The sequence below is a fragment of the Durio zibethinus genome, chromosome 14 (genome assembly GCF_047325235.1).
Source record: "Durio zibethinus cultivar Kanyao isolate XHJ-2024 chromosome 14, ASM4732523v1, whole genome shotgun sequence".
In the NCBI taxonomy this organism is placed as follows: domain Eukaryota; kingdom Viridiplantae; phylum Streptophyta; class Magnoliopsida; order Malvales; family Malvaceae; genus Durio; species Durio zibethinus.
The window spans coordinates 4,691,549-4,763,637 of record NC_143175.1 but is presented as its reverse complement, the minus strand read 5'-3'; the positions used below and the strand labels follow the sequence as shown (position 1 = coordinate 4,763,637).

Here is a 72,089-nt window from a genome sequence, read left to right as displayed (position 1 = left end):
TCAAGGATAGCTATTCTAGAAAATGAGGTCAGTTGAGTTTGCACACTTATAGCACTTGAGCCAGTACCATAATCATGGAAAATGAAAGTGCCAGTCGAATGGACAGAGTAGAAAAGGCCCAAGGAGAGATCGGTGAAACAGTTACGAGAATGCAACAAAACGTGAACAGACAACTGACAGAATTAAAACATATGATAGTGGAATTGACAAAAAAAAAAGAAGTTGTTGAGACGCACAGGATAAGGGAGGAAATAGCTGTCGAGACACCATTGTATCTATTTGGGTTCAAATATGTTTAAGATCCCCATGTGTCACAAGCACTTCCAACAACTCATCAACCTTATATTGGCCATTTTGCCAAGTTACCATCAGTTCAGACAAATGTCAATCTTAGACATACTCCTCACGACTTCACTACTGTGCCTAATGTGGATGATCATAAAGAATTGAAGAAATTGAAAAGGGTGCCAGATCCATCAGAAGATATAATGATGAAAGATAAGTATGATCTATTGGAAGAGAGATTGAAAGTAATTGAAAGCCATGATGCGTACGAGAATGTTGGCGCTAGTGAACTTAGTCTAGTACCTGATCTTGTTATTCCATCAAAATTTAAAGCCCTAAGTTTTGAGAAGTACGATGGAACGAAATGCCCTTTAAAACACATTACCATGTACTGTCGAAAGATGGCAGGTTACACTTATGATGATAAATTATTGATCCATTACTTTTAAGATAGTCTCACTTGACCTGCAACAAGATAGTTTGCTCAGTTAGATCGAAGTAAGATTTACTCTTGGAATGAATTAGCTAGGGCCTTTCTAGCACAATACAAGCATTTTGAATATATGGTGCCAGATAGGTTGTCCTTACAGAACATAAAAAAAAGATCAACTGAAACATTCAAAGAATATGCACATAGATGGAGAGACATAGCAGCTCAAGTACAACCACCATTGTTAAAGAAAGAAATTACTGTTCTGTTTGTCAATTTTTTGGACACTCCTTATTATGAAAGAATGATTGGGAATCTCTCCAAAAATTTTTTGAACATGGTGATTTCTGGTGAAATTATAGAAAATGCAATTAAGAGTGGCAAGATTAAGTTAAAAGATACTACAGATGTTGAAGAAGAAAGTACATCAAAATAGAATAAACAAGAGGTACAAACAGTCACACTAGAGGGGCATCTACCTAATAGCTTTATCTCGTACAATCTTTATCTTGCTTATCAACCCCATCACCCTACCATAAGTCATATCTCTCAAAACCCATATCTTTGCCAACCAAGCCAGCATTTGAGCTTTCCAGCAAACTCTCATCCTCAAGTGGTCATTCATGATTTTGTTCCTACATTTGAATCCATCACTCGGCCAACAAAGAATTGAAAGAGACCAAGGAATGATAAAAAGAAATTACCCATCCCTATTTCTCACTTTTTACCTTTGCTAATAGAAGGTCGATATCTTACTCCTGTGCCTCTGAAAACAACACCAAATCTATCAGCAATGAGTTACAATCCCAATGATAAGTGTGATTACCATATGAGGGCAATTGGCCACTCAACTGAAAAATGCAAACAGTTGAAAGAAAAGGTTGAAGATCTTATCAAGAATGATATTCTGACTCCGGAGGTAATAAAACAATAGAAGTTGTTGACTCCATTCAATTGTCAAATGTGAGAAGTTGAGATGAAGAGGGAGGTGTCAAGTTTTGAAAATCAAGATAGGATGATTTTTTTTTATATGTAGGACATGTGCATTATGTCTCTAGGAGTTATTTAACTTATTTTGGAAGAATTAAATAGTTTGGATCTTTTCATAAAATTTTCTTTTTATGCATTTGTTTGGATAAAAGTCCCACATAAGTAACTTTCAAAAAAAAAAGAGAAAAAAAGTTTTCTTTTGCAATAAAGACAGAAGGATTCTTAAAGGAAATTGTGATTACTGTTAGGAAAAAGCTCATCAAATACCTCCATAACTTTTCAAATACTTTCATGTTCTTAATCACTTAAATGATTGGACTCATCAACCATAATCTTTCAGGAAATGTGAGTTTGAGTTTAGACTTTAAAGGGTCGATAATCTTTTCCTGGGCAAAGAACAAAAGAGACTAATTTTGAAAGTTTGTTTTGAATTTCAAAAATCAGATATTCTTTCAAATTTTCCAATTGATAGTCCAATGTGTGTTAAAATTTTGCTATGACCATAGATACAAAAACACTTGAACTTTTTTCTTAAATAACCTTTGTTCCATGTCTTAAGACACATTGAGAAAATGAAAAAAAAATTCATTTCTGCCTAAGACAATTTATTTCATACCATTATACCTTTTCTTTTCCTTTCACCAAGAAAATGCCAAAAAAATTTTAGAGCCCAAAAAGCCTTTTTGAACTATGCGATCGATCCTATACAACTTAATCGTCGTTAGAACCTTGAGTAAAAAAGGATGGGGCATAAAAAATAAAAAAAAACAAAAAACAAAAAAAAAGAAAAAAACAAAAGAGACATATTCAATGATTTGCTCTTCTACCTAAGTGATCATGTTTGAAATGATAAATGGCCATCTTTCTTTATCCTTCTCGTACATAAAAACTATCCATTTGCTACTGATTTGAGCCTATTAAATTTTTTGTTCCAAAATAAACCCTAGCTAAGGATCATTTTCTACATTAGGGGACAAAATTAGGATACATTCAAGATTAACTTCAAGAAAAGTATCCGATATTGAAAGCATCTAACATGCCTTTCGGAGGTGAAAGTCTGGGATAAAAAGTGAACAAGGCTTCCATTGAAATTTCAAGATTCAAGAAAGTGAACAGCCAAAGATAAAGTTAAGTATTTCTAAGGCAAAACAAAGAAACTTTAGAGATAAGAATCTGAAGCTTCAATTAGAATTCAAAAAAAAAAAACTCAAAAAACAAAAAAGAAAAAGAGAAAATATATACCTTGAAAATGAGAATTCAAGGCAAAAAAAAAAATGGGTGAGTAAAGTTACTGAAATTAAAGCCAAATGTTTCAAAAAAAGAGGGTAAAAGAAGAAAGTCAGAGAATGCTCCTCAAGATCCTTGGCCTAATCACCTTGAATAATATATTTTGAGCCTATTTATCCATTCTTTCAGAACCTTAACCTCGGCCTACATTACACACCCTGAAAAGCCCATTTTGATCAAATGTGGATACTTGGATTGAAGAGCAATATCCTTGAATTTGTATATACTTGTTGAATTCTTCATTAAAAAAATATATATATAGCTCTAAGGTGAAAACTCCAAAAGGGCAGTTTAGAGCTAAAGTCATTTTTGAGGCCTCGTATTAAATTTCAGAGTTCTAGCGTTTTATCCGAAATAAAAAATCTCGATGCAAAGCTTTTTGAAGGACTAGTACCCATTAAAGACCTTCCCTAAAAAAAAAACCAGCCTTATCTTCTTCTCAAATCGTGCTTGAAGAGTAATGGCTAAATTTTGACTCACATTAGAGTATCACGTTTTTAATAAAAAAATGTTTTAAAAATTATCTCTTTTGTGAGCCCAAGATGAAATCCTTGCAACCCTTGTCAAGCTTTTCCATGAGATATGCTCGCTAGTAAAAGGAGTTAAATTGTCAATTACCCTTCCATCCATAAGCTTTCCAAATAGTGGTCATCAACTTTCAAGAGATTCAAAAGTCTTGAGTTTTAAATTTTTTCATTCAATTGCAAAGATACTTTTTGTGGGGTAATTTTTGATCACTTTTGAAAAATTTTAAGATTATTGGAGCATTTTGCACATAATACTGAGATCATTTTTTTTGGGTAAAAGTAAAACAATGAAAATTTAAACAAAAATTTTTTTCAAAAAAAAAAACAAAAACAAAATCTTTTCAAAAAAAAAAGTGAGGCAAGAAGAGTTTTTACATTTGCATCATGGTATTTGCATCACAAGAAAGACATTCGTATTTGCATCACTTGTATAAAACATTTGCATTCACAACATTTATGGCATCTGCATCCTAAGAAAAGGTATTTGTAGGGGCATCTACATGAAAAGGACATTGTCATTTGCATTGTGAAAAAGTCAAATGTATTAAGCATTTGCATTCTTACATCGGCATTGACATTTGCATCGAAATTTCCATTAGCATCATTTGATGAGAATAGACATTTGTATCATGTTTGCATTTATCAACTTTATAAGTATTAAAAAAAAGGGGGGGCATGTTTTTAAAGTTTTAAAGTCTCTGTTTAAGAAGAACCATTCTCAATCAAGATTTCAAAGCCTCTGTTTAAGAGGAACCAATTTCAATCAAGATTTCAAAGCCTCTATTTAGAGGGAACCTTCCTTAGAAAAGATCTTTAGAGTCTTAAAAATCTTTGATCAGGTGAAAGCCATGTTTTAGAAGATTTTCAAAATTTAAAGTTTCATCGCCTCTGATTATGAGGAGCATTTAAAGATTTTGAGATTTGTAAGACCTCCGGGCATAATCTCTAAAAGCGTTTGCGCATGACTTTTAAGATTAAAAGATTTTCAAATTTTAAAGTTTCATCGCCTCTGATTATGAGGAGCATTCAAAGATTTTGAGATTTGTAAGATCTCCGGGCAATTATGTAAGACTTTCGGGTATAATCTGTAAGACCTTTGGGCATGATTCTGTAGGACCTCCGAGCATGATTTCTAAGACCTCCAAGCATAAATTCGATTCACGGTGTTATCCCGATCGATTCTTTATCTTTTGACTTGTGGTGTTATCCCAATTGATTCTGTAAGACCTCAGGGCATGATTTGTAAGATCTCCGGGCATAAATTCGATTCACGGTGTTATCCTGATTGATTCTTTATTTCTAACTTGCGGTGTTATCCTAGTCAATTCTGTAAGACCTCCAAGCATGATTTTTAAGACCTCCAAGCATAAATTCGATTCGTGGTGTTATCCCGATCGATTCTTTATTTCTGACTTACGATGTTATCTCAGTCAATTCTGTAAGACCTCCGGGCATGATTTCTAAGACTTTCGAGCATAATTTTGATTCGCGGTATTATCCTGATCGATTCTTTATTTCTGACTTGCGATGTTATCTCAGTCAATTCTGTAAGACTTCCAGGCATGATTTCTAAGACCTCCGGACAATTCTGTAAGATCTTCAGGTATGATTCTGTAAGACCTCTGGGTATGATTTCTAAGACCTCCGGATAATTTTATAAGACTTTTAGGTATGATTTTTAAGACCTCCGAGCATAATTTCGATTCACGGTGTTATCTCGATCGATTCTTTATTTCTGATTTACGATGTTATCCCAGTCAATTTTGTAAGACCTCCGGACAATTCTGTAAGACCTCCAAGCATGATTCTATAAGACTTTCAGGCATAATTTTTAAGACCTCCAGGCATAATTTCGATTCACGGTATTATCCCGATCGATTATTTATCTTTCGACTTACAGTGTTATCCCAGTCAATTTTGTAAGACCTCCGGGCATAATTTTGATTCGCAATGTTATCTCGATCGATTCATTAGTTTTCGACTTGCAGTGTCATCCCAATCGTTTTGTGTTTTTTTTAAAAAAATTACGATTCGGACAAAATCGTTGTCTTAGTCTTTGCCCTATTCCTGATTCTCAGTAATGTGCAAAAAGGGACAGCTGTAGACACGAATTTTGTCCGGGTCTACTGTTTTAATTTTAATAATAATAATAATATTTTAATAAAAAATAAAATAAAATAATTATTAATAAACAAAAAAAACAAACAAACAAACAAAAAAACAGAAAATAGCATAAAGTATGGCGACTGATGCCTGGCACCAGCCACCCTGCAGTCACCACTAGTAGCCCCGACCAGCCACCCTACAGCCCACCTCCTGCCACTCCCTATAGCCACCCCTACAACATCATCTGCTTCTTAAAAAGTCCCTACTTCTTCCCCATGAAAGGCTGAAATCCTTTTCAACATCTCTTTCGGACCCTCCTCTAAAAAAAAAGCCTTCGAACAAACCCCTCTGGAATCCCCTTCAACAGCTCTCTAGAATCCCATTCAACATCCCTCTGGAACCCCCCATTTTTAAAAGCTCTTTCAGACACACAGCCTCCATTTCAACAAGCTTTTGAATACCCAAAATCCTAGCCTCCCACACTCAGAAAAACTCAAACACTACGCCAAACCCATACCCAAACAGCAAACCAAAAAACAGAAACAAAAAAAAAAACACAGTCTTCGCCTACGACGAGGAACCATCAGCGCCGAGCAAGCCCTGCAAAATAAACCAAAAAAACAAAAAGTCAGTTACTCAAAAAAAAATATAAAAAAAAGAAAGAAAGGAAACCGAAAGCTTCAAGCCCCGATCTACGCCGATCGGGGCTGTTTCTGGTAAAACGAACGTTAGATCTGGGAAAATCTCGTTGAGAGAAGTCTCTGGAAGCTTTTTAGTGTTTTCAACCGCCGGTGACCACCACCGACGGTGGACCAGGTGGCAGTCGATGCGGTGCTCTAACGGTCGGATGGCGAGACGGTCGTACCCCTCCACCAGAGCTCTCTCCCCTTCTCTCCCTATTTTTTTTTCTCTGAAACAAACAGAATGAGCTGAAAAATTTTTTTTTGACTTTATATAAGAAGCAACAAGCCAAAACAACACCATTTTAGGCTAGGGAGATCCACGCGTGGACCCGGATCCTACCTGGGATCCGCGCAGCCCGACCCGTGGATCCGTTCTTCAACAGTTGCTGACCGATCCAATTGAACCAATTTTGAACCGGACTGAACTGCTCTTCAGTCGGTTCGACTGAACCGCGCGTCAAACCGACCCCTTTTCGATCCAACTGAATCGATCGTTGACTGGTCCGGTTTAGGTAAAAATTTTTTTTTTTAATTTTCTAATTTTTTTATATTATTATTTTTGTTATTTTAAGTATATTTTTATTTATACATGATAAATTTTTAAATTTGTTAGAATAAATGTTTAATTATTTTAATAATAATAAAATTAAAAACAAGTAATAGCTAAAAATATGTATTAAAAATACTCAAAGAAGTGATAATAATTTTTATTATTTTTCTTGCCTAGATGTTGGAGGAAATAAAAAATATTTTTCTAAAAAATAATTTCGCCTAGATGTTGGGGAATTATTATTAATAAATTTTCATAAAAAAATATAAGAAATTTTTAATTAGTTTTCAAAAATTATAAAAAATTGAACCTGCTCTGAAAGTCCGTCTAGATGATGGAGATTTTTAAAGATGTTCGTGTTTTACCTAAACCTTAAACACTAATTTTTAATTTTCAAAATTCTAAGTTTTTAGAACCCTTAAAAATCCAAAATTCCTAAAATCCAAAATCCCTTAAATCCAAACCCAAAATCCCTTAAATCCAAACCCCATAAAATCCAAAACCCCTAAAATCCAAAACCTCCCAAAATCCAAAATCCCTAAAATCCAAAGTCTTAAAAATCCTAAGGACACGTGTGAAAATTCTATTTGAAGCAATTTGTTCCCGAATGCCGCCTAGATGATGGAGTATTTAGAAAATTTTACTTCGTTAAGTCTTTTCACATGATTTCTTAATTCGCTTTAATAATAAGATTAATAAATATAAAGTATAACAGTAAATTGGGATCTTAAATATAAACAGTCGCACCTAAGCTTTGTCTAGATGTTGAAGAGTCAGGGTGGTCTCATTATACTTAAGAACCCAACTCTTAAATTGCATTTTACATGACATTCATTAGCATACATACGTTAGCATGTTATCGTTGATAATTGATTGCATTATTCTCTCTTTAATTTACTGTTCAATGATAAAATATTTTATAATAAAAAAAGAATAATACTTAAAAAAAATCATTTTGTGATATTACAAAATAAAATAAAAATAACATTCTGAAAAAATAATTCTTAGTACTCTGCCTAGATGTTGGAAAGTCACCAACAATTTTCTATAAAGAGTGTTATTTCATTTTAAGGATTGTTGTGTTAAATCTTAAGTGAAAAGAGTTATTTCAAATTCTGCCTAGATGTTGGAGAATTTCAAGATAATTCTTTAACTTAAAGATTTTTTCAATATTCCTAAATAAAGATTTTAGCAAAAATATTTTTTTTAAATGAAGGGAATTAATGTTAAATTTCAAATTAAAATCATTTTTATCCAACATCGAAAATAGCGTGTAATTAAATGGTACCAATTTATGGGCGTTGTGAGGGGTGCTAATCCTTCCTCACACGCAACCGACTCCCGGGCCCAACCTAATTTTTCGTAGATCGAAATTTATCTTTTTGATAAACTTTAAACTCGTTTTTATAGTTTTATTAAAAAGATAAACTTTTGGGTGGCCAATCACAACCTAACAAAGATTGATGATGACTCTCACTTTTTATTTATTTTTTTCGATTTTAAAAAATTCGTTTTACGTCTGACGATCCCAAAACTGTTACGACAATATTTATATCTAACCAGGTCCTAGTACGATTCATTTGAACTCGTTATTTTAGTAATTTTAAGGAAACAAAACCCCAAAGCAAGAAATGAAATTAAAAAAAAAAAATCCCATCCCGACCTAGACTTTTGCTTCTTTTTTTTTTTTTAATATTTCAATCTTAGATCACACATAGCATAATATATTAAAATTTATAATAAAAGAAAAGGACCGTTAGAAAAGAAAAAATTATGTATTAAAAATATTATAGAAAGATATACTATTTATATACTAAGAACTCTAACTGATTAAGAAAAGAATTATATTATAATCATATAGTAATCCTATGTATTATTCTAACTACAGTATAATAATTTTTAATGTTATGTTTGATTACATAATTATTTAATATTAAAGAATATTACATAACTAACTCTTGAAAACAATAATGAAAATGTCTGAGTTTGCGCTTGAAAGCTGATGTTTCGTAACATATGGCAGTTTCTGAGATAACATGGTATAACACGTTGCAGTTTTTGAAGTATGAAATTGTTTAATAAAATTAGTTGTTTAGTATTTAATATTGTACGTTGCTTCTGAATTATTAAAATTTTAATTAAACATTTTTAAATTATTATTTATATTATTTTACTTAAAAATTAATTAATTATATTTATAATGTTTATTATGAAAATATATAATATTATGTTAACATAAAAAAACTATTAATTTTATGTACGTATGAACAATGTCAGAAACGGATACATGTTTGCAAAACAACGAAAACAAAAATTATTGCTTCCAAAAATTTTGGAAATTTTATTTTCGTTTTTTGTTTTCAAAAAACGTTACCAAACATGTTTTCTATTGTTGTTAAAAAAAAAACTTAAAACGAAAGAAAGAAAAAAAAAGAACCAAACAATCCTTAAGGACTTTGATTTTATTGAAATTAGTCACTTTAATATCAATTTAATTTAGGCAAAATAGTAAAAAAAAATCCTTAGATAAAAATTTAATAATTATTTAAGTTCCTTACATTTTATTGTAATTAGTCAAGTTCTGAAATTTTTTTTTATTTTAGATCCATTGAGCCCCTAAACATATATTGTCACCCTCAATAAGCCTTTGACTAGATGAAAATTTATGTTGATAGTTAACCAATTTTTGTCTAATAAGGATTCAATTAATAAAAATAAATGACTTAATTGATTGCAATAAAATGATAATACCTTGAATGATTATTAAATTTTTGATCAAAATTTTTTTTACCCTTATAGCTTTTAATTTATAGAATTTCGTTAATACAAATGATAAATTTTGTTGTTGTACTTCCAGTTTTGTTGATTTTTGAACAACAACCCGTGACATTAAAATATTTTGTGAAATATCATGTTTACGCAAATGGCAAATTTTCATGATTTTCGTTATATTTTACAATAAAAACTTTCTTAGCAAACTAAATCCAATAAATTTTAGTAAACAAAAGAAAAAACACAAAGTATATAATATGCGTAAAAGAGATACATAAATAGAGAAGAAGTATTAGGTAAAATAAAAGAGTAAGAAACCCAGACAAATAAAAGCCAAGAAAAACAAAGGGAAAGGAAGAAAAGAAAAGAAATACCTTTAGGGTTTGATAAAGTGAAAGACAAATAACAGAAGTGTGGATTGTTCTTCTAAAGCTTGGATTTTTACTTGGGAGTGAGAGAGATTTGAAGAAAGAATTGGAAAACGGAATGCTACTAAGAAGTTTTTGGAAAAAAAGAAAAAGACAAAAATCATTCTTAAATCGTTTTGATTTACATTATTGTGCTGTCATCGTTAAAATCAATTGAAGATAATTTTTATATATTTTATAGATACGTCCAAAATTCAATATAATTTGTCATAATGTCTAGATCCGGGGATCTATCGCTAGACATTGATTTTTAGGGAGTCTCCATCAATCTTTTTTTATCTAGGTGCAATTGGCCACCTAAAAAATCTGTCCTTTCAGGGAACACCTAAGTTTAAGGATCCCTAAAAGAATAGGTTCAGGTCTACTAACCAGAACAAGGTTCGGGAGTTCGGTTACGTGTGAGGAAGGTTATAGCACCCTCACAACGCCCATCAAAAGATGGTACCAGCTGAAATTTGTGTTATCTAAAAGCCTTAAAATTTTACCAAGTAATTAATTATTGAAAATTTTTCTCAATTGACTCTAATACTTTTAGCAGAAAATTGAAAAAATTTCCTCACCTCAAGAGTATGCAAGAAAAACTACTGTTTCACTTGCAGAGGCTCCGTCGTCGGATTAGTTAAAGAAAAATCAAAATCAAAATCAAAATAGGAAGGAAGGAAAGAATGATTGCTCTTGCGTAAGGAAAATTGATACTTTCAACTTTTCCCCGAAAATATTTTTTGAAAATTTATTTTTAAGGAAAATTGATACTTTCAACTTTTCCTCAAAAATATTTTTTTAAAAATTTATTTTTAAGAAAAATTGATACTTTCAACTTTTCCTCAAAAATATATTTTTTTTGAAACATTGATTTCCAAGGAAAATTGATACTTTCAACTTTTCCCTAAAAATATTTTTCGAAAATTTTGATTCTCAAGGAAAATTGATACTTTCAACTTTTCTTCAAAAATCTTTTTTTTTTTTGAAAATTTATTTTTTTACAAAAAATAAAAATAAAAATAATACTCCTCAAAATAACTAACACACAAAAAAAAGTAAATAAATAAAATACCAAAAAAAAGATTATCTTACCTTGAGGAATTCGACGTGGCTCCACTAGATTATCCATTGACTTCACCAACTTGACACGATTTCCCTTATTTTCCACGAAGGAAATGATGGCTTGAAGTGTTGCTGAACATAACCATATACTCCCATTTGGTTGCCATACATTTGTTGCGGATACATAGAAGTCATTTGCTGTGAAAGTATGTCCATATACTGTGCTCCTAGAACTGATTGAGGATGAAAACCAGCAAACCGGTTTCCCTGAACAGCCTTGTTATTAATTGCTGACAAATGACTGGTTGTGATTGGCTGAATGTACATACCCACCATCTGATCACTTCTCATATGTTGAGGTCCTTGAGGTTGGCCATGTGTTACACTAACTTGAGTAACCATTGATTGAGGATATTGAGCACCTGCAACTGGGCTAGAGTTTGACGCCTGTACTTCCCAGAGTGGTGGTGGTAGCAAGCCACTTCTCTGAGCACCATAGACAGGTGAAGAAGGCTGCTGTTGTAGAACCAATTGACCATTCCAGGCAGGACCTGTGCCTTGAGCATATGACTGCTCAAATCGAGGCAATCCCGTGTTTGGTGCAGCTCCAGTCGCATGAAAATTCTGCTGCTACTGAGTAGGCTGTCGTTTCTGGTCTGTAAAATTCCCATCAACAACCTTCATTCCCACAAATATACACCAATCGGTTCTTCCAGAAATCAACGAAGCTCCAACACTGTCGCCTCTGCATGCGGCAACAGTCGCCCACCGTTGATGCTGAAAATTCACCATGAACCTCCCTTCGACCTACTCATCTCCTATTTATGGTCGGTTTCTCACCAACCATCCTCCAACAGCGTAGATCCAGAAAGGAATCTGTGAACTTTCTTCACTGTTTTGGTTCCTTTACACTGTACGATCATTCTAGGTTCTGAGTACGTCAGTGGCCCCTTATTGCTCTTCATTTTTATTATTTTTGATCTCTAAAAGCTCAACATTCGCTATGGTTTGTCACTGACGCTGACAGTGTATGACCAAAGGGCACTGTGGAAACTTGACCTTGAGAACTATTGTCAGAATGGAAAGCCATCTGCTGGAGTTGCTCTGAAGAATGCGATGCTGTCCCAGAAAATAGCTTCTGTCGAGGCTTCTATCAAGTGTACCATCTGCTCTCTTTTCTCATCGGCTTGGTTGCCAGGGCTGGGAGAAAATCAGAAATATTGGGCAGACCCCAAAGTCTCCATTATTTCCGAGATGACGTACCCGAACTTGGTGCCAAGGCTGGCCATTGACAGGCGATCCAGCCTTGCTTTCTTAACATCCTGCACTCAGGACCATAGGGGTTAGCCGCTAATGTTTGACCAGCAAGCATTCGTGATCTCCTTCGTTGGGTAACTTTGTTTTGGCTCGAGAGGGTGCCTCCAGCACCTCGATCTAACGGGATGCCCCCAGGATTTTGAATTTGCGATAGACCATGATCCTGGACGGGATCATCATTCATTGTGGGTGTAATACCCGAGATATACCACTCACTGCTTCTGTAATATTTTATGGACTGTAGGAAGTGAAAATGGTGGAAAAAAGAGTCATGTATGACACCCCGAATACCCTCATGATCCTCTTTCCACATACCACTGTCATAAAAACCAATCCCTGACTTGATTATGCCTTTGCCTCTGAACACACAAAGCATGGGAAAGAACTTGTCTTTTTATCACCAGCTTGAAGCCGCTGAACCCGAGACTGACATCTCCAGAATTCCTTTTCCCTCTTAAGATCCTGCTTCAATGATTTCGCCTTTACATGGTCACACACGGGCTGTCTAGCTAGCTTCTCCATTTCAACAGCTCAACCCGAGGTTCCAAGCTATGTCACATCTGCCGTTTGCTCAGAGGGCAGTCACAGGCACGTCACGATTGACAAATGCGATGTCTTGGTCTTTAAGCACTTCATGGGAGGGGAGATCGCCCACCAAAGAGAGGCCTTGAGGACTGGTGGAGATGGGGGCTTTCCCCCCCTTTTTTTTTCTCTCCTATTCGGACTCCTCCTCTTATTCAGATTCCTCCTCTATCTTTTTTTTTTCTCCCCCCCCCCCTTTGCTTTCCAGCTTGTATATTGTTGAAATGTAGACCCATGCTGATAGAATTTCAATTCAATTCCAATTAGTCATCCAATGCTAAAGATTAGCATCTAGATAACAATCATCACAATCACCAAGCTTTCAGCCCTTTTTTTTTTTAATTAATCAGATAATCAAAAGAAAGGAAAAGAAAATAAATCATAAAATAAAAATAAAAATGATAAATATGAAATAAAAAATTTAAAATAAAAAATGAATAAAAATCCTCACAACTGAGCTTTAATTGACAAAGAATCCCGGACAAAATGGGGTGTCTACATAATTGATAGTGAAAAATTCAACAAAATTAAAGTGTAGTTATAAAATTTAATATTGACCCATATAGTAATGACAAATTTAATATAAATATATGTACTTGGACTTCACAAGAGAAGCCATGGTATTTTCTTATTTCAATGTAATTTTCAACAATGGCGGATCCTCTAATGAGGTTAATGGCCCCTTCACCCCCCCAAAAAAAAAGAGAATATTATATATAAGTGAATTTTTATAATAATTTTGTATTTTTTAATTAAAAAAATAAGTTTGATCCCCTCAAACTCAAGTTTATTGTGTTGATATGTATAATTATTTACTTTATGTATTTATATTGAATATATAGTTACAAAAATTATTTATATCTAAATATTACAACTCTTAATTTTAAAAAATTATAATTTTTTAATTTGTGTTTGCTTATTATAAATTATTTTCAATTTAATATGAATATATTTGTTTAACACTATATTTTTACAAACATATAAATTTAAGTTTAATATATATACAAGTATTATAATAACTAAAACCGATGTGATAAATATTCAATTGTATTTTTTTTTCAACCAATTGTTTTACTATTACACACTTATTTTATTGAAAAATTGTTACATGTTAAAATAATTAATACGATTAGTTTAAATATCTTTTCATTTTTCACAATGTAAAAATACCATGTAAAAAATTAGAAGGTTTTAATTTATCGTATCAAAGTCTTTATTTTATTATTTTAAAATTTAATTTTTATTTAAAAATATATTTTTGTGATTTTTTCACTTTAATACTTTAAATATTAAATATGATAAAATAATGTATTAATACTATAAAAAAATAAAGATTTTATTTTTATTAAGAATATGGTTAATGATTTATAACTAGAAATTGTGAAATCAATTATTTAATATATCTATTTTGTTAAATATATTTATATATTAACATATTTATAATTGCAAGTTTTATTGTTATATATTTAAATATTTTTTTATTATTAATAAATTTAATATTTTCATAAAAATTATTATAAAACATTAATTTGACTCCTAGAAAATTGAACGTTAAGATCGTCATTGACTTTCAATTGATTCTTGTTCATTACACTATTGAAACATTGAAGTCAAATTTTAGGTAGGATATGATAATTCCTTCCACGAGTAGGACTAGTAACAATTCCAAAATTTAACATTTTTGTAATCAAAAGGAAAAAGTTTTCAAGATCTTTGAAATTAATAAAAGAAAAGTTTCCTGGTCAATTACTCCACACCAAATTCATAAATTTCAAACAAATTCATTTTCCCCACGTAGTGGCTGCTTTCTTGAAAGTTGTAATTAATTATGCTAACTAATGCGACTTTTACCCGTTTCTTTTATTTATTTATTTATTTTTTTGGGGTTTCACAGTCATTCTTTTTTCCCATTTTAAGGTGCAAGAGCTGCAAGCCAAATTTTTACTGGTTGAATACACAGCCTAAGTGTTAGGATTCCAATTTTGGTCCCAATGTTAATGTAAACACTCTTCAATGAGATTAATTCAACATCTAATTTTATGGAATTGGTTTATTAAAGAAACTTTGGGGAATTACATGGATCAATTGTCATTTCTCTGACATACTTGTCTCGTATTCATCATGTCTCATTAATGTAGGTACATTTTAATTGCAAATAATAATAGTTTCAAGGGATTTTATGACATTGAAATCTTGTTTAACATTTTGTTCCTTACGTGAACTTTTTTACGCTAAATTGTTTAATATATTAGATAAACTTGTTTGTAGATGAATTGCAATTTATGAACAAAAACTAGGACCTTTTTTTTTGGGGGGGGGGAAGGTAGGAAAATGTCGGATAAAGCTACGTAATTTTGATGTTAAAAATGCATAATAAATGTAAAATAACTTGAGTATATAATTAGCATAATCTTGTTTTACTCTTTACTTTAAGGCAACGAAATTCCAAAAAAAAAAAAAGAATGACATAAAAAAAATTCCAGTCTCAAACCTAACATTTGCCTTTTTTTTCAATATTCCAACTCTGACGAAGACTTTGCTTTCTTTTTCTTGACTTGACTTTAATTATTACACAGAACTTATCAGTTGCTAGTAAGTGGGATCCAAATATCTTTGTCCGTCTCTTACGAAAGAGAAAATCATGCAATTATATTTTCAATATGTCAGTTTTGTCAAAGAATCCGGCTGCGGGATGAAAATGAACTCTTCGTAATATATATATATATATATATATAAATTAATTAATTAATCATTTATTTTAATAAAATTTTAAAATTAATTAAGCCTAAATTTGTTTGAGAATTAAATTACACTTTCAAATATGAAAGTTTATCCCATTTGTGAAAGAGTTTAAACAAAATATTAAATTCGTTAAATAGATTTAAATAAAAAGATGAGATTTATTAAAAAAACTTTAGGCTTTGCTCTAACATTTAAGATTGGAGTCCAGCTTTGGACAATTATATAATATTTATTATTTTTATATTTATATATATTATATAAATTATATTATATAAAAATAAATATATATATAACATTTTAATATAAACATTAAAAAATATTTTATGTTATTCGTGTTTAGGGTGAGCTCGAACCAAAAAATATTATAAGTTATACAAGAAAAAATATATAATATTTTAGTATAAACCTTAGAATTAATATATATATTAAGACAAAAAATATTAAAGAAAAAAAATCAAAATACAGTGTTTTTTCAATTTTTTTTGGATGAGTCTAGAAGAGTTTGGGCTGTTCCGTTATAAAATGAGTTAAGCTGAATTAAGGTTGTAATTGTAAGATCGGATTGAGTTTGCGCAAATATGTAAACTTTTGATTCAATACATAGTTTGACCCAATTTATGAACATTTCTAATTAAAATTTATTAAAAAATACAAATTTTCATCCACAAAATAAAGTTTGGATTTGGAAATATGATTATACATGAAAATGCTATTTATATCACCACGACAGCCATTAAAAAATTATAGTACTAATTAGGCATGAGATATTTTTTTCAACCTTAAGAATGATCCTTAATCATTTACTTAAAAAAAAAATTATATTATGTGTATATAAAAAAAATTTTTATTATGAGTATTATATTATGGGTAGACCTAGCAATTCATGTTATCGTATCGTGTTTCATTTTAGACACAATTTAAGACATAACATGAATAATCTTGATATGAATATGACACGAATACATGAATGACATGTTTATTATATATGTTACACGTTATATGACATAAACAATATATTTAAAATTAATTTATATCGAACTAACACAACACAATACGATTAACACAACTATATATGAATAACACAATTAGACATGATTAATTACTCAAATAATATGACAAGATATGACATGATTAACACGATTATATATGAATAACACGATTAGACATTATTAATCCTTTATTTAAACAAAAAAATCATTTAAATTAGTATTTAAACAAAAAAATTTAAAATTTAAATATTTATAATCTATTTAAACACCAAAATGATATGATAAATACGATTATTAATTTTTTTTAAATAAATTAAAATAATTTTTAAATTTTTCATGTTATAAACAATATTATATCTTAAGTGTATAATTACTGTTTGATACGAATATGACACAAATAATATCATGTCTTAATCGTATCGACACAATTAAAACACGAAATACGATTACAATAAACTCATACATAGTTTTATTGGTGTCATTTTTGTATCGTGTTATTGTGTCATGTGTAAAATTGTTAGGTCTAATTATGGGTATGGGGATAGGGATAATTTAAATTTTTATCGAATAAGGGGATAAGGACGAGTAATATATTAACCATCTTATTCCATGCCCTACATATATATCTATATATATATATATTTAATAAATAAAATTTTCAGTAAATAAATAAATTATTATTTTAGATTAATTAAAATTAATATATTTTATTTTTAAAATATATATTAATATATATTTATAAAAATTACCTAAATATATAAGATAAAAATATTAAAAAAATAATTTTTATTTTTATTTTTTTTTAAGTTATGGGTATGAAAATTATTCATACTAATTAAATACATGCGGAGATAGAGATGTGGATAAATTTAAAATATTCATTGGTATAGGTACAAGGATATATATATATATATATATATATATATATATATATATATATACTATAAAAATCTGAAGATAAGGATGTAGAATTCTCTACCCTCCCCATACCCTACCTATTAACATCCCCACCCATTGCTAAAATAATCTTGAGATTATCCTTCAAATGCTTTTAGCAATTTCCCAAATTATTTATCACTTGCAATAATTTAGAAAATTTGCTGAATGTTGTGAGATTTAACACATAATTGCAAGTGGATAATATCACAAAATCAAATAATATAATGATAAAAGTATCAACCCTTAGAGGTTCATGATCAAATATCTACTTGTCATAATGTGCAAGTAGATTTGAAGGTCCGGTAGCAATTCAAAATCCCGATAGCAAATTTGCTGAATGTTGTGAGATTTAACACATAATTGCAAGTGGATAATATCACAAAATCAAATAATATAATGATAAAAGTATCAACCCTTAGAGGTTCATGATCAAATATCTACTTGTCATAATGTGCAAGTAGATTTGAAGGTCCGGTAGCAATTCAAAATCCCGATAGCAAATCTCGAGACTCAATTGATCATTCGAGATATAAAAGTAAATATTGAACTTTCAACTCAAAATAATTAAAGTTAGATCAAGAATATGAAAATCAAGTCTATTTTCTAACCCGGATTAAAAATTATTAAATTAATTAGCCTTAAAAGAAATTATTCAATTTGAATTAATCCTAAATTTTTTTAAAAATATTTTAAAAGATCCTAAATAAAATAAGGTGTTTATAGAGATTTTCACTACTTATCTAAGAATAAAAAATTAACCTTCAAATCTATAATTGAAATTTTAATAATTTTAACTTAAAAATTAAAATAAATAAAATATTAAAATATTATCTGAACAAATGTTAACCTAACATTAGAGAAAATGATTTTTGAAACCTAGAGTTTAATTCTATTTATTTATATAATATCAACTAAAAAATAGCATTTAATAAATCTAAAATTAAAATTTCAATATTTATAACCTCTTTCCTTGAAAGGAGAAGTAGTCCGAGAATGGCGTAGGGAGGACTAGACGGAAGTAAGCTCAGGTTTGGACATCCCCTTCTTTCTCCATATTTTAAATTTTAAATTTTAAAATTTTGTAATTTTTAAAATTTTTATTTTGAATGAATTTAAAATTTTTTTCCTAAATATGTGATCGGGTTGAAAGTCCAAAACAATTTTAATCACCAACTACAATCAGTTATTCAAAACTTCAATTAATTAGCAAAAAAAAAAAAAAGACTAATTTAACAAAACGAAATAAAAAACTTTAATTGACCTACACAAAAAGATAACTAAGTCAACAAATCAAAGAAAAATATTCAGATAAAATGAGATGTTGTAAAATCTATGACGGGTTTATCACAATCTATGACGCGTCCATCACTCCACCGATCCACACCAATTCATACAACTAGGAAGGGAAAAAAAAAATCAAACTAGTTCATTTTTTCCCATGTCTACCTTTGCTGGAAAAGATAAAAATAATGGAGTGTTTCTTTTCTCATTTTCACCAACTTCCAACTATACTTTTCTTTTATTATTAATTATTAATAGTTAATAATCTTTCCATTGGTATATAAGATTTTGTTTCAATTGAAAAGCACTTCTAGAAACTTTGAAATCCCTAATTTAAATCTCTTCATATACTAGTATAGTTCAATTTTATTTTAAAATTTATTAAAGTACTTGATTCTAATTGTAAAATTTCATTACACACGTAATCTAAAAAAAAATCTGGTTTATTTGCACGATTCACACTTAACTATTTCTCATTTCTCTTTGACTTGCATATTTATAAAAAATAAAAAATAAAAAGGTATTTCTCAAGAGTTCTGCTTCCAAGTGCTAAAGCTTGAAAGGGCCATAAGAGACTTATTTACATTGTACTTCTTACTTTTTTTCCAAAAATATCAATTGACCTTGGCATGAGATAAGATGAATACAAACTGTCTAGTACTCATAATTATTGAAGCCAAGAAATTAATTTTTACCTGTAGATAAAACTACAAAATAATGATTTATTTGATAAAATGTGGGATTTAAATTTTAATTTAGTTTTTAGTTAATATGATCGAATAAGTTCATGTCTTTTAATTCATGAAACCCATTTCAATAGTAATATTAAAATTATAAGAAAGAAATAAGACAACATTATTTTCAAATTGTAATAACAACTCACAAAGGTTAGTTTAGTTAGTAAGAAGAATTTTTTGTCAACCAATGTTTGATCCTTATTGAAAATATTTCAAAATTAAAATTTTGAATACATGATGTGAGCGATTAAATTTAAATAAAACTTGAGGATATTAATTTGATTGTATTATAAAAACAAAAATTATTGTAGAATGTGGGTTTGAATTTTAATTTCATTTTTGTAGACATCAAATTTGTCTAGGTCTCAATTTAAAATTTTAAATTTTATCGAGTTCACGGACCAAAATCCGATTTTTTTTCCAGACCCAAACCCCCTATTGTTGTTTCATTTGACTTGTGTTTTTCTAAAAATATCAATTGAACTTGTCATGACAGAGTTCATACAGATTTGGTTTCGTGAGTGTTATCACGGTAATTTGATATGATTTAATCACAAATAAAAAATCCTAACTCATTATAGATAAATAAATAAAAACTATCCAAAATATTTCAATTGGTTAAATCTGATTTCTTTTTTTTTTTTAATAAAAGTTTGACAAGAGGCAAAATTGAATTGCAACCAGTAATTTCAAAACATAAACCTAAATCCAAAACAAATGAAAAAAAAAAAAAAAAAACCATAAACGTTGAAATAAATCACATTTTTTCCTTGCTACCTTTTTAATGTAAAAAAAGAAAAAATTTAAATATCTTTTAGAGCGCATTTTGTTTGCAAAATCTAATATTTTCTAAGAATCTTATTTTTCATAAAGCAATTCTCTTGTTTGGTTTGTGGAAAATGATTTTTTGAAATTTTTTAATATTTCCAACAGCATAAAAAATGGTGAATATAATCTGAAATTAAAAACCTTTATCTTCCGGACGTTTTTTAAAAATTCCTAATGGATTACAAAATTTGTCACTCTTTTATTTTCAATAATTGATATTTAAGGTCCATCATACCCTTTAATATTATAAAAATTGCATTATAAACTAATATGCAATCTGACATGTGTAAACACATTCGAAACCCAAATATTTGACACCTAATATTGCACATGAAAAGAAATCATTTTATACAAAATCAAAATTAATTCAATTAATTTAGTTTATTTTTTAATTGAATTTTTATAAATAATTTGATTTTATTTAACATATGTATATTATTTCAGTAACTTTGTAATTATTTGAAATGAAACAAACTTTTACATAATATTCATTTTCAATTGATAAAAAATTTTTGGTTCAATAGCCAATATTTCATATATTTAATGTCATCATCTAATTACAAAATACATGACAATTGAAAAATCAAATGTCCTCTAATATCATAATCAACCATGCTTATAACATATAAACGTTGTGTTATAACAACCGTAGCGATATTATTTTCATAAATATATTATGTCTTCCTGTTTTAAGCAGATAATAAATGATGGCGTTTATATAGTATTAGGTATCAAACCAAGCCAAACTCCATCTCTCTCCTCTTCTTTTACAAGATTGAGAAATGGAAAGCTTCATACTTCTCAGTTAACTCTTCTGGCAATATTTCTGTCCGTTCGAATAGCCTGAACACTTCATCAACTCACGAGGAGGTTGATTTGCTAAAGGTGGTGAAAAGTTTCGGGCAACAAGTTGCCAGGAGGCCTTGGATTACAACTTCCTCTAATAATTCGCCTACTTGATGTTTTGAAGAACCGCCTGAGTCCCTAATCTGCTTTCAAGTCTGCCGTCAGCTCTTGGAACTATAGGTCTCATTACCACGGTGTTTATCCTGTGAAAAGTAACCAAGACAGGTTTATTGCGGAAGATATAGTGTGATTCGTATTCTCTTTTCAATTTGGCTGGGAACTTTGTTCCAAGTCTGAGCTCCTTCTGGCAAAGAGTTATTTATATTTTAAAGGATATCCAGAAGCTCTTTTAATTTGCAATTGCTTTAATGATAAGGATTATATTTTCTTTGCGTTGATTGAAAGAAAACTTGCTTTTAATCTAATTTTAGGGCTACGGTGATGTAAGAGGACGATAATTGGAAAAACTTCGCCTATTAGTAATATAAGAAGACAATCGAAAGAAATATACAATCACGTCTTTTTATTAATAAATAATGTTTGAATTGAAATAAGTAATGGTCGTGTTTTATTCTTTAATATTACATTAGGTGCTTTCAACCGTCTTGTTTTTTAATGTTAAATAAATAAAAATTTTAAAATTTACATGAAATAAATAAAAGTATAATAATTATATGTTATATTTATATATAAATAATTAATAAGTAAATAAAGTATACTACACTTATAAAATATATAAACTAATTTAATTAAATTGCTTGCAAGTTAAATAAATAAATTTATTATAAAAATGTTAAATAAATTATTTATATGATTTTAAAAATGTCACATGTTATTTATGTGTCCTCCAAAATAATATAGTAAAAGAATTCATTTAGTATTATTAGATTTTATAAATCAAATTTCAAAATCTTACATTCCTTTGCACTGAACCAAATGTCAAAATCTTCCATTACTCGAAATCTATCAAGTAAAATGATTTGGGAAAAATTATTTTTCAACCAAAATTCTAGATTTCACAAACTAAACATCCCCTCAAAAAAAAAAAAATTTATTTATCATCCTATCCATTTAGCTACATAGGTTTGATTTATCATAGTTAGGTCTAGGGATGTAAATGATACATTAACACTTGTAAGCTACTCAGATTTGGTTCGGATAAAACTTGAATTTAGCTTAATCATTGTCAAGTTGAGCTTGAATAGCTTAATTTATTGAGTGAGCCGAGTTTGAGCATCTTAATGTCCAGCTCAAATAGCTCATAAACCTAATTGAACTTTTAAATTTTAATAATTTTATTATTTTAATTAAATTATTATTATTTTACCCTTATATATATATATATATCGATTTGAGTCCAAACTCAATTTTAAACATATAATTGAGCTTCAAATTGAGTATAAGAATCGAATATATATTTTTATTAAATGGACTTAATTAAACGAGTTTGAATAATTTGATTTTATCTCGAGTTGAGCTTGAACTTGAAAATCAAAATTCGATTGAGTTCGAGTCGAGTTTCGAGCAATGAGTTTCAAGTTGAGTTCTGGCTTGAGCTTCGCATTATATCGATTCAACTCAACTCAATTACACCTTAATCAAGTCAAACACAGTCTCCTCATTTAGCTAAATAGATTTGATTACTATTTTTAAAAAATAAAAAAATAAAAAATTATTTTCATATTAATATTTAAATGATTTAAATATATTTTAAAATTAAATTTAAATAAAAATTATTTTTTATTTTTACATGTTTGATTTTTTTTTGGATTCAATCAGATACAGCTTTACTCGTAAGCTTGACGACCAATATGATCTACGGATAAATCTAAAAATGATTAATGTCATATTTTTATACGTTTGATTATTTTATTTAACTTTAATAATATTATAAAATAAGTTAATTTATTGTCTTATAATTCATGAAATCTATTCATTCCATAACATTATAAAATTAGTATAGATTAAATTAACGAGGATTTTAATCCTTAAATCATAATAGTTTTATACCCCTTAGTTATTTATGACTTTTGAATTGATAAAAAAAAAAAAACAACGTTAAAGTCTTAAAGAATTAATATTTTAAAATGGAAAAAATTCAAAAATATTTATTAACAAAAATAAATGAGAAAAATAATAAAATTTATATTAATGGCATAAAATGAAATAAAAATATCGTAATATCTTAAAAAAGAATTATGAAAAATTTTAAGGTAATTTAAGATAAGAATAAACGTAAAAAAATATTAAAAAATCAATATTAACATAAAAAGAATATATTTTGAAAATTAAAATAATAACCTAATTAATAAAAAAATTATATTTAGTTGTTTATACGTTCAAGATGATATTCCTATATATAATAGATAACTTTTATTAAGAAACTAAAAAAATACTATCAAAGGCATATTTTTAGTATCATTCTTTTTTTATAATATTTTTAACCATATATATCATTTAAGTAATTGTTATCAATTTACATAGTTGAATTATGAAATATAATGATTAATGATATTCTTAATTAATTATTATTGCAGTGTAATGTCCTTTAACAAAATTTTATTTATTAAGGTAGGATGTGACATAATTAAGCTGAATTTTGATTTAATGTTGTTATTTATAAAAATAGACAAAAACAAGTACTAAAAAATGTAATCTACAATAATTTTTTGTTTGTTAGATGAATAAAATAACAAACTATTTATCGGTTTATTTATTAACTTGTTCTACCATTTTTCAAATTCAAAATTCTATTATATTTTAAATTTCTCAAAATATCATGATGTCTTATGACCATATTTTAAAATAAATAAATTATGATCTTCTTATAAATAAATAAAAAGAAATAAGATAATTTTTTTTTTTTTGCTCAATCAACCATATTTTATTGATAGGGATTAAAGGTCTTTATATCAGACTAACAACAATCCAGCTTCCGCCAATTCCAACACCTGTAAACTAATTGAATTCTACCAGTATACATATTTATTCTCCTATAACCAAGCATAAAAAAAAGTAGTTGATTCCACTCCCATTTTAGCCAGCAAATCTGCAAAAGCATTAGCCTCCCTAAGAACATGCACAAAATCCACTTGTCCTATTTTTCTTTTAATTGATCAATCTCCTCCAACTCTTTCCACAGCTCCCATGGTCTGTCGTTCCTATTTAGAACAGCGTAAACAGCCTCTTTTGAATTTGACTCTATGATCAAAACTTACTGCTCCCTTCATGGAGATGTACAAAAAATTTCCAAAGCTGTTTTGATTGCCAATATCTCAGCCCACATTGCCTCACGAAATCCTAGGGGACCATAAAACAATCTCCTTATATTGCCTTTATCATCCCTTAATACTCCTCTACATTCTGTCGGTCCTGGTTTATGAACACAATCCAAGAGAACTGACACAATAATAAATCTGAACACAATCCTCCTCTACCCTTTCACACCAATGGCACAAGCACTGCTCATCCCTTAAATTCACCCCTCTAGCTCTTAGGAAGCTTTTAGAAGGAATAGAGTTTAAAACAACCAGCCATAGTAAGTTTTGAACTTTTGGAGGCACTTTAAACTTTCAAATATTTTTGAGCCATACTTGTTGCTCTGCAGCACACTGGTCGCCATCCAGAAAGGTTACGCACTACTTGACCGAGGACTTGGCTTTTCGATCTGCTTCCCATACCAGGCCGTCAACTGTATTTGGTCTCATCAGCACTTGTTTTACCGTTTCCATCAAGCTTACCATGAGGCCTTTCTCCTGTTCAAACTGCGACCTTTAAACCTAGATTCCATTCCCCCTTATCTTATCCCAGACATCCCCTATCTTACATTCCTTTTCTACTGCTAACACAAATAGCCTAGGGAATTTATCCTTTAATGGCCTATCTCCCACCCATTTGTCCAACCAGAATAAGATATTAGACCCATCACCTACAATCCATCTATCCCCTTCGATACCTAATAGATTTCTTGCACCTTCCACTTTATTCATGTTCACTATGTTCTTCAGGATATAGGACATTCTATCTTGCATACCATCATTCGGGATCCACTGTATTGCTCCTCTCCCATATTTCTTTTCAATTAATTGTCTCGATAAAGCCTCTCTTTTAACCCCATACCTCCACCACCATTTGCTTAACATTAATTGCTATGTTCTTACTATGCTCGAAATCCCCAATCCTCCATATCTCCTTTGTTTGCACACCTTCGACCACTTCACTTTTGCCATCTTTCTTGTTTCATTTCCACCACCCAAAAAAAAAAGTGCTCTTCAACCTTTCCAACTTACCAATAACTCTCTTTGGTGCTTTAAATATAGATAAATAGTACAACAGTAGTGTATTCAGCACCGACTTAATTAGAGTTACTCTCCTTGTAAAAGGCAAATACTTCCTCTGCCACATTGCTAGCCGATCTTTTATTTTTTATACCATCGGTTCCCAAACCTGTACATTTCTTGGATTTGCTCCTAATGGAATCCCTAAGTACTGAAAAGGGATAAAGCTATTTCCACATTGCAATATATTTGCTACTTGCTGCGCCTCTGAATCTTTCACTCCAATCGGATAAACTTTTGTTTTGGCATAATTTATTCTTAAACCCGAAATTAGCTCAAAGCTCCTCAGAATACTTTTTATATTCCGTTCCCTGTCTTCACCACCTTCCATAAAAATGACCATATCATCCGTAAATTGCAAGAGTGATATAGTCGTTCCTGCTTCAGCCACCCTAATACCAGGGATTTAAATAGCGGTCTCAATCATGTTTTCAATTGCGTCGCGTTTATCATGTTTTCGGATATAACAAAAATCATTGCGGTCATTGTGATCATCGCGGTCGTGAATTTTCTTTTTTTTTTGCACAATTTATTATAAAATGTAATAATTATAATTATAATTATAAAAACTCTTGTCATAACGTCTAGATCCGGGGATCTATCGCTACACATTGACTTTTAGGGAGTCGCCACCAATCTTTTTTACCTAAGTGCGATTGGCCACCTAAATAATCTGTCCCTAAGCTTAAGGGTCCCTAAAAGAATAGGTTCGGGTCTGCTAACCAGAACAGAGTTTGGGAGTTCGGTTACACGTGAGGAAAGTTATAGCACCCTCACAATGCCCATCAAAAGACGGTATCAACATAATTTTGAGTTATCCAAAAAAAGCCTTAAAATTTTATCAAGTAATTAATTGTTGGAAATTATTCTCAATTGACTCTAATACTTTTAGCAGAAAATTGAGAAAATTCCCTCACCTCGAGAGTATGCCAGAAAAACTATTGTTTCACTTGCAGAGGCTCCGTCGTCGGATTGGTTAAAGAAAAATCAAAATCAAAATCAAAATAGAAAGGAAGGAGAGAATGATTGTTCTTGTGTGGGGAAAATTGATACTTTCAACTTTTCTCAATAAATATATATTTTTTGAAACCTTGATTTCCAAGGAAAATTGATACTTTCAACTTTTCCCTAAAAATATTTTTTGGAAATTTATTTTTAAGGAAAATTGATACTTTCAACTTTTCCCCAAAAATATTTTTTGGAAATTTATTTTTAAGGAAAATTGATACTTTCAATTTTTTCTCAAAAATATTTTTTTGAAACTTTGATTTCCAAGGAAAATTAATACTTTCAACTTTTCCTCAAAAACCCTTTTTTTGAAATTTATTTTTAAGGAAAATTGATACTTTCAACTTTTCCTCAAAAATATTTGTTTTTGAAACTTTGATTTCCAAGGAAAATTGATACTTTCAACTTTTCCCTAAAAATATTTTTTAGAAATTTTGATTTTCAAGGAAAATTGAGACTTTCAACTTTTCCTCAAAAACCCTTTTTTTGAAATTTATTTTTAAGAAAAATTGATACTTTCAACTTTTCCCTAAAAATATTTTTTTTGGAAATTTTGATTTTTATTTAAAGAAAATAGAATAATAAAAAAAATAAATAAAAATAGAAAAATAAAGAAAAGTAAAACAAAAATAAAAATAAAATTAAGATAAAAAGAATATTAAATAAACCTAATCTAATAAATAAAAAAATAAAAAAACAAATAAACAAATAAATGAAAATAAAAAAAATTCAAAAAAAAAAAAAACCTGGAGCGGCTCGGATTGCGATTTGGCTCGGCTCGGCTCAAGGAAGAGAAACGGCTCGGGGGGCAGCTTGGGAAGCTCGGCTTGGCTCGGCTTGGCTCGGAGGGGGCAGGCACGCGCGGGTCAGGAAACGGGTCGACGCTCGGGTTACGGCAAAACGCGCGGATCCTCTAGGTCACTTAAGGCCAAAACGACGTCGTTTTGAGAGGGTATAAAAGGCACTTTCCTCTGTTTTTCGATAGAACGCTCCTTCTCTCTCTCTCTCTTCTTCATTTTTCCTCTCCCTTCTCTCTAAAAGGTCGAAGAACTCCGATTGAAGATTCATCGGATTCTGGGTTTTGTCACCGGAATCTGGGTTTTTTCATCGAAAGTTCACCAGAAGTTCGTCGGAAGGTCATCGATTTCTAGGATTCTTTATCGAAAACTGAGCAGGTCATCGGAAACTTCAAGGTTGGCCAAAATTTTCATCGAAAAATTCAAACTTCGTCGAAAAATTCACTGGAATCTGGAATTTTCCAGAAATTCTCAGAAAAAAAATCGCCAAAAATCTTCAAAAAATTTCTTCTAGCTCTCAGAACACTCCTAAACCTTTTCTTAGCTTCCTATACGCCTCTTTTTCTCTCAAATCAGTAGCTTTGCTCCCTGTTTTTTCTGTTTCAGCATCTGTTCTAGGAGGTCCCTTTTATAGGGATTGATCAGGAGTTCATGATCAATCCCAATTCCTCCTTGGACGAGGATTCAATCTTTGAATCTAATCTGGACTCTCTTGATTGAATTCACCTTCACAGTGGGATTCTTCAACTTTCAATCCTAGCCCTCAAAAAAGAAAAGAAAAAAAATAATGATAATAATCAAATAATCGATAAAATCATATAAATGAATAAAAATAAAATTAACAGATAATAAAAATAAGATAAACCTAAAAAATATTACAAGATAAAAAATAATAATAAATATATAACTATATAAAAATACATATAAATATTAACAGAAAAAATAAATAAATAAATAAGTAAAAATATACATATAATAATAATAAATAATAAAATACATAAAATACAAAAGAAAAGAAAAGAAAAAAAATAATACAAAGTAAAAATTGAATTGGGCTTACCCATTTGGGCCAGGCTCAATTGATCTGGGCCTGGACCCAATTGGGTGTTTACAGCTGTCCCTCTTTGCACATTTTCTGTGAAACAGAAATTGCGCAAAGACGTAGACACCCAATCAAGACTCCACTCAACATTGTCATTTTTTGTTTTTTTTTCTTTGTTTTTTTGTGTTTTTTTGTTTTTTTTGTTTTTGACCAAAGCTCCTCTAAACAAAAGCTCAACGACTTTGAGAAACATAAATTGCTCTTCTAAACAGAGGCACCACGACTTTTGAAAATAAATTGCTTCTCTAAACAGAGGCACTACGACTTTTGGAAAGTAAATTGCTCCTCTAAACAGAGGCACCACGACTTTGGAAAGTAAATTGCTCCTCTAAACAGAGGCAACGGAACTTTGGAAAATAAATTGCTCCTCTAAACAAAGGCACCACGACTTTGAAAAGTAAATTGATCCTCTAAACAGAGGCAACAGAACTTTGGAAAATAAATTGCTCCTTGACAATCATGTCCAAAGGAGTTGAAAGTTGTGTTTGAAGGAATTTCAGGAGATTATGCCCAAAGGTCTTATAAATCAACCCTGATACCAGAAGACATCCTATTTCAAGGATTAGGGACTTACCTGACAAGCTTTTTCTTTTTCAATTTTGTAAAATATCTTCATATCTGTCTTCTCCATGTGGGATGTTGGAACACCCTTGCTTCTTGAATTTATACACTCTACTTTCCTGAAAGTAGTGTATGCTATGCAAATGCATATGAATTTCAATGCATGCTATGCAAATGTTGGCCAAATAATTCCTATTCAATGTATGGTACTCAAGTTTCTCAAGCTCTTTTTTTCTTTCTTGGGTGTCAAGCCCTTTTGATTCTTCAGAGATCCAATTACACTGCTCTTCTGAGATCGAACCAGTGTAGCTCTTAATTATTTCTTCCACTCATATTCTTCCTGTAACAAAAAATCTCTTCCTAAATTCAATGTCCTAATCAGGAGCTGAACATCTCGATTCTGCCGTTTTCACTTTTGACTTATTCAATGTAATGTAAAGATCTTTTTATGTTATTATTCATTCATCAATCATTATTTCAAACTAAAAAAGTGAGAATGCATTTGTACATTTCTTTCATGGTAGGGTATTGAGAAGAAAAGAATATGAATGGTTGGGAAACAGTTGTCAGGAAAAGGCACAAAGAATGAAATAAAACGTTTCTTATTAGCAAAATGTTGGCAACCTTTGGCCAAGAAAGAAATACAAGGATAGGTATGGGGACAAAGCCTCAAAATGAACAATCAGATAATCATGATCACACATCTCAAAGTTTTTTTTTTTCTGAAAATTCAACCCTCTGATGTATTTAACAACTTGGAACTCTTCCGAATTTGCTAGCCTCCATATCAGCCGACTTTCAAATTCGATGTTGTATTCTCCTTATCTAAGCCGCCTTTTCAGGTTTTCAACTTAGACAAACCCCCCTATGACTCAAACCGCCCTTTTAGGGTTTTCGCCTTGAGTCCTCCTTTTTTACTTTTTCTTTTTTCATTTTTTCTATTTTTCATTTTTTTCATTTTTTCATTTTTTTTCTTCATTTTTTTCATTTTTCAAGCATAATACTTTTTCACAGCATCAGAATTTATAGGATGGGGTAAATCATTTCATCTATCTCAGTTAGTATCAGTGCTCCATCTAAAAAAGCCTGTTTCACCACATACGGCCCTTCCCAATTCGGAGTCCATTTTCCTCTACTATCGTGTTGGATTGGAAGAATTCTTTTCAAGACCAACTCTCATTCCCGAAAACAACGGGATCGAATCTTTTTATCATGAGCCCTCATCATTCTCTTTTGATATAGCTGACCATGGCACAGTGCAGTCAATCTCTTCTCTTCTATAAAATTTAACTGCTCATAACATTCTCGAATCCATTCAGTTTTTTCCAACTCGACTTCTTTTAAAACTCTCAAAGAGGGGATCTTTACTTCCACTGGTAGTACAGCTTCCATCCCATAAACCAAAGAAAATGGGGTTGCCCCAGTAGAGGTGCGAACTGAAGTTCGATATGCATGCAATGCAAATGGCAACTTTTCATGCCAATCTTTGTAAGTCTCGATCATTTTCTCCAAAATCCTCTTTATGTTCTGATTGGCCCCCTCAACTGCCCTATTCATTTTCGGACGGTATGGTGACGAGTTATGATGCTTGATCTTGTATTGAGCACATATTTCTTGCATCATCTTACTAGTTAGATTCTTGGCATTGTCTAAAATGATTTTCTCTGAAAGTCCATATCTACAGATGATCTCTTTCTTTATGAACTTGCAAACCACGGAGCGTGTCACATTTGCATACGATGCTACCTCTACCCATTTTGTGAAGTAATCTATCATCACAAAAATGAATCTGTGCCTGTTAGAAGCCTTTGGGGAGATCGAACCAATGACATCCATGCCCCACATTGAAAATGGCCATGGTGGTGCCATAACATGTAAAACAGACGGCGGAGCATGAATCTTATCAGCATATATCTAACATTTATGGTATTTATGAGCATAATCAATGCAATCATTCTCCATCATCAACCAGTAATACTCCGCTCTCATGATCTGTCTTGCCATCAGATGTCCACTAGCATGTGCCCCACATATTCCATCATGCACCTCTTTAATGATTTTCTTCGCTTCAGTCTCATTTACGCACCTCAATAATACTTGATCCTTGCTTCTTTTATATAGGACATCCCCATCCAGGAAAAAGCTCATAGCCAATCTTCGAATGACCCTTTTATCATTTTCTGTTGCTTGAACTAGATACTGTTGATCCTTGACATACTGTAAGATGTCATAATACTAGGGTTTTCCATCTTTTTCCCCCTCTACATTAGAACAATACGCTGGTATATCCTTAACATCTAACTTAATGGGTTGAATGTCGGTATTATCATTAATTCGAATCATTGCAGCCAGAGTAGCCAATGCATCAGCAATCACATTCTCTTCTTGAGGTAGGTGATCAAACTGGACATCTTCAAATTGCTTTGTCAGCTCTAGAATATACTTATGGTATGGAACGAGTTTTGAGTCTCTCGTCTCCCATTCTCCTTTCAACTGATATATGACTAGAGCTGAGTCTCCAAACACTTTCAAGACTTTCACTCTTCTATCCATAGCAGCTTGTAGGCCCATGACACATGCCTTATACTCAGCGATGTTATTTGTGTAATTGAAATTTAACTTCGCTGTTACAAGATAGTATTGTTCTTTCGAAGAAATCAGAATTACCCCAATTTCATGCCCAAGGCATTAGCAGCTCCATCAAAGTACATTCTCTAACATTTTTCTACATGCTCCCTTTCCTCTAGTTGGAAAATAGTCATTAAGTCTTCATCAGGGAATTCTAGCTTCATCGACTCATACTCTTTAGTAGCACGATCTGTAAGAAATTCTGCTATAACGCCCCCTTTTATTGCTTTCTGGCTCACGTATATAATATCGTATTCCAAAAGCATTACTTGCCATCTAGCGATTCTCTCGGACAAAGAAGGCTTCTCGAAGATATACTTAATGGGATCCAGTTTCGCTATGAGCCACGTAGTATGATAGAGCATATACTGTCTGAGTCTTTTGGCAGTCCACGCTAATGCGCAACACATTTTTTCCAGTGAAGAATACTTGGATTCATATTCTGTGAACTTTTTACTCAGATAGTAAATAGCTCTCTCCTTTTGACTAGCCTCGTCTTGCTGCCCCAGCACACATCTCATTGAATTTTCACATACAGTTAAGTATAAGATTAAAGGTTTTCTTGGAACAGGTGGCACCAATACTGGAGGGTTCGATAAATATTGCTTAATTTTATCAAACGTCTCTTGACATTCTTCATTCCATTTCCCAAGATTATCTTTATGGAGAAGCTTAAAGATGGGTCACATTTGTAGGTAAGTTGAGAGATGAACCGAGAAATGTAGTTCAATCTCCCCAGAAAATCTCAAACTTTTTTTGGTGTGCTGGGAGGTGACAAATTCTGGATGGCCCGTATCTTATTGGGATCGACTTCGATTCCTCTTTCACTGATCACAAAGCCTAGCAGCTTTCCTGATTTTACCTCGAAGGTACACTTGGCTGGGTTTAATTTGAGCTAAAATTTTCTCAACCTTTCAAATAACTTTTTGAGGCTAGTAACATGATCTTCATCCTTACCAGATTTTGCAATCATATCGTCTACATACACCTCAATCTCTTTGTACATCATATCATGGAAGAGTGTTACCATGGCCCTTTGATATGTTGTCCCATCATTCTTTAACCCAAAAGGCATGACTTTGTAACAAAAGGTTCCCCACATGGTCACAAAAATAGTTTTTTCCATATCATCTGTAGCCATTTTTATCTGATTATACCCCGAGAAACCATTCATAAAAGAGAAAATCGAATGCTTAGTCGTGTTGTCTATCAGTGTGTCGATACGAGGTAAAGGAAAGTTATCCTTTGGGCTAGCCTTATTCAAATCCTGATAGTCCACACATATTCATACTTTTCCATCTTTCTTAAGAACTGGGACTATATTGGCTACCCATTCTGGATACTTAGCCACTTGTAGAAAGCCTGCATCAAATTGTTTTTTCACCTCTTTTTTAATCTTTAGCAGTATTTCAGGCTTCATCCGTATCAGTTTCTGCTGAACTGGTTTACATTCTGGCTTTAGGGGCAATCTGTGCTCCACTATCTCTGTGCTCAGCCCTGACATATCCTGATAAGACCAAGTAAATATATCTACAAATTCTTGAAGTAGGTCTGCCAATCGTTGCCTATCTTCAGATGAAAGTGAAGTGCCTACTCTGACCTCTTTCTTATTTTCTTCATCTCCTAGATTCACTAAGTCCACTACCTCTTGATGAGGCTCAATCGACTTATTTTCTTATTCAATCATCCTCATTAGGTCCGGAGGCATAACATATTCTTTAGAATTTTTTTCATTATCAAGTTCATCAGTATTAATTGAATTCTCAAAGCTAACCTCTAGATTGTTATCATGATTATCTTCATGTTCATTTAAAGACCTGAAATTGAATGAAATGGGATATGTTGGCAAGATGTACTTGGAAAGATGGAAATAATGAAGACATAAGAAGAAATGAATGAAAATGCATCCTCTCTATTTTTTATTAAAAATAATAAATGATGAATGGCCCAAACGAAAAAAGATCACCCTATAGCCTTGGGCAAAAGCGATTGAGATGTCACAATTACATTGTATCAAAATCAAAAGTCAAAGGCATTTCAATGGCACTCCAATTGTTCAGCTCATAATCTGGTGGACAAAGGCGAACCCACTCTTCTTGATTAACCCTCACTTCATCTTCAACAGCATTGATGGCTAATTGGACAAAATCATCTTTCACACTTTTCCTTGCATCTGGGTACATGAATCCTCCAGGTCTGAAGGTTTCGTACCAGTGTGGGATAAGAATCAATCTTGCTATCTTTCTTGATGGCCTTCTTTTGACTTCCCATTCTGCCATCTCATAACCTAGGCCCACCCTGTCACTATTGTCCACTATTGTTAGAGGTTCTTTAATTCTCTGCAAATTTTTGCCTAGCCTAAGTCCTGGACACCAGTATTTGTTGATGACTTGGCTCACCACTATCTTTGAAAAAGGCTGACTTTGAAATCCTTCACCTATAGTATTGACTAATTCAAAAGATCGATAGGAGCATTCCAATGCTTCTTCAGTAGCCTCTACATATGAGGTGTTCAATGGTTGGGTCACTAGCATATCTTCTTCCCCAACTACCACTACTAATTGACCTTCATATTGAACTTAATCTTCTAATGCAAGTAGATGGCACAGCTCCTGCCATGTGAATCCATGGCCTTCCTAACAGACAGCTGTAGGATGGAAAAATATCCATCACTTGAAATTTTATATTGAAAGTGCATGGCCCAATTTGTAAGGGCATCTCAATATCCCCCAGGACTTTTTTTCTGGTTCCATCAAAGGCTCTCACAATCATCTGACTGTCCTTCATATGAGAATGATCAATGGGTAGCCTTGCCAAAGTTGACATAGGCATGACATTGATGGTAGAGCCATTATCGATAAGGACTTTGGCTATAATATGGCTCTTGCACTTGACTGTGATATGCAGAGCCTTGGCGTTTCTTTTTCCCTCCAAAGAAATCTCATCATTGCTGAATGAAATATGATTTGGCATAACTAGATTTCCAGCCAAGTGGTTCACATATTCGATAGACACGTTATGTGCCACGTATGCCTGATTCAACACTTTCAGCAAGGTATTTCGGTATGGCTCTGAGTTTAACAATAGTGATAATAATGAGATTCGAGCTGGCATTTTATTCAACTGTTTCACAACTGAATACTCACTATGTTTTACCAGCTTCAAGAATTCACAAACCTCCCTTTCTGATACTAGCTTTGGTTGATCTTCTTCAAGCTCTATCTCTGGATTATTTCATCTTTCTCTTTCTTTAGCCTTTTCCCTTCTAGCCTTCTCTAGCATTTCTGGGGTGTAACATCTCCCACTTCGAGTAATGCCTCCTACACCAGTAATATTAAAAGCATCGACTTTGGAGACCTCTTCTTTCTGTCCCTGAACTATAGTGTCACAGCCATATCTCCAGGGTACAACTTTATCATCTTTATACAGGAAAAGAGTTGAGATTTTAAAAGTTACTGGCCTGGGGAAGAGTTTGTCTATGATTGACTTTGGTTTATTCCCACACTGAATTGTCACTGGTTTGGGAAATAGCTTTTCAGGCCTATCAGTCATGTGCACCTCAACATTCTTCAAGTCTTCTTTTTCTTCATAGACCTCCATCTAATGTGAATCCAAGAGTTTTTGCACCTCTTGACGAAATTGCTCACAGGTTTCAATGGAATGGCCTATTGCCCCCTATGATACTTACAACTAGTACCAGCTATATATGCTCCATGATAGCTGTGTGGACTTACCAGTTGTATCATGTCTGTTCTTCGTAAAATATCAAACAGTTGGCTGAGAGGTGTCTTAATATCTGTCACTTTCTTCTTCACATGGCACTCCTGTTCTTCACCTATAGCATTCACATTGTGATTCGGTAAAGGATTGCCACTAACATTAGGCGCAGTCATCCCTTCAGTATCAAAACAAATCATCCCATCCTTAATCAACCGTTACACTTTGTGTTTCAGGGTAGTATAATTTTCGGTAGAGTGACCAGCAATCCCATAATGGTAGTCACAGTGGGCAGTGGGATCATACCACTTGGGGTAAGGTGGCTTGAGGGGTTTCAATTTACTTAAAGTAATCAAGTGACTGTTGTAGAGCTCCCTATATAATTTCGTATAAGTCATTAGAATTGGGTCAAAAACAGGTTTCTCACGAGTGGTTCGTTGCTCCCGCAAGCCACCAATGGGATTAGTTGGGCGATTTTGAGGTTTTGGGGTAGGTTGAATGTTAGAACTGTACATGATATTTTGGGGTCTATGAGAGATTTGATAGGTTTAGGGGTATGGTGGTTGTGTAAATGGTTGGTATGGGTGAAAAGAAGTGTTATTTACAGTGGGGTGATATGGTAGATATTCTGGTGGGGGGTAGGGTGAATAACCTCTAAGCTGCTGTCTATCAAAGCTCACAGCCTGAGCTTCAGTTTATTTTTTCTTCGGGATTCTTTTGCTAGATGCTTCATGATTTCTCCCGAGATTACCATATCGGCAAAATTTTTTATTGCATTTCCTATCATCTTTTCATAATAGGGAGGTTTTAAAGTGCTGACAAATAGCACTATAGTTTTTTTTTCGATCAGAGGAGGCTGTACCTAAGAAGCAATATCCCTCCACCTCTGGGCATACTCTTTAAAAGACTCGTTTGCCTTTTTCTCTAGATTCTGCAAAGACAAACGATCTGGGGCCAAATCGATGATATGTTGATATTGACTGATAAAGTCATGTGCCATATCACTCCAAGAGCGAATACGAGTCCTGTCCAGCTGAACATACCATCTGGCCGCAGAGCCAGTAAGACTGTCCTAAAAAATATGCATAAAGAGTTTTTCATCATGTGCATGAGCTGCCATCTTCCTGCAATACATGGTGATGTGAGTTTTGGGGCACTTTATACCATCATATTTTTTAAATTTTGGTACTTTGAACCTATGAGGGATAACCACATCAGGAACTAGGCAGAGCCCAGCAGCATCAACTGACCCATAAAAGCTAAATCCTTCCACAGCCCTTAGCCTTTGCTCTAGCATGCTAATCTTGGAACTTTCCTCAGCTTCCACCCTTATCTTTTCCTTCTTCTTCTCTTTTAAATCATCTAGATCAGGAATTGGTTCTGTTGTCTTTTCAGTGAAGACATGATTTATATAGCTATTATACTACCCTGGGTTGAAAGCTGATGGCATTCCAGGATATGTTGGATATGCAAAATGTTGTGGTGGGACCTCTTAGGCAGACTGGGCTTGAGGTGGGCCAAAATTTAGAGGGTACAAAGGGTCAGCCACTTCTTGTTGGCTTGTACTTCCTTCAACTCCTTTTCTTTTATTCATGTTATTAAGGGCTTTCAAAATCTTGCTTAGCTCACTTTTAATCTTCTCTTGTGCTTTCTCTATCTTTTCAAATCTATGGGAATTTTTTTGCTCTATTTGCCTTACTCTGGATCTTGTGTTGAATCGATGGGCAGGGTTTTCGCTAGATGGAGCTATCCTAGAACCTTGAGTACCATATCTTAGAATTAGTAAATTTACATGATTATCACATGGTTTAAGTGTAATGAATGAGAATGTAATGAATGAAAAATGCATGTATGCAAAAAACATTTGCCTTAAAACGGTATTCAACTAAAAATTTTCATTTATTCTAAAAAACTTTGATCTATATTGAGTTTATCATCCTAGAATTATAGCCATAAAATTGCTTGATTTGTTCATACTGGGCCTTAGCTTCTTCTATGAAGTTCAAGAGACATTGTCCATGTTCTCTTACTGGGGCCACCACTTATCTTAATGCCTCTGCCTCTTCCACCATCTCTCTTGCCTTACACACCCCTTTATGAATTTGAGTTGTTAAGTGCTCAATGTATTTTTACCTTTCTAAGTTCTCTCTTTTACCACACTAGACTTGGTATGATAATTCTCTATATTCTCTAACCAATGCAGTGATGTGGTCTCCTTGTTCATCCAACCTTTGACTTAGGCTGCTCAAGTAACTGTTTAGCATGTTAATTTTTGCCTGTGCTTCGATACTTTCTTCTTTTAATTCGGCATACTCTTGTTTCAGTCTTGTATTTTCCTCAGTCAACTCGACAATGGTTATCTCTTTGGCTCTTTCTCTCACACATAGCCTCTTATGCTCCTGGTGTAACCTTACTAGATCTTCAGTAGCTGTATCTCGTTCTCTAGCAATCTTGTGAACTTTAACTTCATAATTTTTAGCTCTACCTTTCCACTGGCCTTTTTTTTCTTGAAGTTCTTGAATCTCTTTCTTTAACTTGATCTTTTCAAACTCAAATTTTTTTGTTGCCAGCTCTAACTCTGATGGTGTCTCTTCAAGTTTTTTTTCTGTTGGTGGTTGAGAGATTTCATAAGTGAATACCATTTCTTGTCTTCTCTTTGTTCTCCAAACCAAGTAACCTAGGGTGACTTTTTCAGTGAATGGTCCAGGACTCACTCTTTGGGGATTTTTCCATGCTTTGATCATCTCATTCATCCTCTGAAATGATTTAGGCTCATTGTAAGAGAAATCTAAATGAAACCCATAAGTCATAGGAATGAATTGTTCTCCCCCCAATTACCTTCTCACTAGGAGTGGGACATAATTTGTCACTCCCCATAAACCCAAAAGCGAAACCACTGTACTATCCTCACATTGGTATAACATAGGCTCACGATTCATCCATGGGGCCAACCATCTCACCCTGGTACTTTCTAATTTTTGTAAGAAAGTTATCCATTCTTGTTTAGACTTCCACTTTGACCATCCACTTTCGCAGAATTCCTTGATTGGAAAACGATTACGGATGTAAAGCTTTGAGAAAACGCCATTTTCTTGTTCAAAATGACTTTTCATCCATAAGTACAATAACTATATGCATCCTATGAAGCGCCCTCTATTCTGACGATAATAACTCAAAGATCTGATAGTCTCTGCTAATATTACCGTTGAAGGATTACAGCCATTGATCACACTTTCGAAGAAATCAACCACCGCTATCTCAATATGTCCCAAAACCTTTAGAAAGATTACCAGTCCGTATATAGCCAAGGTAAATATGTCTAACCCCCGTTCTTCATTAACGTGTTGCGTCAGAAACTCATGAAAGAACTTCCAAGGTAGGCAAACCTGTTCTTGTTTCTTCTTTGTATGAGAATCCATAACTTCTTTGTCTATCCCCATGAGTTGAGCCAGACTTTTACGAAATCCTGACTTATGCTTTTTGACATATATCTTGTCAGGAGTCTTAAGATGCAAACCTACCGAGATCGAATATTCTTTTATGGTGGGAGTCATATCAGCTTCGTTAAAGATGAAACATTTATATGCAGGATCTCAGAATTGTGATGCAGCTTTGATTAGTTGATCATCAACAACCACTGCTAAAAGGTGTGCTATATGCCCATGTTTCTGACAAAACTGCTCTTATCTTGACGGACTCATCTTTTTCCAGATATCAACCAAATCTTTTAAATTATTCTGTTTGAAGAGGATAGATGTTTCTTGAGACAGAGTAGACTCATACCCAATTGGCAAGCAATCTCCCATCTTCAGTTGAGTCTTTTCTGACAGGGCCCTTACTTCATTAGGTGTCCCACAGGGTGCTAATACTGATGAAGAACAAACTAAGCGTTCATTGGCATCCGTGAAAAAAATTTGTTGAAGACTGTTTTTCAAGCAAATGTTCTTTATGCAACTTTATGATATGCGTATGAACCAATGCAAAAGAATAAGAAAAAGGTTAGTATACCCAAAAAAAACAAATAACTAAGTACATTTAAACATCACACAAAGTAAAAGGGATGAATCCTATGCTTTTGGTCAATTCTAAAAGGGAAGAGTGATGGCTCTATAGGTTAGGCGCTCTTAAAGTTCACTATATGTGGTTTTAAGGTCAAAGTCTAAACGTCCTCAAATTGTTCCTTACATCCTTATCCATCACAGACTAGTAAGGCACCCTAATCCTCACCCATTACAGGCTACAAGTGGAAAAGGTTCAATTTGAGTGGGAGTATTTCGCTAGTCACTGTGGAGGCATTAGACCTCACGAAAGCAATAGGTACTTTACTCCCTCATAGAGGGACGGAGCTCGGGTATAGAGCTCATGTTATGCACATACACATGAATGACATAATTAACAAAGTAAATAATCATAAATGAATAATAACACATATATACAAACAGGTTCAATTTTATTAGGCTTTTGGATAACACAAATTATTTGCTGGCCTGACTCTCAAAGTCCCCAGCGGAGTCGCTAAGCTGTCATAACGTCTAGATCCGGGGATCTATCGCTACACATTGACTTTTAGGGAGTCACCACTAATCTTTTTTATCTAGGTGCGATTGGCCACCTAAAGAATCTGTCATTTCAGGGAACACCTAAGCTTAAGGGTCCCTAAAAGAATAGGTTCGGGTCTACTAACCAGAACATGGTTCGGGAGTTCGATTACGTGTGAGGAAGGTTATAGCACCCTCACAACGCCCATCAAAAGACGGTACCAGCATAATTTTGAGTTATCCAAAAAAAGCCTTAAAATTTTACCAAGTAATTAATTGTTGGAAATTATTCTCAATTGACTCTAATACTTTTAGCAAAAAATTGAGAAAATTCCCTCACCTCGAGAGTATGCCAGAAAAACTACTGTTTCACTTACAGAGGCTCCGTCGTCGAATTGGTTAAAGAAAAATCAAAATCAAAATCAAAATAGAAAGGAAGGAGAGAATGATTGTTCTTGTGTGGGGAAAATTGATACTTTCAACTTTTCCCAAAAAATATTTTTTTGAAAATTTATTTTTAACGAAAATTGATACTTTCAACTTTTCCTCAAAAATATTTTTTGGAAATTTATTTTTAAGGAAAACTGATACTTTCAACTTTTCCCCAAAAATATTTTTTGGAAATTTATTTTTAAGAAAAATTGATACTTTCAATTTTTCCTCAAAAAATATTTTTTTGAAACTTTGATTTCCAAGGAAAGTTGATACTTTCAACTTTTCCTCAAAAACCTTTTGTTTGAAATTTATTTTTAAGGAAAATTGATACTTTCAACTTTTCCTTAAAAATATTTTTTGGAAATTTATTTTTAAGGAAAATTGATACTTTCAACTTTTCCTCAAAAAAATTTTTTTTTGAAACTTTGATTTCCAAGGAAAATTGATACTTTCAATTTTTCCCTAAAAATATTTTTTAGAAATTTTGATTTTCAAGGAAAATTGATACTTTCAACTTTTCCCTAAAAATATTTTTTTTGGAAATTTTGATTTTTATTTAAAGAAAATAGAATAATAAAAAAATAAATAAAAATAGAAAAATAAAGAAAAGTAAAACAAAAATAAAAATAAAATTAAGATAAAAAGAATATTAAATAAACCTAATCTAATAAATAAAAAAATAAACAAATAAACAAATAAATGAAAATAAAAAAAATTAAAAAAAAAACCTGGAGCGGCTCGGATTGCGGCTCAGCTCAAGGAAGAGAAACGGCTCGGGGGGCGGCTTGGGAAGCTCGGCTCAGCTCGACTTGGCTCGGAGGGGGGCAGGCACGCGGGGGTCAGGAAGCGGGTTGACGCTCGGGTCGGGTCGGGTTACGACAAAACGCGCGGATCCTCTAGGTCACTTAAGGCCAAAACGACGTCGTTTTGAGAAGGTATAAAATGTACTTCCCTCTGTTTTTTGGCAGAACGCTCCTCTCCTCTCTCTCTCTTTTTCTTTTTTTCTCTCCCTTCTCTCTAAAAGGCCGAAGAACTCCGGTTGAAGATTCATCGGATTTTGAGTTTTGTCGTCGGAATCTAGGTTTTTTCATCGAAAGTTCGTCAGAAGGTCACCGGTTTCTGGGATTCTTTGTCGAAAACTGGGCAGGTCGTCAGAAACTTCAAGGTTGGTCAAAATTTTCATCAAAAAATTCAAACTTCGTCAGAAAATTCACCGGAATCTGGAATTTTCCAAAAATTCCCAGAAAAAAAATCACCAAAAATCTTCAAAAATTTTTTTCTAGCTCCCAGAACACTCATAAACCTTTTCTTAGCTTTCTATACGCCTCTTTTTCTCTCAAATCAGTAGCTTTGCTCCCTGTTTTTTCTGTTTCAGCATCTGTTTTAGAAGGTCCCTTTTATAAGGATTGATCAGGAGTTCCTGATCAATCCCAATTCCTCCTTGGACGGAGATTCAATCTTTGAATCTAATCTGGACTCTCTTGATTGAATTCCCCTTCACAGTGAGATTCTTCAACTTTCAATCCCAGCCCTCAAAAAAGAAAAGAAAAGAAATAATGATAATAATCAGATAATCGGTAAAATCAAATAAATGAATAAAAATAAAATTAACAGATAATAAAAATAAGATAAAGCCAAAAAATATTACAAGATAAAAAATAATAATAAATATATAACTATATAAAAATACATATAAATATTAATAGAAAATAAATAAATAAATAAATAAGTAAAAATATACATATAATAATAATAAATAATAAAATACGTAAAATACAAAAGAAAAGAAAAGAAAAAAAATAATACAAAGTAAAAATTGAATTGGGCTTACCCATTTGGGCCAGGCCCAATTGATCTGGGCCTGGACCCAATTGGGTGTCTACACTCTTATTCAATGATTTTAAAAATAGTTTATGACACTATGTTTTTTATATTTTAAAAAAATTATTCATAATTTTATTTAGATTATAAAAAGCATTCATATTTGGTTTATCCACAATTTTTCTTGGCCAAGTTTATATTCAATATTAATTCTAGACAAATCAAATATTAACAAAACATAATATGTTAAATACCAAGCATCTATATTTAATAAAATTACAAACTTAAAAATATAATAATTTCAAATTCCATCAACTACAATTATTGATATATATTTCAAATTTTACCACATGATAGAATGACGAGGAGAATCAAATTCTTTATCTTTACTTTGAGAGCCATGTTGACTCCATCTCCATCCCTGAGGCCTTTGTTCTTGATACATTTAAGGTGGATGATATATTTGAGGATGATACATTTGTGGTAGGGGATACATTGTGGTAAATGATACATTTGAGGTGAAGGATACATTTGAGGAGGTGGAGGATACATTTGAGGTGGATAATAACCATATAGAGGTGGATAACCATGAGGAGGTTGAAAATTAAGTTATTCCGGTGAATAATAAAATCCTTGAGTACTAGCAGATGATTCACTATACTCAAAGTTACTAGAATTTGGTCTCCCACCTAAAGATGAAGAACCTCTAGAAATATCATAGTGGGGCATCTTGGCTTTTTTCATTTGATCGAGCTATACGTGCACTTTAACCCTTACTAGATTCAACAAATGAATTTACTTTGTATTCTGCCATATTGATGAAAAGTCCACTAGTAGTAGCAAGCCTAAATTCTCCTCCAAGTGGGTTGTAAGGTCGATTTACATCCATATTATCGCCAAATTTTGCACCATCACCATCATCTAGACTTAAACCACCACCATCATCACTCTGATTTGGTGTTGGATTTGAACTTGAATGAGACACATTCCTTTCTTGAGATTGACGTGATTGTTTCACATTCATTTCATTATCAGAATTATTTGTGGGCAACCAATCAGAGTTTTGACTATCTAACAGAGGATTTTTTTTTCTCTTGCAGCCACTCTATTAGTGGATCATCATCTTCAAAAATATGGTCATAGCTAATAAGATTAAAACTATTATTTATCTCATCAATGCTCATTCTTTTCCGATGTCTCATCCTCAGTCTCATGTTATAATAGGTATATACAAGTTTCTAAAGTCTTTCAAACTTTAATCTGTTTCTTGCTTTGGTGTGAATATAGCGAAATGTGCTCCAATTACGTTCACAATTTGATGTAGATGTTGTTTGACTAAGCACTTTGATTGCTAGTTTTTGTAATTCAGGAACACAAGTGCCATATATCATCAACCACTTAGTTGTATAAAATTATTTAAATTAAATTTGAATGTACTATACAATTAAATAATATAAATAAATTATAATTATTTAATTTACTATTTACCTGGATTCATTTGTTTCCAAGCTCTTTGTGCCTATGGAGTACCAAATGTTTCATGCTTGTCTCGAAATAATAACAACTACATTGATTGAAAATACAATAATAAATGAATAAATAAAAAATAATTCAATTTTTAATACATAAAATAAAATGTTAAAGTTATAAAATAGTATTAAATACTAACTTGATTAATCATTCTAATTTGAGTATCTATCAAAGGTTCTAATCTTTCAATAACTATTTTTATACCTTCTAATGTTTCTTTAAATACATTTGCAGAATGTTCCACTCTAAATTGAAATTATGGATTTAGATAGTAACCTAAACATAATTCATAACAATATTATATTAAAGTAATAAAAATAAATATATAAGCAATTTAAGTATAAAAAATAAACATATTTTTTAAATACCATATATTTTTTGTTTACTTACTAGCTGAATGTAAGTCAGAGTGCATGAAACTCCATTTATTATTAATAATCTTTTCATATTCAGCAGAATAACGACAACTTTGCTGAATTGCTTGTTTAACTCTATCTACAGCCTCGTAAATAAAGCCCATTGTTAGTTTTTCATCACCATCCACAAGGCGCAACACTTTTACCAAAGGCTCATAAACTTTTATTATATTACCTGTTTTTTTCCAAAAATCTTTTCCCAAAATGATTTTTTTGGCTTCATAAGCAGGTCTTGATTTTTGTTGTCCCCATTTTGAATCTTAAATTCCTATATATTCATCAATAAATTTTTAGAGTAATATATTTTAAATTAATATTTTAAACAATGATATCATAAAAAGATGCTAAATTTAAATAGTTTTACTAATTATTAAGTACTAACCTTTGAATTGAACATCTCTCTCAAACCTTGCTTTTGCCTCATTATTTTTTTAACTGTATGAAATGAGTGGCAAATTAGGTAAGAGCAAGATGAAGTATTTTCTTCCCTTGTGTATTTTTTTTATCAAATTAACAGTCCAAATGTGATTGTATATAAAACAAGTCACTTTCTTTGTATCATCCAAAACCTTTGCCACATTTTTTTTCTTCCCAATATCTTTAAGGCACAAGTCCAAACAATGAGCTGAACATGCTGTCCAATACAAATGTTTTCTCTTCTCCATTAGTCTTTTTTCTACGGCCTTAAGTGCTGTCTCGTTATCAATAATTATTTGAACCATGTATTTTTCTTCAATTTCTTCCACAATTTCATCTAATAATCTGTAGTAAAAGTTTGTATATCTACTATAAACACTTGAGACATCTACAGATTTTCAAAAAATGGTCCCTTTACTACAGTAAACAAGGAAATTAATGATATGCATTTGATTCAAACTATTGGTCCAACCACCACACATCAAAGTGACACCCAATTCATTCAAATGAGCTTTTAATCCATTAACCCATTCGTAAACTTATTGATACTCAAATTTTAAATACAGATTTGAGACCTCATAAGGTGTGAAATTTTACTTGTTGGCCAACTTCTGCTGCCACAGAAATCAAATTATGTAACCATTGAGAATTTGCTAATTGAAAAAGAAGTCGATCATATATAAAAAATTTTGATACTGATTCACCCATCTTTCTTCTTAATGTCTTTAAAATTGAATCACTTACTTTTGGTTGCCTTGAACTTTTACGTTTAACCAATTCAGGTATAGCTCATCTTAATGAAAATTCAGACTCATTTGGAGTTAATTTCCTTATTTTTTCTTCAAAATATTCAGCAACTATGCCATGAGAGCTTCGTCCCACTTCATACATGTTACTCCAACCACTAGTTCTTTGTCTGAATTCTTGTCTTCTATGCCACTCATGTTGTGATTGGATATTATTTCGCACGGCTTGTCTAGTAGCGATGTCTTCATTAATAAATCCTTCATAATCATCTTCCCCTCTTAATTGTGATAAAAATTCATTTTTTATCCTTTTGTTGTCAGCTTTTTTTGATTTGCTATCTTGAAGAGTTTCATCAGACTTTCTCTTACTATACCTATTAATAATATAGTTTTAAAAAAAGGAAAAAAAATTAGTTACACATGCTTATGTAATTTTATAATTTTTATTAAAAAATTAACAATAATATTTTCAAAGGAATTATAAAAATATAACATACCAGTAACATTGGGCATAGTGCAACATTGCCAGTATTATGAGCAATGTGTTCTTTGAAAAGTGTTATTCCTCCTTTTACAACTTTACCAAAAAGTTTACATGAAACATTTCCTCTTGTATTTGGCACAGGTGTTCCAAAACGCCAACCTATATCATCACTTGGCGTGCCTTCAACTTCTTTACTCAGGAACTTTTCACGTGGTAGCATACTTGTTATTTTGTATAAAAACAAAATAAACTTATATTTAGAAATATTAATATTACTTATTACATCATTAAAAATTGATTTTACACTAAATTTTTTAATTTTTAGTTTTTAATCTTAAGAATATTATTAAATAACTTAATCTTTTTAATACATTAATAGATATAAATTTTTTTATCACAAATAACTTTCAATAATTATATAATAAATACAATCTTCAATAATTACACAAAAATAACAAGAATTAATCTAATATCAAAAGAATTAACAACAATATAAATATCAAAACAACAAAAAAATTTATTAAATTTCATATAAAAATTATAAATTAATATATAACACAATCAAAATATAATATTTAATTTTAATTAATTTTTGTCTAACTTATACAAAAAAATTTATCAAAAAATTTCATCTAAAATCTCTATATATATCATATTAAATTATTAATCCCTTAATTTTTTTTTAATTATAAACCTTCAATCCCTCTAATTAGATTTTATCTAAAAAAATTTCAAAAATTAAAAATTTTCAAACTTATATTTTAATAAAATTTTCAAACCTATATTTTTTATTTTTTAGTTTTTAATCTTAGTAAGAGTAAAGATCATAAAATGCTAAATTTATTAAATAACTTAATCTTTTTGATACACAAATTGATATAATTTTTTTATCACAAATAACTTTCAATAATTATATAATAAATACAATCTTCAATAATTACATAAAAATAACAAGAATTAATCTAATATCAAAAGAATTGATAACAATATAAATATCAAAACAACAAAAAAAATATTAAAATTCAGATACAAAATTATAAATTAATATATAACACAATCAAAATATAATATTTAATTTTAATTATTTTTCATCTAACTTATAAAAAAAATTTATCAAAATTTTTCATCTAAAATCTCTATATATATTATATTAAATTATTAATCTCTTATTTTTTTAATTATAAATTTTCAAAACCTCTAATTAAATTTTATCTAAAAAAATTTCAAAAATTAATTACAAAATTAAATAAAAAAATTCAATTCCCACCCCCCTAACACCCCACCACACCCAATCCCTCCTCACGTGCTTGCCTTAATGTCCCTCAATTTGTTTAATTGTAGCAGAATGACAGAACCATCTAGAACCAGCTTGCTCTCTTCTATTCATCTTCTTCGTGCGTCCAAAGCTTTGCTTTTCAAAAATTTCTTCTTCTCTTTTTTTTTTTTCATCTCTCATTTTCTCTCACATCTTTTCATCATTATCATTTACCCAGTACACCTCGTTTGTCTCTCTCAAGTCTCAAACTCTCACAACAGACATTATTTTACAAAAATTTTGCAAAAAAAAAGGTAATTTAACTTTCTTTTCTTACCCTATTTGATCTTGAATGTTGATTGAAAACTTGGTGTTGAGTTGAATTTGGGTGCCGAAATACTGATTGAATGGTTGAAGCTTGAAATAATTCATCTGTTTTCTAGCTTGTTCTCAGAGTAATTTTGATGCTACAGATCTGAGAGTCTGAGTTTTATTTTTTCTTTTGCTTTTACTTTTACTTTTGCAGGTTTATTGCTTTATTCTGCAGAGTTGAAAACTTGACATTTTATTTTTTTTTCTTGAACTATTAGATCCGTGAGTAGGAAATGGAATAGCGGTAATAACGAACCGTTATTGCTGCTATTTTCTGTTACGCCTTTATTTGCGGCCATTACACTTTGTTTTTGTCGTGAATGAATTTTTCAATCGTGTTTTGTCCAATAACGGTGGCGGATGGTGGCGCTACTGCTATTTTGCGGCCGCTATTCCGCTTTTAAACCTCTATTTGAATCCTTGTTCCATACCGCCCTTCTCGCTTCCTCCATTGGCGGATATCATACAAATCCGATCATTTTCCCATCTTTGCTCCTCTTCTATGGTATGAAAGAATCCACAACTCTTTCAAACCTTCCATAAATCCTCCTTAACCATTTCCAACTAGCGGCATTTGGTAAATTATCGATAAAAATGGTAGCACACCTTCTCTGCCTATTCATCTCTCTTTCCAGCTAACGTTGATAAGCAAAAATAGGGTTTTTATTCAAACTAATTGTGTGGGTTAATAACAACTCACAAAACCAAACCACTCCTTAGTTGGTAGGGAGAATTTTTCTTTTTTCTTAATCAAAGTTTGATCCTTGTGAAAAACATTTAAAAAGCAGGAACTTAAATACATTAGATTGATGTAAGAGACTAAATTCAAGCAAAACTTGAAGATACAAATATGATTGTATTATAAAAACAAAAATTGTAATGAAAATCTTTTTTTTTTTAATGGAAATCTCAAAAGTCAATATATATATATATATATAGAGAGAGAGAGAGAGAGAGATAGAAGAGGGATCCACTTTTATTAGTATAACTTTTACATTTTTTTTAGATTCTTAGATCAAAATTAAATTTATGATTCATTTGAATTAAAAATAATATTTTTAAATTTAATAATTTTAATTCACAAGTCCAAAAAAATGTAAATATTACATTAAATGTAAGTAAATATCTTTATATATATACATATATATATATATATATATATTAGAAATTTATTCTTAGAGTTAGAGATACAATAAAGAGCAACGGATGTCATAGAACAAAAGACACATGACATTAAATCCTATAATTATCCATTTTGTTCCAATTAAATCCTATAATAATCACTCTTTGCCTAAACTCATCCTATACAACCTTCTCTGGGATTTAAACAAATGATGTAAAACAGTCCCAATAAATGGACTGGAACAGGTAGTCATATCTAGCCAGTACTGATCAACAAGCCTGTCTTTGTCAACTGGATCACAATCATATACGAAGTCAATATTACTTTCTACAAAATGTAAATCTGAAAGCACTGTAAGGTTCACACGGTCACCAGCTTCTAGTTCGTCCCTAAATTTCCAACTACTTAACCAATTGATTATGGTGTTTTTGGTTTCAGGGATTCCGACAAAATATTTAGCATGGCTCCACTTTATGCCTTTGGTCTCGTTCACAATCTCAACTCGTGAAAAGAAATCCAATGCTTTATCGTTACTGGCAAAAAGATAGATCATAGATTTTAACCGGCTAATCTTTCGACCAGAGTTTGAGGGCACCGTAAATGAAATCTTAGGCTTAGGAACATAACTCAAATAGCGACAAAGAAGACGATCCTTGGATGGATCAAATTCGGAAATTATGGCACAATCATATAACACCTGTAGCATTGAATTAAAATTATAATGAGGTATTGAAGTACAACATTATATCAACAAATAAATGAGAAAAAAATAATAGAGTGAAAATTTTAGGTCTATTTTTTTAAAAGCATAAATTTTAGATCCATTTGGTTGATTTTTTTTTTTCATTAAAATTGATGTGAAAGCAAAAAGTAAAGTAAAATTATCAATCAAACTAAACTTTGAAAAGTAAAAATAACACATAATAAAGTGAAAATTTGCACCTGTGGGGAAGCAACCGATTTTGATTCCTCTAAATGATTGTAAATTTGCACTTTTACATTTTCAAAAGAGCCCAAATTGAATAAGTCTTCAGTTAGTTTCAACTCAATGTTTCTTGTCACATGCTCTTCAGTTCCTGATAGTCATGATAAATAAATGTCATATCATCAATTCTAATTATGTTTTCATCACATCGTATGAATAGAATTTACAAGTACAATAAAAACAATTCTTATAACAAAAAATGATTTAATTTTGATATTTTTTACTTACATGTAATTTATGCTTCTATTATGCTTTAAATGTCAACTAATAAAATAATAATCATAAATTTATTATTTTATTATTATAATTATTAAATCATTAGTATATAAAATAGTATCCTTGCAATCATTCTCATACCTGAATAGTGGGGTCGAAAGTTTGATTCATATCTAATGTTGTTTCCTGATCCACATGTAATGCCTAATTCTCTTACGCTGAGATGAAAAGGTACCACCGTGCAGCTTAGAGAAATGCCATTTTCCAACTGGAAGTCCATTGCTGGCCAATGGATTAACCACAACATTGTGTTATTATTGACTTCAGGAATTCCAATGAAACTTGAGAAATAAACTCGCGTGACCTTCTTAGTCTCGTTAGTAATATACACACATGGTTGACTTTCGAAAATCTGATTACTAACGAAAGAAAAAATGATGCATAAATTGAAGTAACTAATCTTTTCACCCGGATAAGATGGTTTTGGCAGAGAAAAAGTGATCTGAAATCCTTTAGTGCGATACTCAAACTCGATTGGAACCTCACTTCCTGAAACAAATGTGCTAATTATACCGCATTCATGTATTACCTGTCCATCATAATCGATAGATCATTAGGAATATATTGATAAAGTAAAATAAGCAAACAAAAAATGGGGAAAAAAAAGATATAAAAACTTAGAGAGATGGGGAAAAGACCTGTGGTCCAGCAACTATTTTTGTGTCTGTTAGGTAGTTAAAAAGCTGCACTTTATTACTGTTAATAGAATCAATGTTGAACAAGTTTTTAATCTGTTCCACTTCAAAATTTTCAATTGGTTCCAACTTGAACACACCTTCAACCTCAGTTAGCTTTTGACATCCAAAAATAACAAATCTTTTCAAAGACATTAGGCATGGTAGACTTGACAGCCCAATTGCTAATGCAGACAATCCCACGTAAGTCTCGAAGAATGGACTGTATATTGGAAGCTTTGGAATTAGTTGGAGCTCTGAGCAAGAAGTCAGTAGAAGTTCATCAAGCTGCGTAAGGCTACTAATGCTCTTAGGCAGGCTATGGATTGGATTTTTACTTAAATCTAAAGATTTCAAGGAAGGTAAATTGCTAAGATCATTAGGTATAACATCAGCAGATAGTCTGCAACTTTCAAAACTCAACTTTACCAAAGAGCATGGTAAAAATGCCCAAAACAAACCCAATTCTTTGCTTCTTTTCATTGATAGCCAAGACAGCCATGATTTTGATTGGCATATGGCTGTTTCATTTAAATTAAGCACCGTTAATGATTTCATATTCTGCAACTCTTTGGGGACATCATCAAGTCTTGAGCAACCAGATAAAATAAGCACTTTAAGAGACAATAGCGAGCCAATTGTCTTTGGAAGTTTCATAAGATTTTTGCAACCTTTAAGGTTTAAAAAATTAAGTGCCTTTAGCTCACCAATGGATTGATCAACCTCAATCAACTTTATGCAATCTTTGAGCATCAACTTCTCAAGACTTGGAAGTCCTAAAAAGTTTGGGGTTTTGAGAAGATCATGTGAATGACTGAGATTAAGGATCTTCAAATTTGGCAGACACTGTAGAAAAGAAAAAAAAATTTTTACAAATGTGCATTGCTTCAAAAAAAAGGGTAGAGAAATTAGTGGTTATCATACCTCAGTGTCCTTCCAAACATGTTTTAAGCTACTATTGCGCATGTCAAGAACAACAAGCCTCTTAATATCAAATTCTGTTGGAAGAGATTGTAAAGGAAATCCATGCCAGTGCAAACATATTAAGCCTTTGGGGAAGTCTTTGAAGTCTCCTTTAACTTTTACATAATCTAGCTGAAGTAGTTTCAGTCTCTGCATCTTTGCAAATGTATCAGTTTCCATATAAACCTCATTTGACATGGCAAACCGACTTTTTGAATGATTTGCAAAAGGTAGACTTGCAGTTATCCTTCTAGATTTGTGTTTTAGCAATCCTTGTAGGTCAACAATAAGACACTTAACTGTCTTGGAACCCTGTATCAGAAAGATTTTCTTAAAAGAAAAAAAATTGAAAAAATTGTTGTGTGATAAAAGTTAGAAACATACATATAAGAAACAAGTAGATTAAAATAAAATCTCTTACAATTTTTTCTCTTATTACATCGAGTGCGTCCTTATCCCATAACCTGCTTCGTTTTCCAGGATTAAGAGATTCTTGGCGAACAATTTCCTTTCCCATATCTCTAACCATTTGATGCATCATTAGCTTGTTTTTTTCATTAACAATTAGGAGAGACCTGCCTATGAGATTTTCAATTCCAACTGTTGTATAGAAACCACAACCATCCAGAATTGTAGTTGTATAATCTTTATCCTTCCCAATGAATAAACAAGCTATGTCAAGGAATAAATTTTTATCATGATCATCTTGAAGTGAATCATAGCTTACTCTTAGAATCTTTTGAATCTTGCTATGAGGGATTTCTTCCAATTTCTCCAATGCACTTTTCCATACACTCATACTTTTGCCAGAGAGTGAAGAACCCAAAACTTGAAGAGCTAATGGAAGCCCACCACAGTAGTTGACTATATTACTTGCATACTCCATAAAACTCCCAGTTATAGAGTTGTGACCAAAGGCATGCGAGTTAAAAAGTTGAAGTGATTCAGTGAAAGCTAATTCTTTTACTTCAAACACTTTGCATAAGTTTCCATAACTAGACGATTCTTCCAAATCAAACATCTTGGTAACAAAAGGGCCACTTAGCAGATGTTGATGCCTACTAGTTAGGATGATTTTACTTCCTGGAAAAAAAGGTATTTGCATTCCAATTATTTTAGTTATGTTTTCCAAATCATCGACATCATCAAAAATAATAAGAACTCTTCTGCAACATACAGCTTCTTTGATCTTAAGAATTCCATCATCTGCATTGTAGATTTTTTTTACTTTCCCCTTAAGGATATCTGAAATAAGTTGTCTTTGCAACCGAACCAAGCCATTGCACTCTTGAGTTGTTTCTCTAACATAAGCAAGGAAACTATAACCTTCAAATCTTTGGATGTGTTGATTGTAAACAACTTTGGCAATGGTTGTTTTCCCAATCCCTCCAATTCCACAAATTGTTGCAATTCCAATGTTATGTGATCCATCTTCTTCTATCCATTGATTAATGCATGTCATAAGAGAATCTATCCCAACTAAATAAGGAGGGACATATAAGGCGGTGCGATTGAGTTTATCTTTAACCTGCTTAACAATATCATGAATGAATTGTGACTCATGCCTACAAATTTTAAAAGATAAACGTTAAATATATCAAAATATAACTCAACAAGTCAAATCTTGAAAATTGAGAAAAAATCAATAACATATTTATCTTTTTCTTGCATAATTTTAGCTTTTTATGAGATTATATGTTCAAATTAAAATTACAATCTATTATTCGACATATACGAAAAGCTATTACATTAAAAAATTAATAAGAAAACTAAATAAATTAACAAAATAGCACAAATTTTAATGAAACCTACATAAGATGGGTCATGAACTTCAAATTTAAAAGTTTTAGAATCTATTCCTTGTAAAAATATAAGAAATTTGTGGTTTCCAAAGAATTACATTTTTATCCTTAATCATTATAACTTTTTTCAATTGAAAAAAATAGAGCCCTTAAAATAAAAAAAAGAAAACCTAGATTTACAGCAACTCAGAAAAAGAAATCAGCCTTAACCAATAATCAAGAAATTATAGAAAACAAATAACAGAAAAAAAAAAAAAAAAACTTAAAATTACCTTTTTCCCTTGTTTAAGTTTCTGCAAATTTGTCTTATATAGGACTTAGAAAAACTGGGACCTTGAGAGATTTTGCTTCAAACTCTAAAATTTCAAAAACCCATCCGTGAGCACTTTATGGCTGTAGGTTTGGGCTTGTAGTGGTTAGATGGAGAAGAAATCAAATGAGCCATGGCATGGATTGGTTGGAAGGTTAGAGGAGGGTGGAAGCATGGAAGGTGGTTGGCTACCGGATTGTTTGCAGGAATTATAGGAAGCAAGAATTGAGAGAAAAACATCAAAAAGTTTGAGTTAAGACAGTGAGATTTTGGCAGATGAAGAGGAGCAGGGTGGTTCTTTTATACTTTCAATTGAAAAAAAAAAAATTGGATGTAGTAAGAAGTATAGTGGGAGGTAGGCTCGGTAAAATGCTTGATTAATCAAAAATTAGTTTTTTTTAGTTTAAATTTTAGGGAAAATTTTTAGAGAGAAATAATTGGTTAAAATTTACACATGAATACTATGCTATCTGCTTGGAATACTAACCATAAATATTTTTAAAATGTGAGATAAAAATGATTAATTATATTAAACAATCTATACTATAATAAAAATTTAAAGACATCAACCTAGTTAATTAGTAAAATCATCAAAATTTTAAATAAAATTGTATTTAAAATATATATGAGAAAAGATTTACTTATATTACTATAACTCTTACTCTTTATCATTGAATCAAAATAGTTAAAATTAAATATATTATTTTGAATTTTAATCTAGGAGTCAAAAAAAATATGACTTACATTAACGCAAGTAGTCCCTACTATATATATGTATATATATTTATATATATATATATGTATTTATGTACCTATTTTGTAGAACCATGCCTCCTAAATCTGCGACTTCTTTTAAAGCAACCCTCCATCTTTGTACCATATCCATTTCGGATTTGAAGCTCTCTTCATGCCTAGCAAACGCTTCTGCATAACTCCCTGTCTGCTTCTTGACTTGAGTTGGATCAACATCATAGAAAACAGGCAAAACAATGTGTTGAGAGGATTTCCTATGTTCTAGTATCTTCACAAGTTCGTTAAGGCACCATGTTGATGTAGCATAATTCTTTGAGAAGATAATAATGGAAATTTTTGACTCATGAAAAATCACCTTTTCAATTTCATCCTTTATATTCTTCCCTCTCTCGATCTTTTCATCATCTTTAAATGTGTGAATCCCTGCTTGCACCAATGCCGTATAGAGGTGATCTGTGAAGTTTTTGCGCGTATCTATACCTCTAAAACTCAAGAATACATGATAAGCACATCGAGAAATTGAAGTGGAGGCTTCATGAACCATCGAAACAGCCATTGAAAAAGGTCCTAAAGAGAATCAAGATTAATTGGTGTGTGAGGCACTTGAAAGAACGTTGAACAACTTAGCTATATATTATAAAGGGAACAATGTAATAAAAAAAAATGAAATCTTATTATATTTATATATAACAAAGTCTTAGTTTTTTTTTTTAATTATTTTTTAAAGTCTTTATTAATATTTTAAGGAAACAAAACTTGAAAGCAATAAATGAAAAAAAAAAATTCTGATCTTAGACGTCAGACCTAGACTTTTTCCCTTCTTTTTTTTTCAATATTCCATTAATCTCAAACCATGACTTTGCTTTCTTTTTCTTGACATTAACATGACTGATCATTTTCAAATAAGTGGGATCCAAATACTTTTTCCAGTCTCTTACTCCACATAAATTTATACGAAAAAGAAAATCAAGCAAAGCAGGTCAATCTTTGTTGGAAAATTGAAAAAAAATTATTTTCCGGATGTCCACCTATGTTGGAAAATATATAACTATAGTGGACTTTTAGTTCCTCCTTTTCTTAGTTTTACCAACTACCAACTATACTTTTCTATAATCATTAATTATTAATAGTGAACATTTTGTCAATAAGATATATTTTTTCCAACCAGAATATCTTGATTGTATTTATATGTTGGATTAAGAAACATCCATTTAATGTGTAGACACCCTATTTAGTCCGGACCCAAGTTCATTGGGCCTGGTCCAATAGGATTTGGGTCTAAGCCCATTGGACCCGATTTAGGATCCAATTAGCTGGCCCTAATGGGCTTTTATTTTTATTTTCATTATTTAATATATATTTTTTTATTTTTTTATTAATATTTTTATTATTTATCTGCTTTTATTATTATTATTTATCTATTTCTTTTATTTATCTAATTATTTTTTTTGTTATCTATTAATATATTTATCTTTTTATTTTGATTAATTTTCGGTTAAGATTACGATAAAAAAATTGAAATGAATTTGGCTGTGATTTGGGGAATTAGTAGAGTTGAGATTGGATTTAAATATTAAATTCAAATCCTAGAAAAAGTTGGGATTGATCAGAAACTCTTCTGATAAATCCCTATAAATAGGTGCTGAAAAAACAGAAAAAAACACACAAAAAAAAGGCAGACACAATGAAGAAACAGAAGTTAAAATAGGGTTTGGGTGTGTTAGAACAGCTCTAGGAATCGGTGGAAATTTTTTAAAATTTTTTGGCAAATTTTTTCTGAAAATTTTTGGAAAATTTCCAGATTCTGGTTGAATTTTTTGGTGAAGACTGAATTTTTCAGTGACTATTTCGGTCAAGTTTGAATTTTTCGACCAGCTTTCCAGTTTCTGGCAACCATTTCCAGAAACCGATCAATTTTTCGATAAACTTTCGGTGAAAAATCCAGATTTCGATGAAAATTTTTAGAATCTGACGGACATTCAATCAGAGTTCTTCGGGTTTAGAGAGAAGGGAGAGAAGAGAAGGGGAAGAGAGAGAGAGAGAATGAGGGTTCTACTAAAAAAATAAAAGAATTAACCTTTTATACCCCCCCAAAATGACGTCTTTTTTGCGTTAGTAACCCAGAAGATCCGCGCGTTTTGCCAAGATCTGACCTGACCCGAGCGCCAACCTGCTTTCGACCCGCGTCTCCGAGCCGACATCCTCGAACAGCGTCTCCAAGCCGTTTTTCTTCTTCAAGCCGAGCCGAGCCATTTCCAGGTTTTTTTTTTCATTTTATTTTTTTATATATTTATATATATATTTATTATTATTATTATTATTACTATTATTTATTGATTAGATTAGATTTGTTTAATATTTTTTATTTTTATTTTTATTTTTATGTATTTTTCTTTATTTTTATTTTTATTTTATTTTCTTTAAATAAAATTCTAAAAAAAATATTTTTGGGGAAAAGTTGAAAGTATCAATTTTCCTTGAAAATAAGCTTTTTTAAAAAAATATTTTTGGAGAAAAGTTGAAAGTATCAATTTTCCTTGAAAATAAGCTTTCTAAAAAATATTTTTGTGGAAAAGTTGAAAGTATCAATTTTCCTTAAAAATAAGCTTTCTAAAAAAAATATTTTTGGGGAAAAGTTGAAAGTATCAATTTTCCTTAAAAATAAATTTTCAAAAAAATGGATTTTTGAGGAAAAGTTGAAAGTATCAATTTTCCCTACACAAAAGCAAATCATTTTTTTCTCTTTCCTTTTTATTTTCTTGAATTTTTTTTAATGTTAAATACTCTGACGATTAAGCCTCTACAAGTGAAACAGTAGTTTTCTTGCATACTCTTGAGGTGAGGGAATTTTCTCAATTTTCTGCTAAAAGTATTAGAGTCAATTGAGAATAATTTCCAATAACTAATTACTTGGTAATTTTTAAGGCTTATTAGATAACACAAAATTAAGCTGGTACCATCTTTTGATGGGCGTTGTGAGGGTGCTATAACTTTCCTCATACGTAACCGAACTCTCGAACCTTGTTCTGGCTAGTAGACCTGAACTTATTCTTTTAAGGACCCTTAAACTTAGGTGTTCCCTTGAAAGGATAGATTTCTTAGGTGGCCAATCACACCTAGATAAAAAGATTAGTGGTGACTCCTTAAGTCAATGTCTAGTGATGGATCCTCGGATCTAGATGTTATAACAGCTTGGCGACTCCGCTGAGGAAGTCTAAAAGTCAGGCCAGCAAATAAATTTGTGTTATCCAAAAACCTAATAAAATTGAACCTTTTGTATAGATTTTTTTTATTCATTCATGTTTATTTACTTTATTAATTATGTCATTCATATGCATATGCATAACATGAGCTCTATACCCGAGCTCTATCCCTCTATGAGGGAGTCAAGTACCTATTGCTTTCGTGAGGTTTAATGCCTCTGCAATGGCTAGCAAAACACTCCCATTCAAATTGAACCTTTTTCGCTTGTAGCCAGTAATGGGTGAGGATTAGGGTGCCTTACTAGTCTGTGATGGACAATGATGTAAGGAGTAATTTGGAAACCTTTAGACTTTAACCTTGAACCACATATGTTGAACCTTAGAAGTGCCTAAACCTAAGATAGAGCCCTTTTTACCCAATGATTGGTATACCCTGAAACTAGGACACAAGAAGAATATTTATCTAATCATTTTGATTGTCTGGCTTTGTGCATCATTTTCATTATCATATGTAACATTATGCATCGACATCACTTTAATTTCATCTGTGAAACTAACTATGTTGTTTGTCTGATTTTGTGCATCTGAATTATTTTCATGATCATGTTTTAACATTATCATTTGCATCCATTTCATATTTTTATTAATTATCATTTGCATCCTTTGTTAGAAATTTTATTAATTATTTTATTAATATTTTTATTTAAAATTAAAATTTTGAAGAAAAAAGAATTTAATTATATTGAAGATTTTCTATAAATATTTCAATACGCTGGTAATATTTTACAAAAAATCTTCTCACTTAGAGATTTCTTAAAGCATCTCTACTCTGAATACTTTTAGAATCTCATCATTGGATTAAATTTCTTTCATTCCTATTTTTATTACTTATTTTTTTAATTTATTAATCAATTTTTATTTATTACTAAAAAAAAGAAAATTTTTACTGTATTGAAAATTTTTTATAAATACTCCAATACACTGGTAGTATTTTAAAAAAAATCTTCTCACCTACAGATTTCGTAGGCAACACTACTCGGAATACCTTTGAATCTCATCGTCGGATAAAAATTTCTTTTTCCTACATTTTTTATTAGTTTAGTATTATTATTAATTGTATTTTTATATTATTTTTTTTAAAGTTTATTTTAAAAATTAACATAATTATATAAAAAAATTTAACCATAATTTCATCATTTAATCTAACAAATATAAATATTTTAATATGCATAAATATTAATAAAATAATATATAAAAAATAAGAAAAATTCAAAAAAAATAATTTTTTTACCTGAACCGGACCGATCAACAGTCCGGTCAACGCACGGTTCAGTTCGGCGGTTCGATCCGACAGTTCAGTTCGGCGGTTCAATCCGGTCTGGGTGGATCAATTGTTCAGTATTGGTTCGGTTCGGTTTGGGTGGTTTAGTTTCGGTCCAATCAGATCGGTCGAGGCTGACGGAGAAGTGGGTTGTCGGGTCGGGTGCACGAACTCGAGTCGGGTTATGGGTTGACGCGTGGATCCTCCTTGGTCGAAACGGCATCGTTTTGGCCCTATGCTCAAAATGACGTTGTTTTGCTTTTAATGATTTCTATAAATAACTGAAAAAAAAATTTTTACTTATTCTTTCGATTTTTTTAAAAAAAAAAAAGGGAAGAGAGCTCTGGGGTTAGCTCGCCGGTCGATCGTCGGACCACCGCGCCGACCGCCATCTGGGTTACCGCCGGCAGTCGCTACCGGCGGTTTTTGGTCACCGAAAAAGGTGAAAATACTTCTGGAAATTCTCTTCGACGTGATCTTTCTAGATCCAGTGTTCTTTTTACCGAAAATAACCCCGATCAACGTAGATCGGGGCTCAAAGTTTCGATCTCCTTTCTTTTTTTTTTTTCGATAGACAGAATCAACTTATCGCTTTTCTTTTGTGTAGGTGGCTTTTCTGGTGCTGGGTTCCCCTGCTTGGGGACTGTGATTTTGCCCTTTTTTTATGTTTTTGTAGATTTTTTTTTCGACAGATTCTTTTTTTTTGTCATTTTTGCTTTCGTTTCCCTCTTTTTTGTTTGCAAATAACAAGCTCTATTTATAGAGCTTTTTGGGATTCAAATCTCAGATCTTCTGGGATTCGAATCCCATTTTTTTAACTGAAAAATCACGCATGTCGTTCGTGACTGGCAGTTGGTCGGTCGGTCGTTGGCAGCTAGCGACGGTGATTTTGACTTTAGGGATTGTGCATTTAATGCACTAGATTTGAATCGGATAAGGATGAAGAACAAGGGAAAAAGAAGGAAGAAAGAAAGAAGAAGAAAAGAGAAGAAGACAAACGTAAAAAACAAGAAATAAAATAAAATAAAATAAAATAAATAATAATAATAATAATAAATTAAATAAAAAAAATGGTGTTTACAATGTGAATCCCAAGCTTGCCAAATACGAACCTTTAAAAAGCCTTGAACTTTTGGATGTGAGCCTCCAAAATTCAAATGAGGATCTTTGATGCGAGTCTTGCAAGTTACAAATGCAAATCTTGAGATCTTGCAAATTTGAACGAAACTAAAATTTTAAAAATCAAATTTCAGTAAATTCTTACGAAGTTGGAAGGTTCTTGCGAATCTGAACCTATGAATGTTGAACTCAAATTGTGAATCTTTGAGTTCCCATTACAAAATTTCTTCAATTACGATCTATAACTCCTTTGGACATGATTGTCAATGAGCAGTTTACCTTTTCAAAGTCGTGGTGCCTCTGATTAAAGGAGCAATTTATTTTTCAAAGTCGTGGTGCCTTTGTTTAGAGGAGCAATTTATTTTTCAAAGTTGTGGTGCCTCTATTTAGAGAAGCAATTTACTTTCCAAAAGTTGAGGTGCCTCTGTTTAGAGGAGCAATTTACTTTCCAAAAGTTGAGCCTCTGATTAGAGGAGCCATTTATTTTTCCAAAGTCGTTGAGCCTCTGATTAGAGGAGCCATTTATTTTTTCAAAGTTGTTGAGCCTCTGATTAAAGGAGCCATTTATTTTTCCAAAGTCGTTGAGCCTCTAATTAGAGAAGCCTTGTTTATTTTTCAAAAGTCGTTGAGCCTCTGATTAAAGCAACTTTGTTTATGTTAAGCCTCTACTTAGAGGAGCTTTGATCAAAATTTTAACAAACAAAAAAAAAATAAAAAAACAAAAACAAAAAAGTGTCAAGTTGAGTCTTGAATGGGTGTCTACGTCTTTGCACAATTCCTGCTTCGCAAAAAAAATACAAATAAGGGCAGCTGTAGACACCCTATTTAGTCCGGACCCAAGCCCATTGGGTCTGATCTAATAGGATTTGGGTCTAAGCCCATTAGACCCGATTTAGGATCCAATTAGCTGGCCCCAATGGGCTTTTATTTTTATTTTCATTATTTAATATATATTTTTATTTTTATTTTTATTTTTCTTCTATTAATATTTTTATTATTATTATTTATCTATTTCTTTTATTTATCTAATTATTTTTTTGTTATCGATTAATATATTTATCTTTTTATTTTGATTAATTTTTTGTTAAGATTAGGATAAAAAAATTGGAATGAATTTGGCTGTGATTTAGAGAATTGGTAAAGTTGAGATTGGATTCAAAGATTGAATCCAAATCCCAGAAAGAGTTGGGATTGATCAGAAACTCTTCTGATCAATCCCTATAAATAGGTGCTGGAAGAACAGAAGAAAACACACAGAAAAAAGGCAGACAAAATGAAGAAACATAAGCTAAAAAAGGGTTTAGGTGTGTTAGAACAGCTCTAGGAATTGGTGGGAATTTTTTAAAACTTTTTGGTGAATTTTTTCTGGAAATTTCTAGAAAATTTTCAGATTTCGGTTGAATTTTTTGACGAAAATTGAATTTTTCGGCTACTATTCCAGCCAAGTTTGAATTTTTCAACCAACTTCCTAGTTTCCGGCAACCATTTTCAGAAATCGATCAATTTTTTGGTAAACTTTCGATGAAAAACCCAGATTTCAATGAAAATTTCCAGAATTCGATGGGCATTCAACCGGAGTTCTTCAGATTTTAAAGAGAAGGGAGAGAATAGGAAGGGAAGAGAGAGAGAGGGAAGGAGGGTTCTGCTGAAAAAACAGAGGAATTAGCCTTTTTTACCTTCCCTAAAATGATGTCATTTTTGCGTTAGTAACTCAGAGGATCCGCGAGTTTTGCCAAGATTCGACCCGACCTGAGTGCCAACCCGCTTTCGACCCACGTGCGACCCGCATCTTCGAGCCGTTAGCCGAGCCGAGTCGACACCCCCGAGCCGCGTCTCCGAGCTGTTTTTAAGCCGAGCTGTTTTCATTTTTTTTTCATTTTATTTATATATATATTTATTATTATTATTATTATTATTATTATTTATTGATTAGATTAGATTTGTTTAATATTTGTTTATTTTTATTTATTTTCCTTTATTTTTATTTTTATTTTTATTATTTTATTTTATTTTCTTTAAATAAAATTCTAAAAAAAATATTTTTTGGAAAATTTTGAAAGTATCAATTTTCCTTGAAAATAAGCTTTTTAAAAAAAATATTTTTGAGGAAAAGTTGAAAGTATAAATTTTCCTTGAAAATAAGCTTTTTAAAAAATATATTTTTGGAAAAAAGTTGAAAGTATCAATTTTCCTTGAAAATAAGCTTTCTAAAAAATATTTTTGAGGAAATGTTGAAAGTATCAATTTTCCTTGAAAATAAGCTTTCCAAAAAAAAATTTTTTTGAGAAAAAGTTGATAGTATCAATTTTCCTCAAAATTAAAAATATTTTGGGAAAAAGTTGAAAGTATCAATTTTTCCTACACAAGGGCAAATCATATTTTTCTCTTTCCTTTCTATTTTCTTGAATTTTTTTTAATGTTAAATAATCCGACGATGGAGCCTTTGCAAGTGAAATAGTAGTTTTCTTGCATACTCTTGAGGTGAGGGGATTTTTTTAATTTTTTGCTAAAAGTATTGGAGTCAATTGAGAATAATTTTCAATAACTAATTACTTGGTAAATTTTTAAGGCTTATTGGATAACACAAAATTAAGCTGGTACCATCTTTTGATGGGCATTGTGAGGGTGTTATAACCTTCCTTACACGTAACCAAACTCCCGAACCTTGTTCTGGTTAGTAGACCCGAATCTATTCTTTTAGGGACCCTTAAACTTAGGTGTTCCCCTGAAATGATAGATTCCTTAGGTGGTCAATCGCACCTAGATAAAAAAGATTGGTGGCGACTCCTTAAGTAATATCTAGCAATGGATCTCCGGATCTAAATGTTATGACATAATGTAGGGACTGCCTCTATGCAGTGAAAGAAATGCAAAAGACCAAATATGGAAGCCAAGAGATTAAATCATCCACATATATAGGAAATAAAGCAACACAGCTATTGGCAAAATAAAATTGATTTTCCTTTCAAAGATCATTGTATTGGTTCTTACATTTATATCCTACACGCAAATTTTGAGTATGAAAATAATATAACAAGAATTGAAATCAAATTATAATTTTAAAAAATGTAAAATACAACCTTTCAAATATTTTAAGTGGAAGAATCTTTGATTCTTTTTTTTTTTTTTTGATATTTTGATGACTTGTTTTTAAATTGGATAAATTATTTGGATATATTTTTTAATAGAACAAATTTATTTTTCTTAAAATTTAAGGATTGAGTTATTGAAATTTGATCCCAAAATTTAGAATACTTAAAAGTCTTGAAATTTGGATTTAAGCATTCTTGAAAATTTTATTAAATTGGGTAATATTGATTGTTTTTGTTGATTTCAGTTGATTTCGGTAAATTTTGATGTAATAGTTTGTTTTGATCAGTATGCGAATGTGAAACATGTTTTATAATTTTTTACTTATCTTTTGTTATTTGATTATTTTTAACTTAATAAAAATTAAATTAATGAATAAATAATTTTTGAAAGTTAAGTTTCTCTATTTTTTTATGTTAATTTGTTTTCTTTTACACATTATTTTTTCAAACTAAAGTTCATAAGAATTTTAATCTCTTTCAAGAAAACAATTGTGGTCCATTTTTAAAATTTAAGAATCTTAAAGCTAAAATTAATTTTTTTTATCTCTTTATTTTTATCTTAATATATTTCTACATAAAAAGAAAATTTTTAATATAAATATAATATGATCAAATTAAATGTTTAAAAATATCATGATAAATTGATAATATTATTTGTTGTATTTTAAAACTTATTTATTTGATTTTTGAAAATATTATATATTTATTTTGCATACCATTAGTAATATTATTATATATAAATTCATGTATATTTATAAATATATTTGTATTAAACCAAAAAATCTGAAATAATGTGTGAAAATAATTGACACTGGTTTATACCATTTTTTTTTAAAAAAAATCAAAATGTTATGCTATATGATATTAACAATCTTGGTTTGAAGCCAAACTTTACTCAAAACCTAAAATCTAAGAAAATTCTGTTATGTTTAACATGTTGAATTACTGATTGTGGTTGAAATTATGTTGTTTTTATGGAAAATTAGCTTATTACCCGTACGATGTATAGATTATCTTTACTTATTTAAATATGTAGAAAAACATAAATTAATACTATTTATTCACTCATATATTTAAAAGATATATAATACATATATTATAATTAAGATATTGAATCATAATAAACTGATTATAAATATTTTTTGAATTTAAAAATAATATATAATAAGTGATATTTTTATTTTTGAATTTAAAAAAAAAAAGACTAAAGGATTATAAAGAAAGTTATCAAAGTAAAAATATCCATTTAAAAATTTTAAATTGAAAAAAAGATATCTATAGGTGAAATTTTAATCAAATAAGATTAATATTTTAAAGTTTTATATTTTTATTACAACTTATTGAGATTTTTTATTTTTTAGAAAAATTATGAAGAATTAATCATAGATAATTTGCGTAAGACTTCAGTTTTAGAAATTTTGATATTTAAATTTAAATAATGTATAATAGGTATTGTCCATGTGTCAACAAAAAAATGATGGCCCTCTAAGCATCTATGTGACAAACTTTGTCAGGTTTTTTTGTATGTTATAATATATATATATATATATATATATATATATGTGTGTGTATAACTAGTCCCAATTAAAAAATGAGTTTTTTTTTTTCAATTCTGAATTTGTATTTTAATCCTTTGTAATTTATGAAGATATAAGCTATTCAATCCCTTAAAAATGAAAATTTTATCTTTGAAAGAAATTTCAGTCCTTATCAATTTAGGTTTTCCTTCAAATTTTTTTTATATTTTCATTTTTTAAAATTTCCATATAAATAAATAAAAATAAAAATGTTTGAAAGAAAATAAAAGAAAAAGAAAGAGAATTGGACAATAGTATTGTGCTTAAGATTCAAACCAAGTTCAAAATCGTAATATCCTATAAATCTTTGCTGCTATTAATCTTAGCTAATCCCGAAGTACATGCCAAAAAAACTCCAATGTCAAACAAGGATTTCAAGTTGTTAATTTAGAACATACACAAACCTATTAGACATTTTAGTTTCACATTGTCTAACTTTGTTTTCATTAATGTTATTTCAGGCCATCATCAATGACCCATTTATGCGCAACAGTGTCATCTTGGTGTTCGCCAACAGGCAGGACATGCTATGATTTTGTTAGTGGTTTTAGACCCTTCTTTTTGCTTATATAGGAAAATGCAAGTGGTATGTACTAGATAAACTTTGAGAATGCACAGATGCATTTTTTTTAGTTGTTTGAATTTCAATCTCTTGGATATTTTAGTGTTGAAAATGGATTATTGTACTTTCATCCGCTGCTGTTGGCTTCTGATGGATCCTCCCTTTTTTAGGTTAGTAAGAAGTGTATTTTACTTTCTTACATGTTATGCAAAAGTTATTATAATTAAAAAAATTGAAATCAAATAATAATTTTGAAAATGTAATTTTTTCTATAAGTCTTCTTATCCATCAAGTAATATCTATCCAATTTCAACAAATCTCTTATGGAATTTGAGTTATTATTCCTAACAATCTCTACTTTAACTCAAATTTCATTAAATCATCTATTTTAATACTATACATGCTTGGCTTTACACAATCATCTTCTCTTGTGTGTTTTCACGCTTTACGCAAACTGATCCTCAATCTTCAAAGTATAAATTCAAACTTTTTTCTTGAATCAAGTTTCTCTGGGCTTACCTCTTTTGATGTCTCGAACCATGCTCTAATACCACTATTGGGGATAATCATAGCTCTGATACCACTTATTAGGAAATCAACACACACACGCAGCATCCACGTACAAAATAGCAAGCTCAATGCTAGAATAAGAACATACAAATATATTTGTTTCGGTCCAACTCAAAATAGCATATTCAAACTCAATCCACTAAAAAATAATTCAGCTGTCACAGTTCATATCTACAATTATAGAAGTTGTTTTGTGGACTTGGAAGAGAATGACAAGTACGGAGATATTATGGTTACCAACAACAAAAAGGTATAGATTCAAAGCATTGGAAGTATTCGTCTTATATTTCACAAAGATGTTGTTAGGATGCTTCGTAATGTAAGGTATGTACCAAGTTGCAGCTATACTTTGATTGCTTTAGGTGAGTTAACTTTTCAGAGATACACATATTATAATAATAATAATTGGTTGAAAGTGTACAAGAATGGTAGTATGATTTTACAAGAAATAGGATTAAATGCTTAATGGAGGCTCAGGGAATTCCTATGACGAAATAAAAAAAAGAAAAGTAAGCATGTCAACTTTGTAAATATGTTGAAGTATTTAGAGATTTAAGTCAAACGAGGATTTGTTAGGATTTGTCTTAAATCTCATAATCTTACATCAAAGTTAAGTGAAGTTATAAGAGTTTGAATTTGTCTTGTATCCCACACCAACAGTTTAGCAGAAGTATGGAATCTGACACAGAACTCAGTTAATAAAAGAATAGAAAAAGCTTTTATTGTGTCACTTAAATTATATAGGAATTCTTGAACCCAAGAGTTAAGAATAACAAGTTCTTCATTACCCAAAATAGAATAACCACTTAGAATAATGAAACAGATTAGATTTGTCGAGAAGTTCAAAATCGTATGGATACGATCCTCATTGTGCATCTTGATCAATTGGATCGTTTCTTTATGGATATCATTTGAAAATGAGTAGTTCAGATAGAATCAAACTTTCGATTGATCTAGGTACTTGGGATCCTATGGATGAAAACATGATCTCTCTGGATCCCATTGAATTTCAGTATGATGAAGATGGTATTGATTATGATCCATTTCAGTTTTGACAAAGATGGTTCTAATGAAGCTGACGAAGATGGTTCTGACCAAAGCAAAGATTAAGAGGCTAATTGGATTTTGAACTTGGTTTGAATCTTAAACACAATACTAGTGTCCAATTCTCTTTCTCTTTCTTTTATTTTTATTTATTTATTTATGGAAATTAAGAAATGAATAAGTAAAAAAATTTTGGAGGAAAACCGAAATTGATGGGGACTGAAATTTCTTTGGAAGACAAAATATTCTTTATAAAGGGTTTGAATAGGTTATATTTCCATAAATTTAAAAGGATTGAAACACAAATTCAGAATTAAAATTTCAATCAGAAAAAAAGACTACTTTATGAATTGGGATTAATTCCATATAAAAACAACATTATTTTAACCGAAATTAGCAATTCAACGCAATAAATATAACAAAATTTTCTTGGACTTTAGGTTTTGGGTAGGATTTGGCTTCAAACACAGTGTGAACGTTTGAAGTGGTGAAGGTAGGATTTTTGGGGGTTTTAAGCCGAAAACTTTGATCTGGACTTTTTAGTGATATTTTCTAAAAGTCTAAACAAAGAAAAAAAAAAAAAAAAGGAAGATGAAAGGATGGAAAAAAGTTTGATTTTGGGTTTTCGACATTGGTGTGCGACAACTCACAATACTTGAAATTTTGAAAGTTTATTTATTCATTGGGAAGGATAAAGATCATACAACTACAATTTTAGATGGTTGTGATTTGTATAAAAAAAGTTGAAATTGAAAATCTTATATCCTAATTGTTAACAAAAAAGAGTTAATGATATATCAAATGGTTAGAAGTGTGAAAAAGAAACTTATTTTTCAAGAATATCATAGCCTTGAAAACCGAAGCAAATTATAGCACAAGATTTTAAGCTAAGAAAAAAATTTAAAGAATCAAACTATTCAGGAAATTTTGAAAGTTCAAGAAATCAATTCCAAGATTTTAAGCTAATTTTTAAAATTTTAAAAAATGCTTAAATCCAAATTTCAAGACTTCGAAGAATTCTAAATTTTGGGATAAAATTCCAAGAATTTCAATAAATCAATCCCTAAATTTTGAGAAAATTAAAAATTGTTCTATTAAAACCTATCCAAATTAATTTATTCAATTTAAAAGCAAATCATCAAACTTGCAAAGTTATACAAAAGAAAAGAATCAAAAGATTTTTCATTTAAAATTTTTGAAAGGTTGTATTTTATATTTTCAAATTTATTACTTGATTTCAATTTTTTTTATCTTATTTTCATACTCGAAATTTGCATGTACACCATGTAAATATAAGAACCAATACAATGATCATTGAAAGGAAAATCAATTTCATTTTGCCAATAGCTGTGTTGTTCATTTCCTAGGATATATGTGGATGATTTGATCTTTTGGCTTCCATACATGATCTTTTGCATTTCTTTCACTGCATAGAGGCAGTCCCTACATTAGATGGATGTTTCTTAATCCAACATATATGAACACAATCAAGATCTTATGGTTGGAAAAAAAAAATCTTATCGACAAAGTGTCAACTATTAATAATTAATGATTATAGAAAAGTATAGTTGGTAGTTGGTAAAACTGAGAAAAGGAGGAATTAAAAGTCCAATATAGTTATATTTTTCAACAAAGGTGGATATCCGGAAAATAAATTTGTTTCAATTTGCTTCTTTCAGTTGTGATCTGGTGGAGGGATTGACCCGCTTTGCTTGATTTTATTTTCCGAATAAATTGGTGCTGAATAAGAGACTAGAAAAAGTATTTGGTTCCCACTTATTTGAAAATGATAAGTCATGCTTGTGTCAAGAAAAAGAAAAGCAAAGATTAAAGAAATATTGAAAAAAAAAAAAAGGCAAAGGTCTAAGTCTGACGTTTGAGATCGAATATTTTTTATTGCATTTATTACTTTCAAGTTTTGTTTTCTTAAAATTTAATATATTAATTTTATAGAGAATGAAAGAAGGAGATGGTATGGATGTGGCATCCTACCTTTCATCTATTTTACATATTTTTATTTTTTTAATTATATTTTTATTAAATCTTTTTTTTTTTGTTTTTAAATTTTAATTTTTTTTGTTTAGAATTGAGTTGAATGTCGATCCAACTAAGTCATTAAGCAAACAGAGAGTTATGCAAAAGCATTTGTCAAACATGAAGAGAGCTTCAAATCTAAAATGGACATGGTACAAAGATGGAAGATTGCTTTAAAAGAAGCTGCGGATAATAGAGGCATGGCTCTACAAAATAGGTACATATATATAATTAATGAAGTACCACGCTTTGTTGCATACTCCTTTCTTAAAAATTGCAAACTTAAATAACATGCCCAATTACCCATTATTTAACTAATTAAATCTTTCAGTTTTGGCAAAAAGCTGTCAAATTCTAATTATTATCAGTCCATCTGTGTTGTTAAAGTAGTGCCTCCAGAGAGGCCTTAGTTTCTCTTGTCCACCAACATCTCAAACTGTGAATATCACATTCTTATATTGAACTTTCTCCACATTGAAACCTAGAGGAGTCAACAATCATTGAAACCTAGGAGCATGACTTATAGTAACAGCAAAGTTCATCGCATCTAATTTAGCGCCAAAAAGAAATTTCAAAACAAGAGAGATGGATCCCAAATATTATACAAGGAAATGGAAATAAGACCGCAAAACTAATCAATGATATATGCCAAGAGGAAATTTTGAAAAAAGAGAAACAGATTCCCAAGATTAAACAAGGAAATGAAATTAAGACCATAAATCTAATCAAATGGTATATCTAATACACACTGAATCGGAGTTCACACAAGTTAATAACTTTGTTCAGATAAATGGGATCCAATGATATTTTTTACCGTTTATTACTCCATACCAATTTATACGGAAAAGAAAATCAAGCAAATACATATTTTCAATCACTCCACCAATTCCTACGACAGGAAGAAGAAAATTCAAACAAATTCATTTTCGTTTTTTCTACCTCTCTTGTATAAGTTATAACAGGTTAAATAAATGAAGAATTTTAGACCTGAGGGTCGAAAACTGAAATAATATTTGGGATGTGTCCGTTAATCATGAAGCTGAGGGCCATAATTAAGGCTAGCTTTTTCTCTAACTCTGCATTTTTATTTTTTTTCCAACAGTTGAATTTGTATAATATTTAGTTCAGCTCAGCATTAAGCTTGAAAGTGACTTTTGCGTCAAAAATTTGCTGTTGACTAAATCTCATTGTCAAAGAGCAAAAGAAATGACTTTTTTGTGCAAACGTTTAATTTGTAAATGCAAATAAAAAAACTCCTAACAGAAGGATGAAAATAAGAGATAGGGTTTTAAGTACTGATACTCAAATCTGAATTTAGAGATGCTATCTCTTAATGAAGGTTGTATAAATTGATTGAATTAAACTTTAATCTCTCTAATTTTTTATTATTTTACACATATCTTTTTGAACATTTTAATTCACCCGTATCATTTTTCACAACAATACCAAATTTTTAAAATTTTTTAACCACAACAGAAGTGCTAAACTATATAAGACCTCCTTTAGCATTTCTATTGAAAGTAATTTTTACTTTCAAAAACTGCTTTTCACGCAAATGCAATGCTAAACAACAAAATTTTTTGACCTAGATATTTTCCCCTTTTTTTTCAATATTCCAATATCAGACCATGACTTTGCTTTTGTTTTTCTTGACCTGAACATCACTTATCTTTTGCAAATCAGTGGATCCAAATTAATTATATACTTTTTTTCCCGTCTCTTAACGAAGATGAAAATCAAGCAAATACAAGTTCCAATCTATTGCGGGTCAATCCCTCCACCAGTCCAAACCAATTGATCATGCAACTAGGAAAAAAAATTGAAACAAATTTATTTTCCAACCATAAGAAAATTGAAAAAAAAAACTTTTGTTGATAAGATTTTCTTTTTGCCAACCACAAGATCTTGATTGTGTTTGTGTTGCATTAAGAAGAATCCATCTGATGTGGGGACTGCCTGTATGCAGAGAAAAAAATGGCAAAAGATCAAGTACGGAAGCCAAGAGATCTTTTCCGATTATTAATGATTCAAAATAATCTTTGGCAAAAAAAAAAAAATCTAATCGACAAAAGAATATCAACTATTAATGAATTATATAATAGAAAAGTATAGTTGGAAGTTGGACAAACTGAGAAAAGGAGGAATTAAATGTCCACTCTAGTTATATCTTTTCTAACAAATTAGGTGAACGTTTAGAAAATAAATTTGTTTCAATTTTCTTCTCCCAGTTGTGAGTTGTGCTTGATATTCTTTTCCTTATAAATTGGTGTGGACTAAGAGACTGGAAAAAGTATTTGGATCTCACTCATTTGAAAATGATAAGTCATGTTAATGTCAAGAAAAAGAAAAGCAAAGTCATGGTCTGAGATTAATGGAATATTGAAAAAAAGAAAAAGAGCAAAAGTGTAGGTCTGACGTCTGAGGTGGGAAATTTTTTTGTTTCATTTATTGCTTTCAAGTTTTGTTATCTTAAAATCTATTATATTAATTTTGTAGAGAATGAAAGAAAGAGATGATCTACACGTGGCATCTTATTCTTTCTCTATCCTATATATTTTTTATTTTTTAATTTTATTTTTCTTTAATCTATTTACCATTTCTTTTTGTTTTTTAAAATTTATTTTCTTTTTTTAATTTTATTTTTATGAGACAAATTTTATAAAAAAATTCAATGAAAGTATAAATGATAAAATAATTCATATCCAATTGGTTTTAATTTGCACCAATCTAATATAAATACATTTTAAAAAAAAATCGATACTGGATTAATGTTTTTTTTTTTTTTGAAAATGCAATTGAGTTGAGGATAGATTAAGGTGTTTTATTTTGTATTAGGTGTTCCCATGATACCTCTCTCTTTTGTTTTGTTTTTATCATTTTTTTTTTTTGCTTTTTAAAATTTTTTCTTTTTTTAAAATTTCTTTTTTCTTTTTACTTTTATTCGATAAGTTCTATAATAAAAAAGTCAATTGAGATAAAGGTGATAAAATAATTTGCATCCAATAAATTTTGACTCATATTATATATAACCAAGTCTTACTATGATTTTTTTAACTCTTTACTTTATTAATTAAGAAAACAAAACTCGAAAGCAAGAAGTGAAATTAAAAAAAAAAAAATTCCAATCTCATACCTAGACATTTTCCCCCTTTTT

The 72,089-nt window shown here is 30.9% G+C and overlaps 2 protein-coding genes and 1 pseudogene across 2 annotated transcripts; 1 reads left to right on the top strand and 2 right to left on the bottom strand.

Moving 5' to 3' along the window:
* Positions 1-13,618: 13,618 nt before the first annotated feature.
* LOC149514980 (arginine decarboxylase 2-like) lies at positions 13,619-23,915 on the top strand (annotated as a pseudogene).
* A 1,227-nt stretch (positions 23,916-25,142) lies between these two features.
* LOC149514979 (uncharacterized) lies at positions 25,143-26,195 on the bottom strand. Its single transcript, XM_089742951.1, has 4 exons — positions 26,140-26,195; positions 25,810-26,092; positions 25,640-25,716; positions 25,143-25,482 (listed from the first exon to the last, which is right to left on the bottom strand). The coding sequence occupies exons 1-4, from the start codon at positions 26,193-26,195 to the stop codon at positions 25,143-25,145; spliced, it is 756 nt and encodes a 251-aa protein (XP_089599077.1).
* A 22,546-nt stretch (positions 26,196-48,741) lies between these two features.
* LOC111294716 (disease resistance protein RPS6-like) lies at positions 48,742-54,969 on the bottom strand. The gene is made up of 8 exons (XM_089742950.1): positions 54,473-54,969; positions 53,531-53,554; positions 51,970-53,113; positions 51,510-51,860; positions 50,550-51,431; positions 49,993-50,440; positions 49,593-49,726; positions 48,742-49,347 (listed from the first exon to the last, which is right to left on the bottom strand). Exons 1-8 carry the CDS (start codon positions 54,967-54,969, stop codon positions 48,808-48,810), a joined length of 4,020 nt encoding a protein of 1,339 aa, XP_089599076.1. The 3' UTR covers positions 48,742-48,807.
* Between the last annotated feature and the right edge of the window lie 17,120 nt (positions 54,970-72,089).

Excerpts from the sequence above, each read along its gene's own strand:
- LOC149514979 (XM_089742951.1), bottom strand. The coding sequence starts at position 26,195 with ATGATCACAATGACCGCAATGATTTTTGTTATATCCGAAAACATGATA. Across the intron at positions 26,093-26,139 it reads GAAAACATGATAAACGCGAC|GGTGGCTGAAGCAGGAACGA; the intron begins GCAATTGAAAAC and ends CCCTGGTATTAG. Across the intron at positions 25,483-25,639 it reads GTTATTGGTAAGTTGGAAAG|GTATGGGGTTAAAAGAGAGG; the intron begins GTTGAAGAGCAC and ends ATGGTGGTGGAG.
- LOC111294716 (XM_089742950.1), bottom strand. The coding sequence starts at position 54,969 with ATGGCTGTTTCGATGGTTCATGAAGCCTCCACTTCAATTTCTCGATGT. Across the intron at positions 53,555-54,472 it reads GGCATGGTTCTACAAAATAG|GCTGATTTCTTTTTCTGAGT; the intron begins GTACATAAATAC and ends TTATTGGTTAAG. Across the intron at positions 53,114-53,530 it reads ATTTCTTTTTCTGAGTTGCT|GCATGAGTCACAATTCATTC; the intron begins GTAAATCTAGGT and ends TAAAATTTGTAG.